We start from the raw sequence: 72,089 nt of genomic DNA on the forward strand, positions 1-72,089 counted from the left end.
TGGGTCGCTCATTTAAGGTCAGGATTACTCTTTAGGTAAGTCAGTAACCACTAATAATTCTCTGTTTTCCTATTAGTAACATGGGTATAGAAATAAAAGATAATATTTAATGTGTACTAATTGTCAGATACTGTACTACAGCATTGACTCCACAATGTTGAGAAATAGTATAGTGAGATTAAAACTCAGACTTTGGAGTCAGACCACTTCCTATGTCTGTGTCCATATACAGATTATTTAACTTTCCATGTCTTATTTTCCTCACTGGTAAAAATGAGATCATAAAAATACCTTCCTTGTGGAGTTATTGTTAGAGTTGATATTTTTGTTAACACTTAGAGGAGTGCCAAGATTGTAGTAAGCATTGAGTAAGTGATAATGATGATGATCTCATTTTATCCTCATAGCAGTCCTGAGAGTTCGTTAATATTATGACCTCCTTACCTAGAAATAAGGAAACTAAGTCTTAGAGATGTTAAGCAACTTTTGAAGGTCACAGCACTAGTAACAAAGTACTGATTCCAGATCCAAGGACTCATAGACCACTAAGAGGACAATCCAAGATGTATTTTTCACACTGTCAGAGATGGCTTTGTTGTTCTTCAGGGTACAACCTGCACAGCTCTGTGAAACAGCCCTGCCACTAAGACAGGCTGCCTCCCTATTTCGTGCAACATTTTTTGAAGGTTAACTGAAACAAAGTGTATAGAGGCAGCCAACACAGTTTCTTGTATACAGACTTAATAAATGGCAGGTGCTTTTCACCTCTTCATGCTTCGGTTTTGTTTAACCCTTTTGACTGCATCCAATCTGGTACATTCTGCACCTAACCAGAAATGAGATAATTTGTCAATTCAATAATTAACTATAAGCTACTTTTAGGCCTGAAAAATATACTCTTATCTTCTTTTAGAAAAAGTTTAAGGATATTTTGAAAGATGTTTTATTCTGGGTGTGATAGGCAGCTTCCAAAACAGCCCCCAGTGATCCTCACCTCCTGTTATTTATTCCCTTGGATGATGTCTTTTTTTTTTTTTTTTTTTTTGAGTATAGGCTGAACCTAGTGACTTGCTTCTGACAAATATAATATGGCAAAAGTGATGGATGACACTTCTGAGATTAGGTTATAAAATTATGACTCCTTGCTTGCTTGCACTCTCTCTTGCATACTTTTACTTGCTTACCTGGGTGAAGCCAACTGCCCCATTGTGGGCTGTCCTATGGAGAGGCACACCTGATAAAAGCTGAAGGTGGTCTCCAAATAATAGCGGCAAAGAACTAAGGGCTTCAGTCCAAGAACTTGCAAGGAACTGAATCTTGCCAACAACTACCTGGGTGTGCCTGGGAGCAGATGCAACCCAGACAAACCTTGTGATGACTACAGCCTCAAGGTTGATGAAAGCATTGTTAGTCAGAGGACCCAGCTAATCCAGGTCCAAATTCCTGGCCCATAGAAAATGCCAACTAATAAATGGTTTTTTAGATCACTGAATTCTGGGGTAATTTGTTATGTAGCAATAGAAAAGTAATACAATGGGGCTTTTTCTACTTAGTCTCAAATCTCTGCTTGTCTTTTATATGGTTAACCAGGATCACACTACTAAAAAGAGACATGGTACCAGCAATAATTTCTAACATAACTTTTGCCACACGATATTGTCATTTTCTGATTCCTTTCTTGCCCGTCATGCTAGACGGTGAGCTCCTTGATGGCTGAAACTGTATGTTTTATCTCTATTTTATAAAACTACGACACTTGTTATCTACTAATTGAAATATCTGGAGCCAAAGATGAAGTACAAACTCAAAAGAAGCAAAAGTGTGGGAGGATATGGGGAGAAAGAAGAAAAGACTATAATTCAAGAAGGGATTTCTAATTTTTAAATCCTAAAGAAAACAAACCAGAAGGAGAATAAAGTGTGAAATGTGACAGTAATTTTGCTTGGCACACAAGCCATTTTTAATTAGCCTAGGAGTAGTACCTTATGATAGGCAATAACCACATGTGGAAGAATTAGTGGTGGGCAAAGCTCCCTCCTTGCTTTTGAGAAACATCTAGAGTTAATTGCTAACAATCTAACCCCTCCCTAACACTTCCTGGCCTCAGAAATGACAGCCCGGGACCAGAGCATTACATCTAGTTCTATTTCCAGACACATCATGGCAAAAGGATGGGGAAAACACCTCAACACATCACTTAGATCTGGTTGCTAGTCAACAAAACAAATTGTCTATATGGAGTCTCATGAGGAGAACTTTAAAAAGCTAATATTGCATTGCCTTAAGAAAAGCCACTTGCAGGCCAAGTGTTGTGGCTCACTTCTGTAATCACAGCACTTTGGGAGGCTGAGACAGGTGGATCACTTGAGGTCAGGGGTTCAAGAACAGACTGGCCAACATGGTGAAATGCCCATCTTTACTAAAAACACAAAAATTAGCCAGGTATGGTGGCTTGCACCTGTGGTCCCAATTACTCAGGAGGCTGAGGCAGGAGAATCACTTGAACCCAGGAAGCCAAGATTGCAGTGAGCCAAGATCATACCACTGTACCACTCCAGCCTGGGCGACAGGGTGAGACTCTGTCTTTAAAAAAAAAAAAAAAAGGCCAGGCCGCAGTGACTCAAGCCTGTAATCCCAGCACTTTGGGAGGCAGAGACGGGCGGATCACAAGGTCAGGAGATCGAGACCATCCTGGCTAACACGGTGAAACCCCGTCTCTACTAAAAAATACAAAAAAACTAGCCAGGCAAGGCAGCTGGCGCCTGTAGTCCCAGCTACTTGGGAGGCTGAGGCAGGAGAATGACATAAACCTGGGAGGCCAAGCTTGCAGTGAGCTGAGATCTGGGCACTGCACTCCAGCCCGGGCGACAGAGCGAGACTCCGTCTCAAAAAAAAAAAAAAAAAAAGGGAAAATACTTGCTTAGTATACTTTATCTGACCAAGTTGACCTGATCTTTGATAAGAATTCATTTTTCCCTAATTTCATGGGATTTGGTGATAATTGGGTTTTGTATAATTACTCTAATAGCTTAACTAGTTTGTGCTTTTAAATTAATAATAAAATTATTAGAATTATCCATATTTTTCTAGTCTATTCCTTGTTACTTATATTATCAGGGACAAAATAGGAAAGAGAAGACATCCTATGGACCAGAACACAGGGGATTTGGCCTCAAGTCCCAGATATCCAGCTAATCAAATGTATCCTTAGATGATATTTAAGTTCTTAATGGCTTAGTTTCTTTATTAATCCAATTATTATGGAAACTGCTATAGAAATTTTGTTGGGATAAAGTGAGATGCTCAAGGTGAAAAGCCTTTGACAAGGTTAAATGAGTTGGTCAATACAAATTAAAACATAGATGTCAATCTGTATCTATTACATCCCTCCAGAAAGAACTAACCTTCTATAAGAAATTTTCTTTAATTCTAGCTTCATCAGCAATCTCCTTTCCCTAGAGTTCTTCTGTACTTTTTGCAAGTTTTATATTATCACGTGCTTATTTCTAATTATAATAATTTTCATTCAAGTTGACAGTACGAAAGTCAAAAATATTGTAAGATAAATATCAAAGTGAACTTCCACTTGCCCATTAGCACCAAACCAAATTAAACATGTGCCCTTGTGTAATTTTTTAACATCTCCAATAACTTGATTAAATATTATACATCTAGAATATTCCACAACACCTACTTCCACCACCAGCAACAGTCAGCCAATGCCTTCAGAATCACATTTTTCAGGATGCCTTATATGACTGTTCTAGGATATACAAAGTATTATTTCCAGGAAGTTGGAGTTTATAGAGAACCAAACCTCCCAGTTTTAGGAAAACCTATGCCTGAGACAAGGCCCCTTAAAAAGAATTTTTTTTTAAATCTTCATTTTGGTCCTAAGAAGCCCAGGTTACTCTCTCCGACTTTACCTGATATCTGATTGGAACCAGGCCATGGTACACCCTTTCAACACACAATTCCAGTACTTATGCCTATAATTCTAGGTAAACATCAAGACAGACACTTTGTTTGCTACCCCCAGGCCAGTGAGGTAAGCTTTGCTGGATTAGAAAGCCCAATACCAGCATGCCTTGTTCTGCTGCTGCTGTAAGAGGAGCTCCTCTCCTCACCATTTCTCCAAAACTCATCTCCCTGGCATCTAGGGAGTTCCTCCGCATTTGGCACAGGTAAACTGGTTATACACGTGTCATAACATAATTCTTAGTTGATTAATATATCACCTCTATTTTTTCTTAGGTTCTCTACTCTCACTGTTCCATTGTACCAGATTCACTTTTCCTTGTCTTTGGGAGACTAGAGTAATGGGAAGGCAGGTGAAGAGGAGGGATTCACTGTCTCCACAAAAGAACCTATCTGAGGGTCCTACCTGAAGAAGAACATTATAGAGATGCTCAATCACCATGTCACCATGGGGTTGGTTAGCACTGCAGTCTCTCAGTTATAGTCATGGTGCCCTATTCTGGAGTTACTTCTGTGGCATGAAGGCATCTGCCAATGCCTTCCAAACCACCCAAACTTCCAGGGTAAGCATTTTTATTTCCCAGGGTACACCAGTTATTCCTCACCATTATTCTGAATTTTAGAGAGTATATAGTCAAGAGCCCTAAACTGTGCTATTTTATAAGCAGAAAGCTAGTCCTAGACCAAACATCACTTTCCATCCAGCTAATGTTGTTTCCTCTTATGTGCATGCTGTGCATGCATTATCAAAGCACCAAACACAGCATTGTATTGAAGTTATCCCACTTTTTTGTTAAAGTGTACATTCTTTACAGACAACCATCAGATCACAACATTTTTTTAGAGCTATATGTCTGCATATGTCTTTTGAATTGAATTGCATTAAGTCAGGGATGTGATCCTAGGAAATTCTGAATCTCTGAGTTCTCTTTGTTGTATTTTATATTATCAACATAGAAAATGTTCCTAAAAACCTCATAATAAAAATTTTAAGCAATTTTCCACATGAATTTTCTAGAACATTGAACTTATAATTGTAAAAGTTTTTCTTATTCTTTAGTATTGCTGTCATTAAATTTTTCAAAAATATGTATGTCTCAATATCAATGTATATTCATATTCTAATTCTATGACTTAAGTCAATGTTGCTTTATTCAACTACCACAATAAGATTCTGTCACAATAATAAAAAATCCAATACTTTTCATTTTAAAATACATATGGTAGTACAAAATAGTATTATAAAAGATTGTGGATGCTTGGATAAGCAGTGGTTAGGAAGTAGAAAATCATCATATTTCCTATATTGATCATGATTTAAAGACATAATAATATCTTAAAATTAAGCAACTGAGTAATTGAGTAACAGAATAGAAATTGCTTTCAGTGAAAAAGCTAGTCCATCATTTTCAGTTGTAGATCACTAATTATAGAGTATTCTTACTTACTGTTTTCTATTAGTAATAGATGGTTTCATGGTAATAAAGGCAACATAAATTTAGCTCTTTATGATTCCTTATGACCTCTCGATTTTAAAGTTGACAAATCTCCTTAGATTATAATGTTCTGTAAAATATTCCATGTATATGGGAGTCAAATGATATCCAATGTATTTATCTCTTCGAAATTGCCCCAAACTACCCACTCAATCACAAATACCACAAATAACGTACAGGGGTACGATCTTTATTTTCTTTTGTATGATAGTACAATGTCACTCTCTCTAAAGTGGCAGATAATTTTGCCTTTTGTGAAAAAGCACAGTATTGCAGTTCATGTCATGTTTCTTCACTTATTCTACAGCATTTACTGATAGACACAATATGGCCTTTCATGGAAAATACAGTCCAATGGGCATATATTAACACTCGAGCACATTATATTCTTGAGACTGTGTCCATTCAAGCACAATCTGGGCAACGTGAGTAGTTCTTCTTTAAGTACTCCATTTAATATAAGCCCACCGACTCATACATTTTGTAATACCCAGGTTCTCCATCAGAGCATCTAGGACCCCATGTGCTGTCACTCACAGAAGTCTGAAGTTCACCTGCAAATAACCTGAAATAAATTATCATGATCCCAAATACTCTTGTCCATGATTACAAAAATATTTAGTTATACCACCACCTTTCATTCTTACTCTTTCTCTCTTGAAGACTTTGGACCCTATAGGCTGGTCTACACTCCATTCATCACCATTGGCCAGCCAAATAAGATTGTTTTTCTCTTACTATATTATAGAAGAATATTCAGAAATTAACTTGAAGGCATGCACTCAGAAATGTAACTTCCAATGACAAGACGAGGAAAACAAAAGTTATCTGAGAGCAAGCTAGCAGAGGAATTAAAATAATACATTATACACTTCAAAGCCATGGTGATTTGTCTGGAAAAGTGAGGATAAAACAGGTAATTAATCTAACAGAAACGGTGTTTATATTTCACAAGGGCAGAATGATCGCTGAAGAATAAGAAATGTGGAAGGAACCTAGAAATAAAATGGTAAGACAAGCAAATATGTAAATGGATCTGCTGTCAGACAAGATAACAGTGAAAGTAAGCTGTTAACAGATGCCATCAAGAAGCATTGTAATATGCTTGGCCTAGGAGACAATATACATATAAAATTATTTATTAGTAGTTGACAGTGATGTATGAGAACATTAACGTTTCTTTGTGATTGATCACTGTTTTTATTTATTCGTGTCTGATCAGAATTGTGTATTAATTAGAACCTCAGCATTATTTAACGTAGAGAAAAAGTGTAAATTTTGCTGGGCACTCACTCTTTAGAAGAGACAACCTTGAAGTGGGACCATAAAGCATCACGATTTACAGGCTACAAGTCTCAGGAGAGCCTCTTATACAGAGTTTCTCACAAGGCAAAAAGCATTTCTAACACCTCTTCACTTGGTTGATTCCTACTTGGTGTTGAGTATTATTCTAAGCCTTCTTTGAGCTAAATGTCCCTCCAATATACCTCCACAAATTGCATACTTCTCTTATCAGAGCAACAATTAAACCTTATTTTATTGGCTTGTATTTCCTGCTAGACTGTAACTTGGAGTGAAACTGTATTTTGCTGACTAATATAGATCCAGATCTAACAAAGTTACCAGAACATAGTAGGCAGTCAACAAATATTTATTGAAGTAATGAAAGAGCGCTTAGATAGGAGTGATGACTTACAAAAGAGTCAAAAATATCTAGTTTTTAAACTAGATTTCTTTGTCATTTCTTGATAGGCACTCCTAAAGAATCTTAAAGAGGGTTGATGTTATGGCCCCTAGGAAATGTATGCCTGTTAGATGCTTAGGCTTCTAGGAAGTAGACATCCAACCTAATTACATTTTTATTATGGTGACAAAGGAAGGCAAATATGCTACACTCATTTCTATCCAAGCCTGATTCTCAGAGTCTAGCAGTTCATTTTATAGTGTTCATGATACCATGTTTCCTATATTTAGAATTACTTCTAATAACTGAAACCCAGTAAGACTAAATTCTGCAGTGAAGATAAAATTACATTGAAAGTTCATGAGCTTTAAAGTGCCAACTACAATACAACCCCATTGCAATTGCTTGTGACTGTACCATAACCATGTTTTATGAAGAGACAACCTATAAATAAGTTAGCATTTTGATCATTATTTGGTACATATGAACACTTTATTTTTCCCCTCTATTTTTTAATATTTAACATATGCCTTGAATGGTAGTTTTTCAGTTATTAATAACTTCTTTTAATATAAAATTTAAAAAGATTTTTAGTCCTTGTATCTGATTATCCAAGAATTTCATTGTGGATAATTTTATTTTAAAATTTATTTTCAAGTTACAAAAATGAACATATTAACTTTAAGGAAAAACGAAACAAGTATAATAACACACAAAATGTTATATATTACATTTAAATTTTTTAAAGAACAAACACTACTAAAATGGTTGGGATGATTTGATAGGGTATTTTTGTACTGTGGTGATTGTTTTTACTACATAGTGTAACAGTTTGATTATTTCTACAGAAACACTGAAGCTTTTTTAAATTTTGAATTATTCGAACACAAAGATCTACAAATAAGAATGTACCAAAATGTAAAAATATTTTAAAAATCAATTACATACTGAGCCTGCAGCAAATACTATGAGAACTAAACAACAATGGGATGAAGATCACTTCTTTCAGGATAACAAAAAACAATTAGTTTAATATCTAGAAAAGGAATTTTACAAGAGAGAAATTCAATTTTCCCTCATAAAAAATATTGGCAAAAAAATTCATTTAAAAATTCTTAATTTGATAAGTTATGATATCCTCTCACTCAATAATCAAGTAACTATTTATTAGTAATTCACTATTGTACCTAATACAGGTGTAAAACCTGAAAAGAATGCATCCAGCAGCTGTTTGAGAACTCTGAAAAGTAAGTGGCAAGGAGACTGGGAAGAAAATCAGAATTCAAAGTACCACTGAAAGGGCAGTGAGTTTTAACTTTTATTTTACTCTAGCATCTCCTGGCCTGGACTCAATTCAGCAGGAAATCTGGAAATAGAATTTGATTGTAAACAGATAAAGTGCCAGGAAAATTCCTCCAGTTCTGGCTTAAGAAGCTCAAGGAGTGGAAAGCAATCTCCCAACACTCAGAGAATGCAGGAACTCCCTTTTTCTTTCTTGTTCTCCATTCTCTCATGTCCCTGCCCCCAAGCAATCCAATAGTGGCTCAAAGACCATGGCTGAGGCAGCAATGGGAGGTACAAGAGCTGAAAACTCTAAGGGAGGAAAACTTTCATTTCCAGTCACAGGAGCTGTAATTAAAGCAAATAAGGTAATTTTCCCCCACCCCCTTTGAAATGGTTTGGCCCTGTGTCCCCACCCAAATTTCATATTGAATTGTAATCCCCACATGTCTAGGGAGGGACCTGTAATGCCACAGGTCAAGGGAGAGAGGTGATTGGATCGTGGGGGTGGTTCCCCCATGCTGTTCTCATGACAGTCAGTGAGTTCACAAGAGATCTGATGATTTTATATGTGTTTGGAAGTTCCTCCTTTGGTCTTCTCTCTCACCTGCCATGCTGTAGGAAATACCTGCCTCCCCTTCCACCAGAATTGTAAGTTTCCTGAGGCCTTCCCAGCCATGCTGAACTGTGAGTCAATTAAACCTCTTTTCTTTATAAATTACCCAGTCTCAGGCAGTCCTTTATAACAGTGAGAACATGCACTAACACATTCTTTAATAAAAGAATCTTGTTTTATTGTTTTATTCTTTATAATAAAAGAATCTTGTTGCTTTGTACCAGATGTGGAGAGAGTCACAAGAAGCACGTGGCAGAGTGGAGTAATAAAGATACAGTAAGAGGACTAATGAGGGGAGCCCCAGGAAACAGGAAAGTACAGGAAAGAGTGCAGATACAAAATCTTGAAATCTTGAAATGAAATAAAATACAATTGATATTTGAACAACAAAAGATTGAACTGCATGAGTCCACATAGTGGATATTTTTCAATAAATACAGTCAGCCCTCTGTATTGGCAGGTTCCATATCCACAATCAAACATGAACTGAAAGTACAATATTCATGGAATGTGAAACCTGAGTATACAAAGGCAACCTTTTGTATCTGAGTGTCCCACAGGGCTGACTGTGGAACTTGAGTATGCACAGATTTTGGTATCCACAGGGGCGTCTTAACCAATCCTCTGCAGATAGGGAGGAATGATTATAGAAAACATAAAGAAGAACCAGATAGATATTTTAGAACTAAAAGATACAATAACAAATTTTAAAACTTTGGCTCACTAGGAGAATAGAGAGGACAAAAAAAAAAAAAAAAAAAAAAAAACTAATGAATTCGAAGATAGAGCAATAGAAATTATCGTCGTCCCCCCTTATGCAAGGTTTTGCTTACCCATGGTCAACTGCAATCTGAAATATTAAATAGAAATTCCAGAAGAAACAATACACAACTTTTAAAACATGTGTGGTTCTGAGCAGCATGATGAAATCTCACACCGTCCCACTTTGTCCCAATCAGGACATGAAATCATCCCTTTATCAAAGCATATCCACACTGTGTATTACATGTGCCCATTAGTCTCTTAGTGGCCATATTTGTTGTCACATCAACTGTTGTGGTATAGCAGAGCTTGTATTCAAGTAACCCTTATTTTACTTACTATTGTCCCCAAGGTACAAGTAGTGATGCCGGCAATTCGGATATGCAAAAGAGAAGCCATCAGGTGCTACTTTTAAGTGAAAATGTTGTTAAAAGAAAGACTTCAGTGGAATTAAATTTGAAAGAGTTTAATTGAGCAATTAATGCTTTACAAATTGGAAAGCATCCCAAGCCAGGGTATGCTCAGAGACTTCAGCATAGCCATGTGGTGGAAGAAGATTTATGAACAGAAAAAGGAAAGTAACCTACAGAAATCAGAAGTAAGGTGCAGAAACACCTGGATTAGTTACTGCTCGGTGTTTACCTTATGTGAACATGGTTTGAATAGCTGGCTGCATTTGATTGGCCAAAACTCGGTGATTGGCACAAGAATAGGTTATGGTCTGTTTACATCTCCACTTGTTAATAGTTCACGATGTACAGAGAACCCTTTAGGCTGAACTTAGAATATGTAAGGATGTAGCTTTAGGCTAAACTTGATTTAATAAGGTGAAAGTTTTCGATTTAATAAAGAAATCAAATAAATCATATGTCAAGATTACTAAGATCTACAGTAAGAATGAATGTTCTATTTGTGAAATTGTAAAGAAGGAAAAGGAAATGTGCACATAGTCTACACAGGGTTTGATACTATCTGCCTTTCAAACAACCACGAGGGGTCTTGGAACGTAACCCCTGAGGATAAGGGGGAACTATGGTATATGATCTGAAAAGCAGGGGGAAAATGATTAAGAAAGTTAAACAGAACATCAGGAACCTGTGGTGTAATAATGAAAGAACTAATATTTGTGTTATTTTAGTCACAGAGACAAAAAAGAATATGTTAACATTTAAAACTTTGAAGAAATAAGGGCTGAAAATAACCCAAATGTGAAGAAAAGGCATTAAGCTACAGATTCAAATAATTCAGCAAACACAAACAGAAAAATAACAACAATGAAAAAATGCCCAGAGCCATCCTATTCCAACTGCTGAAAACTAGAGACAAAGAAAGTATCATGAAAAAAGCCAAAGAAAAATGATGTATTACTTATAGGGAAACATTTATTCTAATGACTGCAGCTGTTTCATTGAGGCCAGAAGGAAGTGAAACAACATTTATAAAGTGCTGAAAGAAAATAATTTTCAACCCAGAATTCCATATTCAGAGAAAATGTCTTTTAGGAATTAAGATAAAATATTCTCAGATGGATAATAAACTAAAAAATGTGTTGCCAGCAGATCTGTTCTACAAGAATCATTAAAGGAACTTCTTCAGACAGAAGGAAAATAATACCCAAAAGATGCCTGTAGCATTGAGAATGAAGGAAGAACAACAGAAATGTTAAGCATCTCAGTAAATATAACAAAGTCTTCTTGTCTTCTGTAGTTGTTTAAAGTGTGTTTGATCTTTAAAAGCAAAAATTGTAACATTCTCTCATGCATTTTGAATGTATGTAGATATAATACATTATGGTAAATACAACTGAAGAGGGAACTATATGGTGAAAAGGTAACTGGCTGTTTTATGCAGGATAAACTATAAGAAAACAAAATTAGATGTGGGAGCTACAATTACAATGTGACTGCCTACAGGAAAGTGATCTTTAAAGTCAGAAGCAAGAATTATCAGGAATAGATTTGAAGTGGTGTAAAGTGAAATTCTTAATATAGCAAATAAATTCTCAGAATCTGATCCATACTTACCATTACAGCTTCATATCACTCTCCTTTTCCTTGTACTATATATTCTACTTATGCAAATTACCTGCAATTCTCTGTGTATTCTATACTTACATGCCTCTATGACTCTTGTATAAGTTGCCTCTTCTTGTAAGATTGACCTCCTTCCTTCCTTTCTCCACCTGGCTAATTAAATTCATTCATCAAGATTAGTTCAGGTGTTTCCTCCTGACATAACTCCCTCCAAAGTTAGGTTTCATGACGTTCTTAAGCATTCCACATAGTTTATTGCAGGGGCCATGGTGCTTAAAAAAATATACTATCTGTTCATTTGCCTTCATATTCAATTAATAAAGAAATCTGTGCCCAATATAAAAATTTCAAACAAGAGAATAAAATACATCTTACAGAAACAACGAATACAAATTTTACATGGAGTAAACATTTGCTTCATGTATCTTTGCCTCCCCCAGATGAGTGTGTGTTTATCCAGTTTTTTTTTCTTTTTACTTAAATCCTTTCTCTGATGGAGATTTTCGTTCCAGTGGGTGAAAACAGATTATATAAAATATAAATATAATATGTTGATGCTGATAGTATCTAAGAAGAAAAATTAAACAGGATAATGGGACAAAGAAGGAGTAGGATTTATAATCATTCTACAGTGTCCCTTTTGCCACATTCTGCCTTACATATTATAAATCTTGTAATGTGCAAAAACTGGAATATACTATTTAATTAGAATTTCTCTGATTATTAGTGTGTGCAGATATTTCATAGGTTAACTGACCATGCAACTGTCAGTTTACATGATTATTTCATTCAACAGACCGTAAGCTCCTTGCAGCCAATAACTGCAAGTTTTATGTCCCTGGATCCTAGCATAGTACCTGGTATAAAGTAGGTTGAATGAATGTAAGAAACATTATATATATTTGTGTGCATGGCATGTGCATGTATATGTGTGTGTATGTATGTGTGTGTACAAAGCAAAAGTTCTCTTAAATCAATGCATCATAAAAACAATTTGAAAATAAATGAATATATTTAAAATAAATTTAGATTAGTTTAAAAAATGCATTTAATATGACCTCTAATACTTCCCCTGGTTAGTTGTACCTTGGTACCATTATTAGAATGATCTTAACTAATGTATTAAATTAAATGCCCAAAGGTAAAATTACTCTTATGAATAATGTTTAATGATCCTAAATTAAACATTTAGGATAATGTTCAATTATCCTAATATCATAGATTTTGGGATAATTTTCAAAACATATTTTTAAAACTTAGTATTTTAAAGTCACTGTTGAATAAGCATGTGTCCTGAAATTTGGTTAATTTATTACAAATTCCTGGAACTGGAAGAATCTTAGACATCTACTTTAACTTCTTCATTTTACAAATGACAAAATTAAGAACCAGGGAAGGGACTTGCCAAGGTCTCATAGCTAATTAATGGCAGAGCCAGGATTAGAATCAATATTCTTTGACTCCTTCCTAAAGCAGTGCTCATTCTAACACACCACAAAGCCTTTCATAGAGTAAATTCTAAACTTATGGATTGTACTTTAAATATTCATTTATGAATCATTTGTGACTTGAACTGGGAATTCATTTTACCCTGGAAATAATTCTTCAGATTTTACAGAATTTCTAATATAATACCCACATAAAGGAACTAATAGTTTTTAATTCAACAGCCTACACAATGGGAAAGAATTAAAGTTAAAGGGAAGGCTAGTTTTATGTGAAAGTCCTTACATCTCATAGATGAAGTTTCATAAACACATGTTACTAATGATTCTTGCAGTTGAAAAATGCAGGATGACTTTCTAACCAGGTATTATTGTGATTCTAGAACACTTTCCCACCTTTAATATCCAACTTTGTAAGGATTAGATTATTTTTTCCCCTGTACTTAGAGTATCTGCCAGATGTCTTGTAGTTGCCAGCCGTCCTCAGCTGTGTGCCTTCCTGACTCCAAAACTTTTCTGTGGGAGCTGGAAGACTTACATTAAATATGACAGTTTCAACATACTTTTTGGCTTAAGTCCAACCAACACTGAGTATCCAGGGGAACGAAATGTTCTTATTATCTTAAGTAATGTAGGTCTACCCTAGATATGGCAGCAATGTGACTATCTCCCTAAATTCATAGGAAGTACATAAGAGGGATGAAAGACCTAAGAAAAATCTGGGTATTGTAAGGGAAATGGATGCTGAGTGATCAATCAATAAATGTCCACTACAGCAGGAGAGAATGTTCCTTGTTCTATGAATTTTCTTCTAGACACAGGGTCATTTTCAGATTTCACGGCAGTCTTTCCTCAACACAAAATTCACAAACTACCTCCTCCTCTACAAATCTCCTTCTACCAGTCATTTTCATACCCTGAGTTTATCAGGTTTGCCATGTACACACTATAGTTACAAAGCAGTCAGCCAAATAATTTTCTGCTTTGTAAATGAACATAAACATAATGCATATATACGTATCTGTGTCTTAGACCTGTATAATTGTATAGCTAAAGACCGACTGATTTTTAATAAATCACTTTTATTGAAAAACATAAAAATTACATTAAACAAGGGCAAATCCAGATATTTGATGGTTGTATATTAAAATAACATTTTTCATGTATATTAACTGAAATTCATTAACTGAAATTCATAGCTTATCTCCCTGCAGATAAGCTCTGACTAAGCAAAGTAAAAAGAGAATAAAAAGTTGGCATTAGAGTTCAAAGAAAAGAAGAAGACTATAAAATTACATATGATATGAAGCCTAGAATTTCCTACAGCTACATCCCGTACTTTCATCTCTCTGCAGAAAAGACAAAAGATAAAGAAAGAAAAGCAAAAAGCAGACAGAATGAAGGAAGATGTAAGAGGAAACTACTGCATGTGAATGATTATAATGGAAAAACTAAAACTCTGTATTAACCGTGGAATATAATTTACAAAATGGCGTTACTTTTATTATCATGTACTAAATACACACCCACACACAAATAAGAATTATTCAGAGAGAAGAAATTCAAGGGAAGCTAAAAATAATAATATTCAAGTATAGTAAAACCCAGGCAAAACAAAATTAAGAAGTGCTTAATTAAAAACATTTTCACATAACTTTTAATACACATATTAAGCATTAACAGGACATCAAAGGAAGTGATTTATTTTAGGAGGATTTTCAGCAATTATGTTGAAACCAACAGTATTTTCATTAAACAGAAAATTCTGATTAACTAGTATACCTCATACACACTTAAGTATTATTTTAACCTGAATTTCAAATATATACATATATGATATATAGAAGTAGATATATGGATATATAGTCAGGATGCTTAAACAGTCTTTTCACAGAGAATAAACTCTAAAATGCAGTATTTACATTTGGAAATTCTAAGATATTGGTATTCATCTTTTAAAAACAGTTTAAATCCCCTATCTCTGAAGACTTCTAAATGGGGTATGAGTTAAAAGTACTCAAGCTTAAGTGAGTACATTGATGTGCTACTACAGAGAACTCCAAAGACAGTCCACTAAAGATCTAATATGCAAAAAGCTCAGCCTAGTGCTTTGGATTCATTTCTGTCTATTCTTACAGTTGCTAGTCAGACCCCAACAGCCAAAATAGTGAAGCATATTGAGAACAAGTATGCTTTTCAGGAGGCCTTGGACAGTCCAGGAGATAAACCTATAGTAGTTGATTTCTCAGCCATGTGTTGCAAGCTTTACAAAATAATTGAGACTTTCATTCCCTCTCTGCAAAGTATTCCAAGATGGTGTTGCTTGAAGCAGACATAGAAGACTGTCAGGAAGTTGCTTCAGAGTGTGAAGTTAAATGCATGCCAACCTTTGAGTTTTTTTTTAAAGGACAAAAAGTCTGTAAATTTTCTAATAAGAAAAAGCTTGAAGTCACTATTAATAAATTAACCCAGTCATGTTTTCTATTTCTTTTTTGTTTATACAGGGTCTCACTCTCACCCAGGCTGAAGTACACTGGTGCAACCATGGCTCACTGCAGCCTCCACCTCCTGGGTTCAGGTGATACTCCCACCTCAGCCTCCCAGGTAACTGGAACTACAGGCATGTGCCACCACACCTGGCTAATTTTTTATATTTTTTTGGAGCAATGGGGTTTCTCCATGTTGCCCAGACTAGTCTCAAACTCCTGGGCTCAAGGAATCTGCCTGCCTTGGCCTCCCAAAGTGCTGGAATTATTTTGTCTTAATACTTTGTGGTGTAAGCCACTGCACCCAACCCTAATCATGTTTTCTGAAAACGTAACCAGCCATTAGCTCCTTAAAACTTGTAATGTTTTATTTACAGGAAGTATGAACTATGGAGATCCAGCTGCCTTCTGATTATGAATGAGAATAAAATATTAATTCTACTTCTAAGAAAATAATGTGCAATTATGTGAAAGCATTCATATAAACCAAGGGAGAAAAGTGAAAAGTAATTTTCTGTGTTGTCCCATATGTGAGTGAGGTTTCCTAGGTTCATCATTTATCATCATTGCATTGCAATTTTTATTATCACAGCTAACCTTAACCAGCCCAAATATAAATTTCTGCTTCTCCTTCTAGTTGTCATTAAACATTTCCATGAAGTCTTTCTAGTCTCCCCTGAAAAGGTATGGGTCCTCCTTTTTACTGTGTTCCCATAGCACTTTGAACACACCTCTATTATCACAGTTAAATAACTGCAGTTCAGTGCTTGTTTGCATGACCATTTCTGAAGTAGGTTTTAATTTCCTAGAGAAAAATATTACATTATTTTGCCAAAGTAACTTCTACTTTGGGGAGTTCAATATATACTTGTCAAATGAATGAATAACTGAAACTTTGTGCCAAAGAGTAATTTCTTCAATAAATTATATAATAGAGGTAGGAGTTGAGACACAAGACAGTTTTTCTGACCCATTTTCCATTCCCATACTCTTTCTATTACAATAGAAAAGGCCTATCACTGTCTCCTTAATACAAAAAAGGAAGTATTTCCTGCTCCTTTAAAGGCCAGTCTCTCCACTTCTACTCTATTCTCAGTTTCTCATAGAGTTTGCATTATCTCTCTGTACATTATCAATTATTCTCTTAAGCTTAATTATTCCCATCTTTAAATAATGACTGTCACAGTTTTCATAAGTAATGTAGGTAGACTATTTTAAAAATTAACTGTTAGGTAATATAATGGAATAAATGCTTATAAGTAAACATGTCAAATAATTTAGAATCTAAAGTTATATTAAATTAAGTAATAGATATTAATTAAATGTCTGGGCTATTTCCCATCTAAAAAATTATAAGAAAATATTTTTCTCAAAAAAAGTGTTCTTAAAGGAAAATGATTTTTGTCTTATTCGAAGTTATGTAAATGTTATTTATAAAACAGGGCAAAAGGTACCAGTAAATAAGAGACATATAAAGAAACTTATAAAGAGCAACTTTGGGTAAGAATAACTGAAGGGGGAATAATTTCATATGAAAAAAAAAAATCCTGTATGGTAAACTTTTGTCCTAAAATAAAATGACTAGGATGTTTAGGATAAAATGAAAAACTCCAGCATGCCATAAATGGATTGTGTAAGTCAATAAAATGTATAAAAGAGGCTTCATGGAAAAAAAAACTTTATGTGACCAAGTTGGCTATAATCAAAAGAAAATTATTTATAATGGTCTTTCTAGAGATTGGGCTTTGATATTTAAAATATACTAATACACTAAATAATTGGTTAGAACTACAAAATTTTCTTAAGGTATTATCTCTTAATAAAATTACAAGAGGGCTGGATGTGGTGGCTCACACCTATAATCCCAGCACTGTGGGAGGCCAAGATGGGAGATCACTTGAGTCCAGGGGTTCAAGACCAGACTGGGCAACATAGTGAAACCCAATCTCTACAAAAAAGAAAAAGAAAAAATTATCCAGTATGGTGGCATGCACCTGCAGTCCCAGCTACTCTGAAGGCTGAGGTGGGAGGATCTCTAGAGCCCAGGAGATCAAGGCTGCAGTGAGCCATGATCGCACCACTGCACTACAGCCCAGGCGACAGAGTGAGACCCTATGTCAAACAATGAAACAAAAAATAATTACAAGAAATTTTAATTTATATTTAGCCCAGAAGTTCAACTTTTATTGCATCTTGCTGTTTTGAGTTTTCTTTCCTTTTTGAGAAGGGCTGAGATAATAACTCTCTCTTTCAACTTTTTAATCAGTTTCTATAACGTTTTCCTCAGGTTCTAACTATTGTTGTAGCCTGATACTAAAAATGTTTTATCTTAAAGGTCTAAAGCAAATGTTTTCTTCCAATATAACATCCTGTGCATTGGCTTTAAATTGTTCTATTAAACTAAAAATTTTCACTTATGACCCAGAATACATTCTTTCTATGTCTAAGTAATTCAAATACCATTTTCATTAGTTTTCGATTTGTAGGTTATCTAAGCGGACTTCCCATAGGGGAAAGGAATCACACTGCAGAAAGTTTTTTTTTTTTTGTGGGGGGGGGGGGGGGTTCTTTGTTTTTGTTTTTTCACCTTTTGGTACCTGGACTAACAAACAGATTTTACATTTTATCAAAATTATTACTATTTAATTATTATTAAGTTTTGATTTGCTTAGGAAAACTGAGGTTTTTAAAAACTTTTTAAAATTAAGTTTATTACATCCATGTAACTTTCTGTATTACATTTATTTTTTACCTTAATTTAAAGATACTTTATTACTAAAAAATGCTAGCAATTATCTGAGCCTTCAGTGAGTCATAGTCTTTTTGCCAGTGGAGTGTCTTGCCTGGATGTTGATGACTGCTGACTAATCAAATTTGTGATTGCTGAAGTTTGGGGTGGCTGTGGTAATTTCTTTTTCTTTTAACTTTTGTTTTAGGTTCAGGGGTACATGTGCAACTTTGGTATAAATTTGTGTCACAGAGGTTTGTTGTACCGTTTATTTCATCACCCGGGTACTAAGCCTTGTACCCAATAGTTATTTTTTATAATCCTCTCCCTCCTCCCACCTTTCACCCTCAAGTAGGCCCCAGTGTCTGTTATTCCCTTCTTTGTATCACTGAGTTCTCATCATTTAGCTGCCACTTACAGGGGAAAACATGCAGTATTTCTGTAATTCTTTTAAAGTCCTTATGCTGTTAAGTTACAGGGCTTTGATTCTTGGGTCTAAAAAGGACATCAAGTCCTGCTAAATCTTAAACAAGGGCAGTAGTTAAAACATCATCTTCAGACTTGGGGGAAGATGATAATCAAAACAAACTGTGTTCATGAGACACAGGGCCAAGAATTAAAAGTATTTCACCCCTCTAGGCCTAGAGACTATTGTGGAAGAGGTGGGCAAGTGAAATTGTAAGGGCCAATTTTGAAAGATAAAATTAATTCAGTTTCTTTATAAATTAAATGTTAATGTTGAAGGCAAACTGATGCAAGACTAGCATCAGGGTCTCTGTGTCAGATTAACAAGGTTTTCTTGGAGCATTAACCTGCCTTTATAAAAACTTATAAATGGTTACAAAAATGTTTAATGGAAGCTATATCTTATGGTCAAGATTATTTAAATTTTATAGATGCTTATAAGATTTGAGAGACAGATTTAATTGGCCTCGTGCTGTCTTTGTTAGGGCTTATTGTTTGGGAAATTAAGTCTCCTCTATCAATGAGTAAAAGCTTTTTGCCTTTTTAAAATTTTTGAGTTATGATTTTTGGTAAATAAATGACTTATAGTGACCTGAAATTCTATTTTGTAATATCAAGTGTTTTAAACTTTGATATTTGACAAACTTTCCATAATCAAATTTTAAATTATGTTTTTTGGACCTAATTAACGCTTTTAGATATTAGGCCCCCCAAAGACCAAAAGAGATATATTCAGGTTATTTGATACACTAAAATCATATAGGAAGCACTGTCAAATATAAAATTATGTTTAACTTTCTTTCTTTAAGCTATAATCATATAAATGTTATTAATATGCATTATAAAATCATAAAATTTCTACATTCTGCTATGTCTCAGTATATATTATCAGCAATAATTAACAATTGTTATGTTAAGTTGCTGTATACCACAGAGGTGACCAGATTTTCTTGCCAATTGTATCTTTAACTGTGGCTGTTTTAAGACTTTTGTCATCCACAGACAATTGTTGTCTTGTTTTAATCCTCTTCAAAAGGCAGTTTATATTCAGCTATAGGACTCTTGTACTCTCTGATAACTTTGAAAATTGGGCCATTGAAGTAGAAAAACAAAACAGACAAAACAATTTCCAGGACTCTCATAGAAAGCTAATATATTCCTAAGGATTCCTAGCATGGACTAAACTAATAAAAGGCTGAAATAATCTTTTAATGATTTTTTTTTTGCTTAAAGTGTTGCTGATCCTTTTCATTTTGTTTTTCAGAGTCACGAAAACTTTTGTTTTCTTTTGAGCTATTTACTGCGTTTAGCAAGTGAGTCAAGTATACTCCTGTAAGAAAAAGTTGGAGCATATTTCTCTCTCTACCTGATTTCTCCAGAATTTGGAAACTATTTGTGATTATTCTTAACTTATGGCAATATAGTTATTTGCATAAGTGCAATAAGAATCTGTTTTCTTTAGCACAGGACCCAATTGAAGACACTGGTTATCTTACCAAGGCTTTGACTGGAATGGCATATATTCAAATATAAAGAGACTGCTTTAAATAATCAAAGGTGACTTATAAAGTCAATAAAAGCCCTTTGAGAAAACTGGCCTCATACCTTGTCTACACAGTTCCTGTACAGGGTTCCTGACTTGTGGTAAGCAAAGAATGTCACTTTCCGACAGCCTCAGGAATCCCAAGTTATCTTGTCACCTTGAGAGGAGAGCAATTTACTCAACTCATAAAAGTATTTGAAAGCACAGATAAATCTGTGGCTGGGCTCAATGCTTTGAAAAATCTGAGATTCCTTATGGAACAAACTTCCATCAAAGCTAATTTAAAAAGAGCCTATGTGGCAAATAATTTATTCTTGCTGTACTTTATTCAAATAATCAGGTCAAGTATAAAACTAAAACTTATTTCACAATAAATTGGTCCTACTATGATTTTGTCTCTAATAAAGTTGGGTAATTAGAACAAGAAAAATCATGTTTCAAAATAAACTATAGTACACCTGTTATTAGGTTCTGGCCTTGCCTAATGTTTTTTAATTTTTATTATTTTCTATAAATTGGACAGAATTCTAAAGTTTTTCTTGGCCACAAGTTCCCAGAATAACGTCTTACATTTTTTCCTTCTTTCTTTTCCTTTTTTCATCATTTTTCCTGATTTGAAATCACTAAAAGTTAAACTGAGAAAACTGGAACTAGACAACTTAAACTTCAGAAGAAAATAATAGCAACATATGTGTATGTATAAACACACACACTTACATATATGTTTGTGTATATATAGTGTGTATATATATATTATATATATATAATATACCATTTCATACCTTCCTACTGATGTATGGATTTTAGAATAATATGGCCTTTATGGGTTTTCGAGGATTGCTCTCCCTTTTTTTGTTCATTTGTAGTTTTATTTCTCTCTTCCTCCCCCTATTTTTTTTCTTTGTAGGACGTGAAACTGCACAATTAATAATGAGCTTTTCTAATAACATGAGACCTTTCTAGAAATAAATCATCCTACCCATGAGAGGTGAGACAAAACTCAAGACCACAGACTCATTTTCTTCTAAAACATTTTCTCTGAAGATTTTAAAAAGAAAAAGGGAGAGAAATTCGAAAGAAAATTTTTAGAAAAGTGGGAGCCCAATTCACTATGCCAAAAGGAAAAAAAATTACCTGAAAGCTGAATCATGCAAGAAGCTGCCTTTCCTTTTGTTTCTAGCAAATATCTACAGATAAAAGGTTAAAAATCTTCACAGGAGGCTGGGTGCAGTGGCTCATGCCTGTAATCCCAACACTTTGGGAAGCGGAAGAGGTCGGATCACCTGGAGTCAAGAGCTCGAGACCAGCCTGGCCAATATGGTGAAACCCCGTCTCCACTAAAAACACAAAAATTATCCGGGCGTGATGGCAGGCACCTGTAATCCCAGCACTCGGGAGGCTGAGGCAGGAGAATCACTTGAATCCAGGAGGTGTAGGTTGCAGTGAGCTGAGATTGCGCAATTGTACTACAGCCTGGGTAACAAGAGCGAGACTTTGTCTCAAACAAAGAAAAAAAAAAAATATTCACAGGAAGTTACTATGTTCACCTTATCTTATGTAAAGTGCCAATATACTGAGCCTGAGGTGAACACATAATTGACTATTCCCATACCTGTTCCTTTTCTCTTGCAACGTATGAATTCAGTAATGTGATCACACTCTCCCTCTTTCTCCTCCAGCCTGCTTTTCCCCTGAAACCATCAAAATCACCTATGGAGAAAGTACAGACCTGTCTCCTGGGCATGTCCTCAACTTTGGCAAAATAAACTTTGAAAGTGGTTGAAACCTGTCTCAGCTACCTTTTGGTTTACACCCAAAGGATTTTTTTTCCTGTAAATCAACCTATTACATACAAACACAGCACAGAATTACATGGGATATGGCAACATGACTACAAGTACCTGTCACTGTCCTACCAGTTTTTCTCGGTAGATGTGGATGGTCCATTTCATACCATAGGCTTTAACAGAATCTTTGGAGAACTTAGGGACTTTCATCTGCTTGGTACTAGGTGGGATATCAGTGGTCTCTGAAGGTAAAACTCCTCAAAAACACTCAAAGGTCTCAAGAACGCTTAGCTGTAAACCACATCTGCATTTCTCAGGAAGACAGCACTTTATTGTGAGCAATTGTATTAGGCCATTCTTGCATTACTATAAAGAAATACCTGAGACTGGGTAATTTATAAAGAAAAGAGTTTAAATTGGCTCACGATTTTGCAGGCGGTACAGGAAACATAGCACGGGGTATCTGCTTGGCTTCTGATGAAGCCTCCGGAAGTTTACAAGCATGGTGGAAGGCTAACAGGGGAGCAAGCGTGTCATATGGCCACAGCAGGAGCAAGTGAGAGTGGGCAGTTCCATGCACTTTTAAATGACGAGATCTCCTGTGAACTCAGAGAGAGAGCTCACTTATTGTCAAGGGGATGACCTAAGCCATTGAGGAATCTGCTCCCATGATCCAAACACATCCCACTAGGACCCACCTCCAGCATTAGGAATTACAATTAAACATGAGATTTGGGCAAGGGCAAATATCCAAACTATATCAGCAATCCTGAAAAATCTCTCAAATACAATTATATAGTTGCTCTGACATCTATATAAAGTGTTGTAACATACTGGAATGATATAGAATCTTACCTAGGAGCTCAATGGCATCCGTGCCCTTGAGAAAAGTCATTGTCATCGGCATTCTTGAAAACATGTCTTTTACTGGAGACTTTTGGAGGGTAAATGAGAGAAATCTAAACTGACTTGTTTTAAAAAAAAACTGTTATTGTCTCATTTAATAAAATTTCAGGATTCTAAGCGAACCACAGAAAGACTAAAACTAGCACCCTCTAGCTCTCCTTTCTGCTTCTCTTTGGCCATCACTGCATTTCACCTGACTAGAGAGTCTCCATTCGGGTGTAACTATAACCACATTGGCTCCTGGCTCATTTTCCCTCTTAATCCAGTTTTTAAAAATCTTATTGACTCAGCTTGGGTCATGTGACAACCTCATTGGAATGGGTTGAGCAGAACACTGTGACTCAGTTGGAGCAAGTGTTCACTCCTAGATCCCTGAGACAAGAGAGAAAATTCTCTCAGAATACATTTTAGAGCTAGAGAGGGCCAGGTGCGGTGGCTCACACCTTTAATTCCAGCACTTTGGGAGGCCATAGGTGGAAGGATTACTTGAGGTCAGGAATTTGAGACCAGCCTGGCCAACATGGTGAAACCCGTCCCTACTAAAAATACAAAAATTAACCAGGCGTGGTGCCACACACCTGTAGTCCCAGCTACTCAGGAGGCTGAGACAGGAGATCACTTGAACCTGGGAAGTGGAGGTTGCAGTGAGCCAAGATCATACCACTGCATTATAGCCTGAATGACAAAGCAAGACTCTGTCTCAAAAAAAAAAAAAAAAAAAAAAGCTAGAGAAGTATTTTCCCAAATGAGGCGATTTTTCCAAATGAGGAGGTATACTTTTCCCAAAAGAAATGAGAGCTGATTGCCAGACAAGACAATACATGTCAACTGTACTTCTAATCCTAAACTACACCGCTGTCTGAATACTTGAGGATGCAGGATTTGGGGAATGATGGTTGAAAAATAAAAAGTCATTATCTGGGAAATACTTACATGGACATAACTGATCTTCATGGAGGCTTATCTCAGTTACTGATGTTAAATTTAAAAAAAAAAGTCTTCTATAAGAATACGTAAATTTAAATTAAAAGCAATGCAGACAATAAAATAATGAGCAGTTCAAAGAAGAGGGTCATTCTGAGCATTTTACTATGAGTTAGTTTAAGACAAAAGGGAAAAATAATTAAAGTCTTATACATAATTCATATTCTCAAGCCTAAATCAAGAGGAGGCAATACAGAAATAAATAATAACGACAGAATAGAAAAGTCTTCCTGGAGATGAAGGAAAAACTGGGCATAAAAGAAAATTAAACAGAAGCTCAGCTGAAAGAATTATCTCAGAATTTGAAGAAAAACATAACAAAAGGAAAATTATAGAAGGAAGGATATCAGAAAAATAAGATAGATCCAGAAGATCAAATAATTAATAATAGTTTCAGAAGCAGGGGGGGACAAGAGGCAGGAGCAATTTAAAAGAAAAAAATAAAAATTTTCAGACCAGACCAAATATTAGACAAAATTCATAAAATAAGACTCATAACTAGACATAGTATGGTGCAATGGCTAACTTCAAGGATAAATAAATTTTGTAGACTTTCAGGAATATTTTTTAAAGGTTACCTAGAAAGAAAAGAAAATTAGATTATATTGTCTATATATAAACTTTCCTTTTTATGATAAGAAAAAATTCATCCATTCACCAAATATTTATTACATTCCTACTATGTGCTATTTAGGGGCTGCAGATAGAGCAGTAATCAAACTGAATAAAGTCTTGGCCATGGAACTTATTTTCTAGTGGTAACATGAACTCCATGGGCAGAATGAGGAAAGCCTACTAGAATAGATAATTTCTGTCTAGGTGGAAAAATTTTGTCTCACTATATATAATACAGGGTACATGCAATTCATTTTCTTTTTTAAAAATTTTTTTATTTCCATAGGTTATTGGAGAACAGATGGTGTTTGTACATGAGTAAATTCTTTAGTGGTGATTTGTGAGATTTTGGTGCACTCATCACCTGAACAGTGTGCACTGCATCCTATTTGTAGTCTTTTATCCCTCACCCCCTTCCCATGCTCTCCCCTGAGTCTCCAAAGTCCACCGTGTCATTTTTATGCCTTTGCATCCTCATAGCTTAGCTCCCACTTATGAATGAGAACATACAATGTTTGGTTTTCCATTCCTGAGTTACTTCACTTAGAATAAGTCTCCAATTTCATCCAGGTGGCTGCAAATGCCATTGATTCATTCCTTTTTATGGCTGAGTAGTATTCTATCATATATGTATACCACAATTTCTTTACCTACTTGTTGACTGATAGGCATTTAGGTTGATTACACATTTTTGCAATTTCAAGTTGTGCTGCTATAAACATGCGAGTACAAGTATCTTTTTCATATAATTACTTGTTTTCCTCTGAGTATATATCCAGTAGTGGGATTACAAAATCAAATGGTAGTTTTAATTTTAGTTATTTAGGGAATCTCCACACTGTTTTCCATAGTGATTGTACTAGTTTACCTTCCCACCAGCAGTGTAGAAGTGTTCCCTATTCATCACATCCACACCAACATGTATTATTTTTTGATTTTTTTATTATGGTCATTCTTGCAGGAGTAAAGTAACATCACATTTTGGTTCTGATTTGCATTTCCCTGATCATTAGTGATGTCAAGCATTTTTTCATGTTTGTTGGCCATTTGTATATCTTGTTTTGAGAATTGTCTATTCATGTCCTTAGCCCATTTTTCGATGAGATTATTTTTTTCTTGCCAATTTGTTTGAGTCATTGTAGATTCTGGATATTAGTCCTTTGGCAGATGTATAAATTGTGAAGATTTTCTCCTACTCTGTGGGTTGTCTATTTACTCTGCTAACTGTTCCTTTTGCTGTGCAAAAGTTGTTTAGTTTAATTAAGTGCCAGCTATTTATCTTTGTTTTTTATTGCATTTGCTTTTGGGTTCTTTGTCATGAAATCCTTGCCTAAGCTAATGTATAGAAAGGTTTCCCAATGTTATCTTTTAAAATGTTTATAGTTTCAGGTCTTAGATTTAAGTCCTTGATCCATCTTGAGTTGATTTTTGTATAAGGTGAGAGATGAGGATCCAGTTTTATTCTCCTACATATGACTTGCAAATTGTCCCAGTACTATCTGTTGAATAGGGTGTTCTTTCCCTACTTTATGTGTTTGTTTGCTTTGTCAAAGATCAGTTGGCTGTATTTGGGCTTATTTCTGTGTTCTCTATTCTGCTCCATTGGTCTCTGTGACATTTTTATACCAGTACCATGTTGTTTTGGTGACTATGGCTTTACAGTATAGTTTGAAATCAGGTAATGTGATGCTTTCAGATTTATTCTTTTTGCTTAGTCTTGCTTTGGCTATGTGGAATGTTCTTTGGTTCCATACAAATTTTAGGATTCTTTTTTCTAGTTCTGTGAAGAACAATGGTGGTATTTTTATGGGAATTACCTTGAATTTGTAGATTGCTTTTGGCAGTATGGTCATTTTTACAATATTGATTCTACCCGTCCTTGAGCATGGAATGTGTTTCCATTTGTTTGTGTCATCCATGATTTCTTTCAGCCGTGTTTTGTAGTTTTCCTTGTAGAGGTCTTTCTTCTCCTTGGTGAGATAATATTTCTAAGTTTGTTGTTGTTGTTGTTGTTGTTTGTTTTTATTTTTTGCAGCTACTGTAAAAGGGGTTGAGTTATTCATTTGATGCTCAGCTTGGTCACTGCTGGTGTATAGAAGAGCTACTGATCTGTGAACATTAATTTTGTATCCAGAGACTTTGTGAATTATTTTAGCAGTTTTAGGAGCTTTCTGGAAGAGTCTTTAGGATTTTCTAGGTAAAAAATCATATCATCAGCAAAAAGTGGCAGTTTGATTTCCTCTTTGCCGATTTGGATGCCCTTTATTTCTTTCTCTTGTCTGATTGCTCTGGCTAGGACTTCCAGTACTATGTTGAAGAGAAGTGGTGAGAGTGGGCATCCTTGTCTTGTTCCAGTTCTCAGAGGAATGCTTTCAACTTTTCCCCATTCAGTCAGCAAGTCTACCAGGCTCTGGGCTGGTACTGGGGGTTGTCTGCACAGAATCGTGTGATGTGAACTGTCTTTGGGTCTCTCAGTCATGGATACCAGCCAGCAGAGTATTTGGGGTGTCTCCCGGGTCCTGCAGGAGCAATCTGCTTCCTTCAGATGGTCTATCAATTCTCTCAGCACTCCTGATTTATTCCTGCAGTCATTCTGGAGCAAAAGTTCACAATGCAAGCCTCCACACTCTGCTCTTTCCATCCAAGTGGGAGCTGCCATCTAGTCCTGCCTCCCATCCACCATTCTCTCTCCAGCTACCTGAATTAAGTTCTGTGTGGCGGGAGATGCCTCACAATCATGGCAGAAGGTGAAAGGCATATCTCACATGGTGGCAGACAAAAGAAGAGAGCTCATTTTCTTTCATGATACTCACTGTATCACAATGAGTAGGTTAGGTTAGGTTAGGTTCAGCTAGAAGAGTAAATTAACAGAGGCTCATATTTCTTTCATATATAAGTCCACAGCTAGGCAGTTCATGGGCATTACAGCATCTCAGCTGCATAGCCGTCAGAGATCCAGGCTCCTCCAACCCTACACATTTACCCTGTACTTTCCCTCCCATGACACACACACACACACACACATGATTAGGATTTGGGGAATCCCAGGAATCAGCATTTTAACAGGTATTGCAGGAAATCCTAAAACATGTGGTTTGTAACCCACTCTGAGAAATTCTGATGTAGAATTAGGAAAATGATGATAAAGTGACTCTCACAGAATTGGTAATGAGAGGAAATAAAATTACTTCCAGGATTTAAACTATGCAATCAATGAATAATTGTTAAGAGCAGAGGTATGCAACGTTACCTTAAAGAAACTCAGACCACCCACATTTAACAAAAACCTAACTTTTGAATATTTTATCATCTAAAGACACTATAAATGTGAAAGTGGATGGTGCAGAGTGAATCCACAGCCACAGTGGATTATTAAGGTATTATTAAGCTGTGGCTACTTATATCAAAGGCTGTATGTGAGATGATTTTCAACTTGGGGAACTGGGCAAAAATAAATTTTGGCTTCCACAGTCTCATCTCTATTTCCTTCTGAAAGGAAAAAGAAAACAAAAAGGGAAATCCTGGGACAATGTATCATAAAGCCAGGTAAGAAACGGTTAACATTATTTTGTAACATCAATCATTTTACTTTTCCTTAACATAAGTGGAAAATTGAGTCGATTGTTCCTGGTTACCAAGTGTGTTTTGAAAATTCCTACCCACTGGTTCTGGTAGAAAACAGATGTGTTTCTGCCTAAATAACCCAAATTAAGGAAAACTCCACAGACCTACACTACCACTCCCTGAATATTTTCCTTTATCTCTTTTTACTGCATCCTATCCTCTTAAATTCTTCCACAGCTTCAAATCACTCAAGCAATCTCCCACTGTACTAAGGGATTCTTAGCATCAAATAGTTTCAGACTGGTGACAGGGTATTTATTAAAATCATGAAGTCTGTGCTTTGCCAAGGAGACCTAAGACTAAGTCTCTTCAACTTTCGGAATGTAGTTTTTGTCATTTGAAAACTGACTTCTATTGAAGATTTATTTTCTGAGATCCCAGTGAAATTTTAAGTATATAATCATGATCCAAACATAACCAGGATTCTTATACAGTGGTAGATTTTAAGGGAAGCAATCTGGCAAGTTGTACACAACCTTTCCCAAGCCCCACATTGTATGTACTTAAGAAAGTCTACCTATGATCCATTGTATTACCCAATCAGGGGGTTCTGAATGATCCATTTTACCGCACAATTAGGGGGTTGTGAACCTGCATTTTAGCACTTCAGAGAATCATGGCCCCTGCTGAGAGAGAGGATAGAGAGCAGAGAGAGAGAGAAAAAGCGACATATATCCATCGGGCTGCTTTGCTTTCTAAGCTAACTGCTGAAGATCCTGTAGGACCAGGCAGAAAAACCGTATTTTCTTGTCTTTTCAAATTTCCTTAAACCAAAGGCTGGACTCCAAATGATTTCGTTTGGAACTAAACAGCTCATCCCTTCTGAGTACGAAAACAGGACTCCGCCTCGCCATAGACCGCAGGAGCGAGAAGCAGCGCCAGGGAAACCCGAGCCTGTCTCACCCAAGCGGTCCCAGGCCAGCCCAGCCCACCCCAGTCCGCGCCAGCTACCGGAACTCCGGGACGCTGCCCAGCCTCCTCGGTCCCAGCCGTGGAGCCGACTCAGTCCTGAGGCTGGCTGCGGCATCACGTGACCCGCGGCGCGGCCAATCCGCGCAGCCCTCTATGCTATTCAAATCGGCGGCGGGGCCAACGGTTGTGCCGAGACTCGCCACTACCCGGGCCGCTGGGCCTGAGTGTCGCCTTCGCCGCCATGGACGCCACCAGGCGCTGACAGACCTATGGAGAGTCGGGGTGTGCCTCCCGGGCCTTATCGGGCCACCAAGCTGGTAAGACAGCTCGGATAGACGGGACCGGTCAGCGGGCTGACGGCAGTCACCACTGTTCGCAGTTTCACCTCGACCGTTCGCAGTTTTACCTCGGTCGGAGGGATGAGTCCCAGGAGCCCTAGGTTCAGTGAAAACGCTGGCGAGGAGAAGTAACGGGTATGGGATCCTTGCCAAACTCACCGCTCGCTCTGTTTTGAGGATCTGGGTCTCAGGTCCGAAAGGAAGCGCCGCGCGTATGCTGCACCAGACTCGCTTTGAGGAGCAACTCCTGTGCCCTGGGGGCGTCTTAGAATATTCCGATTTAGCCGCTCACCTCGCCTGATTTTCTACCCGCCTCACAATTAGGGAGCAATTGGGAATGAGCTCCAAAGCTTTGTAGGGTTAGGTTGTGGGCAAGCCCGAATGTGACAATTTTGTTTATTGAACCCATGGAATTTAAAGCAGGATGTACCGGCCGAATAGCACTAGGATAACAGCTGCCTATTTCAAAACGGTATTTCTGAGTACCCATCAGTAACCACTGCTGCTGGCTCCTGAATTTGCATGTATAGCACTCCTAACGCGTTTCGTGCAGTTGGGTCTTCGGTTCTATAGGATACTGTGGTACTGGTTATGTGACGTCAGGTGAGTCCCCTACCTTCTGCGAGCCTGTTTCCACACTGGTAAAGGTTACTAATACATGCTCGCCTTAAGGGGTTTCCCAGGAGGATGCTGTTTTTGAAAGTGTGTTGTGATCTGCAGAATAACAAGCACTTTCCTCTCAGGAATGCCCTTCAGGCGAGCATGTATTATTAGCCCTACTTTACCAGTGTGCACACTGAGGCTCACAGACGTTACATGCCTTCTAAAGTCATATCAACAGAAAATGGCAGAGGTAGAATTCAGATCTTACTGGTATGGCAGTCTCACATGGATTCTGCTACTTAGGAAGTTATTGGCCATATTTATCAATATGAAGGGTAGAATCTAGGAGAGGAAGGAACCTCAATCGGGTAGTCCTGCCACATAATTTAAAAACCCATGAGATGAAAGTAGTATAAACACGCTGAAAAAGAAAACATGCACTGAATGCTTACTAGTACTTCACATATATTACATCATTTTATCATTCCAATAAGCCCATTCGTTAGGTCCTTTTGTCCCTGTTTTGTGGTTAAGGAGATTGAGGCATAGAGATTGAAGATAGGCCCAAAATGTCATAAACAATAGTGGCAGAGCTAGAACTGGGAAACTAACCCTACTAGTCTTAACTCCAGAACCTGTTCTTAAAACCATTCCCCTGTACTACATCTCAGGAAAGCCATTCTGTAATCTCCCTTAGTACAGAGACCCTTTCTGTCATTTTTATTACTGTATCCTCAGGCCAGTACAGAGTGAGCAGCTCAATATCAGTTTCTTGGATAAATAAATATATACAGTGGGAAAGTGTGGAAAGAAAACAATATAATCATCAAGTTTTCAGCCCTTAAATTCTGTCTTGTGGTATCGGGGCCACATAGGTTAGAAAAGCAGTAACATAGCTAGTAGTGGCATAATGGGTTGCAAATTAGATTTGACCGCTAAGGTAGGATTTTTCTATTAAAAAGTGATGTGTTTATTCTATACCAGCATCACCTGCATGCTTCACCGTTAGAGCGGTCATAACTGTAGAGGTCTGGTTGATTTGAGGACAGTTTAAAAACTATCAATATCTTTAAATGATGAATTGATGGGTGCTGACGAGTTGATGGGTGCAGCACACCAACATGGCACATGTATACATATGTAACCTGCACGTTATGCACATGTACCCTAGAACTTAAAGTATAATAAAAAATAAAAAATAAAAAAAAAAAAAAAAACTATCAATATCTTTGCAAAATGGACATGTCACAGGGTCATTAAACATGCAATGGGCTTTCAACTTACTTAATTTATCCCATCTGTTCTATGTTCATTACAGGAATCTTCACAAAAGAGATGCTATAGTAAATACATAAGCCATTTTTCATGTTAAAGATACTTTGCCTGCCATAAGCTTTGTTTGGCCAGCACAGTAGTTGAGAGTACAGGTTCTAAAGTCAATCACACCTGGATTTGAATGCCTACATTCATCACCTACCTCTGTGACCTTGGTCATTTTATTAATCTCTCTGCTTTATTTTCCTTATGTGAAAAATGAGAAATTAATAGTACCTTTTCATAGAATTGTGATAATTAAAGTGAGATGATTGTGAAGCACAGTGCTACCAACATTAATATTAATTGAGGTAAAAAACAAGGATGAATGTTTTCTATATTGATTGTAGTTCTTCCTTAATCTAGGTTTCTTAAACAAGCTGATAAGCCAATGAAATGCTTCTAATAAAAAAACTATTACATAAAAATATTACTATAGCACTAGAATTAATAAAAAGAAAGCAGTGTAAGATGTACTTTCTTTTTTTTTTTTTTTAGACTGAGTTTTGCTCTTGTTGCCCAGGCTGGAGTGCAATGCTGCAATCTCAGCTCACTGCAACCTTCGCCTCCCAGGTTCAAGCGATTCTCCTGCCTCAGCCCCCCGAGTAGCTGGAACTTTAGGCATGCGCCACCATGCCCGGCTAATTTTGTATTTTTAGTAGAGATGGGTTTTCACCATGTTGGTCAGGCTGGTCTCGAACTCCTGACTTCTGGTGAGCCACCGTGCCCGGCCAGATATAAAATTTTATATGGCACAAATAAGATGAATGATTCTTCAAGAATTTTTATGATGTAATCAGATGTGAATTAAAGAATTATCTTTACCTAATGTACTTCAAATCAATATGAGATTTAATTTTTCTTCAAATTTTTAAAAATATTTTCCTTCTTTTTACAGTGGAATGAAGTTACCACATCTTTTCGAGCAGGAATGCCTCTAAGAAAACACAGACAGCACTTTAAAAAATATGGTAATTGTTTCACAGCAGGAGAAGCAGTGGATTGGCTTTATGACCTATTAAGAAATAATAGCAATTTTGGTCCTGAAGTTACAAGGCAACAGACTCTCCAACTGTTGAGGAAATTTCTTAAGAATCATATAATTGAAGATATCAAAGGGAGGTGGGGATCAGAAAATGTTGATGATAACAACCAGCTCTTCAGGTAATGAACAGATATGTAACTGTAAAACTGAATTACTGTAGTCTTATCTCTACTTACACTTTTACTATAACAGCAGCTTCTTCAAAGAAGTAATATTTCTTTGGAAAACTATTAATGCTCTCAGTTCAATTAAAATCATTTAGAACAATTGTAATGTGAAACTTAATTGCTACAAAATTTAAAGTTTTTAAGTGTTAGCATATATAATAAAGTAGGGAATTGGAAGGGAAATAGTGAGATATCACTTCTGCGTATTCTGAACACTTTATAACATGTTAAGGACATATTACTGACCTTAGTTGCATAGTTTCTAGATTTATAAGTTCACAGATCCTTCCCTTCAAACATTTAATTTAAGAATACGTGTAATAGAATAATAGCAAATCTTACATAACAAATAGCAGGGCCAGGTGAGGTGGCTTATGCCTATAATCCCAGCACTTTGGGAGGCTGAGGTGTGCAGATCAACTTGAGGCTAGGAGTTGAGACCAGCCTGACTAGTGTGGTGAAACCCCGTCTCTACTAAAAATACAAAAAATGAGTTGGGTGTGGTTGGTGGTGCATACCTGCGACTGAGGCACGAGAAGTGCTTGAGCCTGGGAGGTAGAGGTTGCAGTGAATTGAGATTGCACCACTGCACTGCAGCTTGGGCAACAGAGCAAGACTCTCTCAAAAAATAACAATGATAACAGAAGAAGTATACCACAGGTTAAAGAGAATATTTATTAAGCAGTTAAGATATAACAGAAACTCTGTTTGATGATTTACATATGTGTTCTTACTTAATTGCTATAGTAGCCAAGCAGGGTAGGTATTAACCCCTTTTAACAGATGGGGAAACTGAGACCATGCTTCAACAAATCTTGTTCTGTCTGCCTGAAATGTTTTTCCACTGTGAGACACTGTACACATTTGTCAGGCTAGTAAACATACATTTATTTTAATCTCAGCTCTTTTATATATAACCTCTTCTGTGGAGCTTTTCTGACTCCTACAGGTCAGCATAATTGCTTCTTCTCTTATGACCTACGGTTCTTTGTTATATAGCCATTAAAGTAGGCCTGTGGAATCTAATGTCCATGCTTTTTTTTTTTCTACAACATTAGGTACTTTTCACATGAAATGTCTAAGAATTTATTGTTCCCTATGTACCAAAAATGGTTTATGTCGTACAAGTAAACTACAATAACAATCATATGAATAATCCGTTTTGTATAGCACTCTACAAATCTTTCCTATCTTAACTACTGCTCAGTTATCTTTGTGGGCTCCTTTACTGCTGCTCATCCTTTAACTCACCCATCTTCAAGTTCCTGCCCTTGTCCTTACTTCATCTTCTCCCTAGGCAATCTCATGCCATGTCTTCACCTACTTTTCTTAAGACTTTCAGGCCTCTCCTGAAATATCTCTCCTGAGCCTTCGGCCCATTTTTTTCAACTGCCTCCTGGAAAGGCACTTCAAATATACCATATAGAAAAATGACTATCACTCCCTAACCTAAATTTTGTCTTCTTAGGTTTCCTATCTGAATAAATGGCATTGCCTTCCCTCTAGTTGCCTTGATTCTTTCCCTTTCTTCTCCTTTAAATATGATTTAGTCTACTGTGCTGCCTAAGTAGTTCTCTGATCTGTGCACATCTCTCTCCAAGATGAATCTTCTTTTTGTTAGGCTATAATTCTTACCTGGATTTCTCTTTATTTGTTTTGTTTATGTTTTACTTGGATTTCTGCATAAATCCTCAACTAGTCTCTCTGCCCCTAGCCTTTTCTGCCTCGCGGGCTCAAGCAATCCTCCCACTTCAGCCTCCCAAGTAGCGGGGACTACAGGCGCACACCACCACACCCAGCTAATTTTTGCACTTTTTGTGAACATGGGGTTTCACTGTGTTTCCCAGGCTGGTCTCAAACTCCTGACCTCAAGCAATCCACCCACCTTGGCCTTCCAAAGTGCCGGGATTACAGGCATGAGCCACCACGCCTGGCCTCTCCTAGTCTTTTTACAAAGATGGTAACAAAACTATAAAGTATGTAAAAATAAAGTTTACCAAAAATGTGTAAGGCCTTATTGGAGAAAAGTATTAAATTGTATTAAATAGAATAAATGGAGAAAGATACCCTGTTCATGAATGAAAATACTTAGTATCATGTATATACAAGTCAATTCCTCCCAAAATGAAATAGAAATTCAGCGCATTTTCATTCAAAACTTCAATATAGTTTCTTTGTGGAACTTGATAAGCAGATTCTAAAACTCACTTGGTAAAAGTCTAAGAGAATTTTGAAGACCAAGGTCACACTTCTGAGGTCTTCAAACTTTTGAGATCACTACAAACTTTTTGAATAAATTTGATGTATGAGGCCAGGCAGGGTGGCTCACGCCTGTAATCCCAGCACTTTTGGAGGCTGAGGCAGGAGTGTCACTTGAATCCAGGGATTCGAGACCAGTCTGGACAACATAGGGAGACCTTGTCTCTAAAAAAAAAAAAAAAAAAAAAAAAAATTAGGCATGGTGGCACGTGCCTGGTGCCTGTTGACTCATCTGCTTGATCTGTCTGGGAGGCTGAGCCCGAGAGATTGAGACTGTAGTCAGCCATAATCACACTACTGCACTCCATACTGGGTGACAGAGAAGAAAAAAAAAAGATGTAAAAGATACAATAAAGTGAAAAAACACCAAACCACATATTGTTTATATACATTTATTAAAAGTATAAAAGCATGAAAAAGAAATACAACTATAGGCTTATTTTATGAAACTATAAGTTTATATTTTACTCTCCCTTAGGAAGAGGGGGGATATGAGTGAGCAAAGAATTTCATTTTTTGAGAAAAAGGAGTTACACGCCCACCAACAGTGTATAAACATTTCATTTTGTCTGCAACCTTGCCAGCACCTGTTATTTTTTTATTTTTTAATAGTAGCCATTCTGACTGGTGTGAGATGGTATCTCATTATGGTTTTGATTTACATTTCTCCAATAATCAGTAATATTGAACTTTTTTCATATGCTTGTTGGCCGCATATATGTCTTCTTTTGAAAAGTGTCAGTTCTTGTCCTTTGCCCCCTTTTCAATGGAGTTGTTTGTAAATTTGTTTAAGTTCCTTGTAAATGCTGGATACTAGAGCTTTGTCAGATTCATAGTTTGCAAACATTTTCTCCCATTCCATAGGTTGTTTGTTGACTCCATTGATAGTTTCTTTTTCTGTGTAGCTCTTTCATTTAATTACATCCCATCTGTCAGTTTTTCCTTTTGTTGCAGTTGCTTTTGGCATCTTCATCATGAAATCTTTGCCCATTCCAGTGTCCAGAATGAGATTGCCTAGGTTTTCTTCCAGGTTTTTTATAGTTTTGGGTTTTACACTTAAGTCTTTAATCCATCTTGAGTTCATTTTTGTATGCGGTGTAAGGAAGGGGTCCGATTTCAATCTTCTGCATGTGACTAACCAGTTATCCCAGCACCATTTGTTAAATAGGAAATCGTTTCCCCCATTGCTTGTTTTTGTCAGCTTTGCTGAAGATCGGATGGTTGTAGGTGCATGGTCTTATTTCCGGGCTCTCTATTGTGTTTCATTAGTCTATGTGTTAGTTTTTACACCAGTACCATTTTGTTTTGCTTACTGCAGCCCTATAGTATGATTTGAAGTCTGGGAGCATGATGCTTCCAGCTTTGCTCTTTTTCCTTCGGATAGCCTTGGCTATTTGGGCTCTTTTTTTGGTTCCATATGAATTGTGGACGACAGTATAGTGGTTCATTAAAATCCTAAAACCAGAACTACCATTTAACCTAGCAATCCCATTACTAGGTATATACCCAAAGGAATATAAATCATTCTGTCATGAAGACACATGTACACGTATGTTCAGTGCAGAACTATTCACAATAGCAAAGACAAAGAATCAACCTGAATGCCCATCAGTGGCATACTGGATAAAAAAAAATGTATACATATACACCATGGAATACTATGCAGCCATAAAAAAGAATGAGATGATGTACTTTGCAGGAACATAGATGGAGGTGGAGGCAAACTAACTAAGGAACAGAAAACTAAATACCACATGCTCTCACAAGTGGGAGCTAACTGATGAGAACACATGGACACATAGAGGGGAACAATAGACACTGGGGCCTACTGGACGATGGAAGGTATGAGGAGGGATAGGATCAGGAAAAATGACTAATGGGTACTCGACTTAATACTTGGGTGATGAAATAATCTGTACAACAAACCTCCACAACACAAGTTTACCTATGTAAGAAACCTGCACATGTACCCCTAAACTTAAAATAAAAGTTAAAATAAATAATAAAGGAGAAGTCGCAAAATGTCAACAATTACATTGGTTGCCAGTTACATACGTGGGTATTGTTTTATTGTATCTTTGAAATATTTTATATTAAAATAAAAGGAGGCCAAAATATTACAATCAAAGAAGCAACAGAAACTAAGTTCCAGAATGTAGGACAAGCACAAACAAAAGGGGGAATATACAAACTAGATAACTCATCAAAGAAATTTAGAAAATGTAGCATTCTAGAGGCATTTTTTTCTGTAAGCAATACCCCTCTACCAGAATTGACCCTAGTAATAACCCTGAATTATCCAGAAATAAAGTTAAAATATACACAATATACTAAAGAAAGAAGAAACCTATTTTTTTAAAGATTTAATGAGAAAATTTATTTGTCTAGAATCTTTATTACTTGGTAGGATTAATAAATCAGGCTCTTTATGTGAATTTTAAAATAAATAGACTCTAAAAGTTTGTTTCTAATCTCACCTTATTTAATTCTTATTATTTTTAAACCAGATTTCCTGCAGCTTCGCCACTTAAAACTCCACCACGAAGGCATCCAGAGTTGCGAAAAAACAACATAGAGAACTTTTCCAAAGATAAAGATAGTATTTTTAAATTACGAAACTTATCTCGTAGAACTCCTAAAAAGCATGGATTACATTTATCTCAGGTAACACATCCTTTTACTAATTACTAGTTTAAATATAATTATGGTGTACTCAATAATAGAATCATTAAAAGTAAATGATTTTTTTTTTTTTTTTTTTTTTTGAGACGGAGTCTCTGGATTTAAATCCAGAACTGAAACCTTCTAACCAACATTACATTCTGAAAATGTGTGCATAAAATTGTTTGTGTTCCATAGAAAGAATAATAAAAATGGTAGTGAGACATAATTGAAAACAACAGTTATATAATTTAAGTGTGTTTTGGTTTAAATGGATTTGAGGGTGCTAGGGACAACTGCAAAATTAAAGACCCCATTACCGTGTTACATTGTTTCTTCAGGAGATACTTTATAGCTCCACAATGGACTGATAGTAATAGAATTATTGTTGCTTTCAGTATTTAAAAATTTGAGCATACCAGATTAAACCAAAATAATCCTTTTTTCAGGAAAATGCCGAGAAAATGAAGCATGAAATAATCAAAGAAGATCAAGAAAATGCAGCTGATAATAGAGAACTAAGCCAGGAAAATGTTGAAGAAGTTTGGAGATATGTTATTCTGATCTAGTAAGATAAAATTAAGCTTTAATGAAGTTCCTGAAGTGTTCTGATTATTATTTTGACATTTTCATCAAAATATGCAAATGAATCAGAACAGATTAATTATCAAAGGTTAGAATGCAACCTGTATATGTGTTTTTAAATAAACACTCTTGTTATAGCTTAAGAGAGTAGAAATTGAGTGCTTTGGTATGATTCAGCTTTTCTTTGAATGAACATTGTGGCCATAGTTTGGGATATATATTGGAATCCTTTTAAGATTATTGAGATAAAAACATTTGAAAGGGGATACTAAATATAAGTCTTAGAAATTTGGTTAAGAAAAATAAAATATTCTGATGGCTTTGTTTACTAGTCATATTCATTCATATGTATAATCTATCCTATTTACGCAGAAAAAAAGTTAATATTCTTTCTTCTATTTAGCCTGCAAACCATTTTAGGTGTGCCATCCCTAGAAGAAGTCATAAATCCAAAACAAGTAATTCCCAAATATATAATGTACAACATGGCTAATACAAGTAAACATGGAGTAGTTATACTACAAAACAAATCAGGTTGGTATTAATAAAATAATTGGAACTTTTAAAAACTTGCCAACAAGGTTGCAAGTGGTGTAAAGAGAGACCCAAATGTTGAAAGTAGAATACTTTCGTGGAGCATCAGAGGGGCTATCATAAGTGCTTTAGTAATAACAGTGGAGTAATTTTTAAGTGAGTATTACTCATGCTATTATAAGAAATATTTTATTTGCTAAGATAGATTTATGCATGGTATTAAAAAAATGACAAAGTTAAGCATCCAAAAGGTATACAAGTATAAGAAAAGTTTTGATTAAGCACATTTTTGTTGAGGGCCTCCAACATGTCAGACATTGTGCTAAAGTTTAATGATAAGATAGAAATGGTCCATACGCTCATGAGGCTTACATGAGTAGTTATGTACAAATTAACAGGAGTCAAACATATATACAAAACTGTAATAACACAACAAAATAAGCTCAGACTTTAAAGATGAGGATTCTAAAGGGACTGGCTTTTTTGTTTTATATATTTATATAGTTGATTGATTTCAGATTTAGATACAAAATCAGGGAAATGATTCAAGCTAGATAGATGTATTAGAAAACTTAGATTATGAGAAAGATATCAATAAATCTCTCAAAATTGTAGCTAATGTTTTTGTGCTAAGTTTCTGGCTGTGGAATTAACTGACATATATTACTTTGGTTTTCTTTTTATGGGCAATAACTTTGAGTTTTTAATTATAGGAGCAAAAGGTAAATGTTAAAACTGATGAGTTTGCTATGTGACTTACGCATGTGGCTGTAGACCCGTCCCTTCTTCCATTACCTAAAATAACATGGTTAACAGTATATGCCCTCATTTAAGATTTCTATTCTTTGTAACCCTGTGTAAAAAAAAGTGCTAGATTTCTACGGAACATATTTTATTCAGTAGCACTTGAAAGATTTTAAGCAAACTTCACTATAAAAGGAGCATAATAATGAGATACAGTTCATTTCAATCATAGGTCTCACCCAAATCATTAATATTCAAATAGCATAGCAATAGGCAGAATAGAAACAGGGATGAAGAAAAGGTAGTGGTAGTAGATAAAAATGAATGTGAAATTTATATCTAAACACTCCCTCAAAATAATTAATCCTCAATTTGGCAGTATTTAATTGTTATATGTAATATGGACCAAACTCAGAATCTCTATAATTTTTTTCAGACTTTTTCTATTTTAAAATATTGACTTGATCCTGTGTCTTATTACACATATAATACTTTTTAATCCTGGTAATACACACATATACAAATGTAACATGTATGTGTATGTGTATAGATACATTTAATTGCACATAAGCATGATATTTTGAAATATACTGTCATAAAAATTGTATGGTTTACTTAGTAATATTTTTCTTTTTGTGTAGATGACCTCCCTCACTGGGTATTATCTGCCATGAAGTGCCTAGCAAATTGTAAGTTAAATATGTGTGTGTGTGTGTGTGTGTGTGTTTTATATTGATAGTATTTAACACGAACCAAGGAAATTTTTAAAATAATTTATTAAAGTCCTGATAAAATTAAAGTATATCATTTATCTTGACATATAAATCAAAGTCTAGTGGAATTTATTACATTATGGAGCCCTTAACTTTTTCTGTTTAGAAAGAAGGTGGTTTTTTAATTCAAGCATATTATTTATGGTTTAGTTCACATAAATTATAAAGTCATAGCCTAGAGGATCTCAAAGGATTTTTTAAGTGAAATCCACACTAATTGAATGAATAAGGCACAGAGTTCAAATGGCTTGAACTCAATGGGATTTCTATAGTGTAGAAGCATAGAATACTAGATATATTAATGTGACTTTATGTTATAAAAAAAGATTATCTGTTATTGTATTAGTTTGTTCTCGTGCTACTATAAAGAAATGCCTGAGACAGGGTCATTTATAAAGAATAGAGGTTTAATTGGCTCATGGTTCCACAGGCTTTATAGGAAACATGGCTGAGGAGGCCTTAGGAAACTTACAACTTACAGTTATGGCAGAAGGCGGAGGAGAAGCAGGCACGTCTCACGTGGCTGGAACAGGAGGAAGGTTGTGTGCGGAGGTGGTACACACTTTTAAGCAACCAGATCTTGTGATAACTCACTCGGTATCACAAGAACAGCACCAAAAGGGAAATACACCCCCATGATTCAATCACCTCCCACCAGGCCCCACCTGCAATACTGGGGATTACCAATTTGGCATGAGATTTGGGTGAGAACAGATCCAAACCTTATCAGTCACTAATCCAGAAATTTTTTTAGCATTTAATTAATAGCTTTTTCATCATGATCATTGATAATTGATTTTTGTAACATAAAACCCTAGTATGAGTACAAAATCCTAATTGCTTTCAAAGTTAATTTTTTAAATGTACAAAGGTATAAGCTAAATCATCAAAAACTAAATTATGTTTTAGTTACAAATATAATTTTCTAGTTCATGTAAAATTAGCATTTTCTAAAATGCTAATAGGGATTTATTAACGTTCAGGGTAACTTCATATTCCTTTGTTGTCCACTGGGTGTCAATATGATAAAATGACATTGAATAAATATCAATAAAGTAAATACATTTACAGAAACAGTTTATTTGTCAAATTAAGATAAAAATCTTTATTATGAACTTAAGACTTGAATTTGTCTTTCTACTTTCCAAGTATAGTTAAGTATTCTTCTCTTTCTTTCCTTTGCTCACAGTTAGGAATTCAGATAGGCATACTGACAGGGATTTCTCTGACATCCGGTCTTTAGGGAGCCTGTCTTCCTTCTCTTTCCAGTCTATGTAACACCTAAACGATACCAATTATATAACTTACTGGATTCCAAATTAGCAACAATGTATTTAGCTAGAGACACAGTTAAGACTTACTTTACTTGTTACTGGATCCCCTAGAGTAATTCTATGAGATGTAGGAATTAGTAATCAGTATACCATCCCAATTTTTCCAACAGAGAAAACCAAAGCTTAGAGTATCTTCTTTTAGTGCAAAGGAGCTAGAGCTCAAACCTAGATTCTCTACAAATTCTATATTTTTAATATTTTTAATTCCTGTAAACATGTATTTTCTGTCTTAGAGAACTTTCTAATGATTATCAAATCTTTTATTCCACATACTATTTCTTATGTCCTTAAAAAAATATCTATTTTGCTCTATTGTTAAGAGTGGGAATTGTTTTCTTTAATTCTTTTTAGTGTGTTCTCACATTTGTATGTCCATACAAAAGTTTGGAAACAGGGAAGTAAGAAATAGTATTTGGACTTGGGAAGAGAAACATTTTAACTTGGAAGATAGTATAATGGCTCTAAACCCGGGATGCACACCACAGTCACTAAAGAGACTCTCCAGAGATTCTGAAGTGGTTGATTTAGTAGGTCAGGAATCTTTAAAAAAAAAAAAAAAAAAAAAAATGCCCCCAGAAGATGATTATAGTGAAGGTTCTCAGGTTAGTGTTTGGAAACCACTCAGTTAGTGAACCAGAAGCAAACATTTCTAGGTCAGTAAATTTCTGGCCCCACCTTCATGGATTCTGGTCTCGGTAGAGGAGTCTGTATTTTTAATAGGCACATTGGATGATTCTGTGATATAATCCGTGAACCACACTTTAAGTGTTGTTGGAGCTAAAAGTCCTGGGCCTTGCTCTTATTTTACACTGCTCTAACTTCTAATTCAAACTTTACTACCAAAGTCTTTTTCATCTTGGGCAAGGTACTCTTAGCCGCAGTTTTCTTATCTATAAAATGAGATCAGATCTTATTTTTGAGGAAAACACAAATGAGTAAGTATGATTATTTCAATAGTTGTGTCAAGCTTAAGAAACAACAGTGTAAAGATATTATTTAAATTCATTAAGGCTATGTTTCATGTCAGACAAAATGTATTCATGAAAATGTAAATTTACAAAAAGACAATTTGAAGGAATTATTTGTATTATCCAAATATTCTTTCCTTTACAAAATGAATTACAGTAAAATCTTAGTAAACTAAGCTTCCCTAATGCTTTTAAAATGATATTAAAATTTTGTTTTATGTATGATTTTTCAGGTATACAAATGTTAAAATAAAACAAAATGCTAGCAATTGACTGCTTCTAGTGGAAAGATAATGAGGAAGAATGAGATATGCCCTTTAAATTTTTGAACTGTGGCAGAATTTGTTGTTAAACATAACTCCTTCATGAAACACAGATTTTATACTTTTTGTATTTAAAAATTGTATTTAAATTAAAATATACTTTCCCTTTTTCTTTTGCCTTCTACTTCTTAGGGCCAAGAAGCAATGATATGAATAATCCAACTTATGTTGGATTTGAACGAGATGTATTCAGAACAATCGCAGATTATTTTCTAGATCTCCCTGAACCTCTACTTACTTTTGAATATTACGAATTATTTGTGAACATTTTGGGTATGTATGGATTTTACTGATTTTCGTTCATTTTGTTAAAGTTTCAAATTTCTTATAATTTAGAAGATCTAAAACCATAGGTAAATATGAAGGTGGCAGCCTACAAATTATTTTAAAATTCAGTGAAATAAGGTCCCCGGGTTACTCATACTTCCACCCAGCCAACTACCAATTCGGGACTTCCCTCAACCCCTACCAGATTCAATAATTCACTACAGTGATTCACAGAACTCAGAAAAGCACTTTACCTATAACTATTAGTTTATTATAAAAGCTAGATCTCAAGAATAGCCAAATGGAAGAGTTACACAGGACAAGGTATGAGGGTGAGGGTGGCACAGAGTTTCTCTACCCTTTCTAGTCATGTCGTGATCCCAGCACATCCATGTGTTTGACCAACCTAGAAACTCCCTCAGCCTGCATATTTTAGAGTTTTAATTGAAGTTTAATTACCAAGGCATGACTGACCAAATGGTTGGTCACTGTTGTCAGTTGAACTCAATCTCTAGCCCATTTCTCCTCCCACAAGGTTGTAGTTGGTGATGAAAATTCCAATCATGGCCAGCCCTCAGTTACCTTAGCATGAACTCAGATATGTTGAAATAGGCTTGTTATGAATAACCAAAGACCTTTATCATTCAGGAAATTCCAAGGATTTTAGGAGCTCCATACCAGGTACTAAGGACAAAGGTCAAATATATGAATTTTATAACACCACAATTGTCTTATATTTATGAGGTTTCTAGTACTTGCAGACTGAGAACAGATATTTTTAAACATATTCTGGCTCAATCCATTTAATTAGGCTGTTGAAATAATTTTTTAAAGTTATATTACAAGTGGGAAAACCACTCATCTGTCTTGCACGTTTGTAACCGAATGTTGCATGTGTCCTATTTAAGTGGCTTCTGAATTAAGCAACTACTATGTATACTATACTAACAACATACACTGTAGTAATGCTTTATTTTTTAACTTTACTATTGTTTTTGTTTTATTTTTGTCCACTGTCATACAGTTGCATCTTAATTTTTGTTTCATTTCCTGGTAGTTGTTTGTGGCTACGTCACAGTTTCAGATAGATCCAGTGGGATACATAAAATCCAAGATGATCCACAGTCTTCAAAATTCCTTCACTTAAACCATTTGAATTCCTTCAAATCAACTGAGTGCCTTCTTCTCAGTCTGCTTCATAGAGAAAAAAACAAAGAAGAATCAGATTCTACTGAGAGACTACAGATAAGCAATCCAGGATTTCAAGAAAGATGTGCTAAGAAAACGCAGCTAGTTAATTTAAGAAACAGAAGAGTGAGTGCTAATGACATAATGGGAGGAAGTTGTCACAATTTAATAGGGTTAAGCAGTATGTATGATCTAGCCTCTAACAACAAACCAAGGTGCTGTTCTTTGGAAGGAATTGTAGATGTGTCAGGGAATTCAAGTAAAGAGGCATCCAGTGTCTTTCATCAATCTTTTCTGAACATAAAAGGACAAAATAATAAACTATTTTTAGAGTCTAAACCTAAACAGGAATTCCTGTTGAATCTTCATTCAGAGGAAAATACTCAAAAGCCATTCAGTGCTGGTTTTAAGAGAACCTCTACTTTGACTGTTCAAGACCAAGAGGAGTTGTGTAATGGGAAATGCAAGTCAAAAGAGCTTTGTAGGTCTCAGAGTTTGCTTTTAAGAAGTAGTACAAGAAGGAATAGTTATATCAATACACCAGTGGCTGAAATTATCATGAAACCAAATGTTGGACAAGGCAGCACAAGTGTGCAAACAGCTATGGAAGGTGAACTCGGAGAGTCTAGTGCCACAATCAATAAAAGACTCTGCAAAAGTACAATAGAACTTTCAGAAAATTCTTTACTTCCAGCTTCTTCTATGTTGACTGGCACACAAAGTAAGGCTGTTGCTCTCAATGCATGCAATATTAACTTTTAGTGTTTACTAACTCTGTGTTTTGCTTACCTGGCTTTTATTCCTTGAAGTTGCTTAATTTTTTTCCTCCAAGAGGAATTATTGTAAAAGACTTTTGTCTATGATGTAACCAAGATTTATTCTATTTACCTAAAGCACTTATTTTCTTGTTTGCAATTTCATTTATTCCAAGTCACTTTATTTGTAATAAGTGAAGAATTTTTAGACTTAGAAATAAGTTGTAAAGAAAATGAGAATCTTACCATGCTTTAGAGGAATGTAATATCTAGAAATAGTTAAAAGAAATGAAATACTAAGATGTTATTTTACCTTCTTTCTATAGGTGTATATACTGGTAATATGAAAGAAACTAGCGTCATCGATGATTTTTTGGGGGGGTATTTTTGTATTCTAGGTTTGCTGCAACCTCATTTAGAGAGGGTTGCCATCGATGCTCTACAGTTATGTTGTTTGTTACTTCCCCCACCAAATCGTAGAAAGCTGCAACTTTTAATGCGTATGATTTCCCGAATGAGTCAAAATGTTGATATGCCCAAACTTCATGATACAATGGGTACAAGATCACTGGTAAGTTGATTTCTTACAGAAAGAATAAATCTGATTCATAAACCAAAATAAGAAAACCAAACTATGTAAAAGTACTACTCAAGTGATGTCTTAGTCTTAAAGTGCTAGATTCTTAGGTTGGAAAGGCTCTTTACCCTTTCCTAAGAGCAGAATTTTAGTGTATTAATCTTTTGTGCACACTCGTTATACTTTCACATGCTGCTGTTAATCTTGACTGAGGACTTTGCCTGCTCATTCATCCTGAATCACTTCATAGTGATTGACCAGTCAGAACACGTTATGTTGCCTTGTGCCAGTTTTGTTTGGTGGATAAGGAAGAGGAAATGTAGGTACTGTTGAAAGCTTAAGGAGACTGTAACTGTGGAAGTAGAGAACTAATGGAACTTAATACAGTTTAAGTCAGTGTTTCAGAGAATATAGTGATAGGAAAGTAGGTCATTGTGGACAAGAAGTTGGGAAGCACTATTGCCAAACAGCCTTAGGCTCCTTGTGAAATGAGGACAAGGGCATTCGTATGCAGATAATTGATTGCAAATGAACTCTTGAAATAGTATCTTTAATCTCTCTCTCTCTTTTTTTTTTAAGTCACCACTTCCTCAAAATGCAACTTCAATTGACAAGATACTTTTATAGCAAGGAATCTAGAGTTATGCTTTCTTCCACTTGTTATTAAAGATAGTTCTTTAACAATGACAGACCTAATATAAAGAAGAGGAATTATTCTTGAGAAATTATAGCACTATTAAAAAGCATAGGAAGTTTATAGAGGAAGACGTTTTCAGAGACATGACTGGGAAGGCAATAATTTTGATTTTGCACTTTTAGGATTTGAAGTCATAGGACCTCTAAGTGAAATTTATCCAGCAGAATATTGGAATTATGAGCCAGGTGAAGAAAGATCAGGGGAGAAGGCAAATTGTTTGGTCTTTTACATAGGGATAGTACTTGAAGCTATGAGAGTAGATGAGCTCTACAAGGCTGAGAATGTGGAGAAAGAGCAAAAGGCTGAGGTCTGAGCCATGGAAGGAGACAGAAAACCCTGACTGATGTGTAGGAATAAAACTAAAAATCTATCAATTCTGTAAATATGCTAATCTTCTACTATGTATGAAATACTTAAAACAGAATTCTGATTTCTAAGTATTTTAGAATGAGGTGTGTATGTGTGTTACAGTTAAGAGGGTTGCATAGATATAAGTGAGAGTAATGAGAGTAATAAGTGATAGTAATTAATTTTATCCCAGGATTTGAAGATCCCATAAGATGGAATTGAAAAATGTGTGTTTTAAATTGCTGTCTAAAGACTGACAGAATAAGCGTTTTTAAAAACTATTTTCCAGCATTTCAAAAGCTAAGTGGCATCAACTTTGCAACCACTTATGAATATAAGTGTTCTATATTTTATACATTCTCCTGTTTTCTGTTTTTTTGTGGGGTTCATTTAATGTAATTAGTTATTGTTCTCTGACCATCTTTAAGCTTAAGCAACATATATATGTGGTATTAATAGAACCTATGGTGTTTACTGATAAAATTGTGACAAAATTGTAGAAAAACCAAAGCCTTTTATAATTCTTGGGAATTACATTATGGATATACCTTTTTTTTTTTTTTTTTTTTTTTTCCTGGTTACACAGGATCTGCTCTGTTACCCAGGCTGGAGTACAGTGGTGTGATCACAGCTCACTGCAGCCTGGAATTCCTGGGCTCAAGAAACAGGCATGTACCATCATGCCTGGCTAGTTTTTTATTTCTCTGTAGGTACAGGGTTTCACTATGTTGCCTAGGCTGGCTTCAAACTCCTTATCTCAAGTGAGCCTCTCACTTCAGCCTCCCAAAGTGCTTAGATTACAGGCATGAGCCACCATGCTCAGCCATGGAAAAACTTTAAAAAGGATTTAAGTATAATCAAATTCTTACATTTCTAACTGTATAAATCATTGTCCTCATTTTTAAACTGAGGGCTGCTTATCACTTTATCCCAATACTTCACATAATGCTACCTGGAAATTACTGATATTCTAGTTTGTATGCAACCTTAGCTTTTGAAATGCACATCTTTTAATATTTCTCTAGATGATACATACCTTTTCTCGATGTGTGTTATGCTGTGCTGAAGAAGTGGATCTTGATGAGCTTCTTGCTGGAAGATTAGTTTCTTTCTTAATGGATCATCATCAGGAAATTCTTCAAGTACCCTCTTACTTACAGACTGCAGTGGAAAAACATCTTGACTACTTAAAAAAGGGACATGTAAGTATTGTGAGTCTTAAAATTCTCTGCAGTAGTCAGTTGCAAGTGGCAAACTCATCTTGGTAGCTTAATCAAAAAGGGAGACTTTTTCAGCTCCTGTAAACAACCTCTAAAAGTCAGGAATGTAGACAGAATCTGGGACTCAAATAGCTGTATGATTCTTTCCATCCCTCCATCTCTTATTTCTGTGTTGATCCTGTGTTTGACAGTGGCTCCTTCACATGATGAGGAATGTGGCTAGTTGAAGTTCATGAGTTAGAGCCTTACATTTGCAGTTCGAAGGAAAAAGAGTCATTCCTCCATCTCCAATTTTAAAAGCTCTGAATATAGACTGTTAGCCTAGTTGAGGTTAAATATGCATCGTTTAGGTTGTTAAGAGTGAGTAGGATGGAGACAGGGCCTTACTCTGAGTGGTTCTACACAGATTAAAGGAGAATTTATTCTTCACAAAAGGTGAAGGTAGAGGGGTTAAAATGGAAAGGAACTATTAAAAGAAGGAAAGAAGGAATACTGAGCAGCCAAAATGACAGACATCTACTGTATTCTGTCTTTGGCTGCCCAACACATGTTTATGTTTTTCCCATACATACCATCCTAATATTGCCCTGGCTTATAATTATAACTATCTCCTAGAGTTTCTTTCTCTTATCAGAAGATGCTAGAAGCTCTGCCTATGTCCCTAGGCCTCAAAAAAAAAATACATGAAAACTAAAAATATTTCATTTCAGTAAATATGCTGATCATCTACTATCTGCACTGTCGGAACATTAAAGTCTTAAGATGAATTAGAATAATGCTTAGATTGTTATTTTATAGTTAAAAGAATAAAATCCATAATTAATGGTAATAATTATAACACCTATCTTTATTTAATGCTTATTGTGTGCTGAGCCCTTTATATACATTTTCTTATGTAATTTCCATTTTAATGATGAAGAAACAGACCAAGAAAAGTTAAATACATTGTTGAATGCTACAGACGAAGTAGATTATGGAGCTGGGTTTAGAACCTACTGACTTACACACCTCTACTGCATAATGCATAGTTTTTTTAATGTGCTGAATGTTTGATTGGTGGTAACTTAATAGGTGCTAGATCCTGTCAAAAGAATACTTTATCATATAAGAATATGAATTAACAGAGTTATATCATTTTGATCACTATAGATTGAAAATCCTGGAGATGGACTATTTGCTCCTTTGCCAACTTACTCATACTGTAAGCAGATTAGTGCTCAAGAGTTTGATGAGCAAAAAGTTTCTACCTCTCAAGCTGCAATTGCAGAACTTTTAGAAAATATTATTAAAAACAGGAGTTTACCTCCAAAAGAGAAAAGAAAAAAACTAAAACAGGTAAGAGAATGAGCAAGTTCTCAATTATGTAAATATTTTCTAATCTGCTGTTCCTGGTTGTTAAAAACATTTAGAATCTACTTTCTTATTTTAATATTTTAGATTTTAAGTTTGAGGTATATGGACTATATATTATGATGTCTTGTATATGTGCATTAACCTAAAACATGTGAGTACCTACCTGATTTTGCTCTTTATCCTGAATTTTGAAATAATACCAACAATAATAATATATACTCTCCTTTTTCACTAGTATTTTGTATAATTATAGCTTGGATTAGCCTGGGAAAACAATTATAAGGTATGGATATGTATCTTTGAGTGACTTACCGCTATGTTTTAAAATTTTTAGCTCTGAAAGCCCAGTAGCCACATGATTTTGGCACGTCCAATTCTAAGTCTGAGACACTCAAAGAAGTATGAATACTAGATACCTATGCCCTTCATAGGTTTCACCAGTGGGAAAGAAGATCTGGAATTTAGGGGGAGAATTAACGTCAGAAGAGAAAGAATCCTAAAATGTTAATGTTAATGAGATCTAACAGATCTTATAGTATTCACATGAGAAGAGAGAGGGAAAGGCAAGGATAAAATGAAGGATACTAATCTCTGTAATACTTCTTTGAGAAAGACACTGAATTCTTATAAAATGTTGAGCACTGCTTCAGCTGGGGAAATAATGTTAAATACCTTCTAATTTCTCACCTCATTTTTAAGTTTCAGAAGGAATATCCCTTGATATATCAGAAAAGATTTCCTACCACAGAGAGTGAAGCAGCACTTTTTGGTGACAAACCTACAATCAAGCAACCTATGCTGATTTTAAGAAAACCAAAGTTCCGTAGTCTAAGATACTAACTGAATTAAAAATTATGTAATACTTGTGGAACTTTGATAAATGAAGCCATATCTGAGAATGTAGCTACTCAAAAGGAAGTCTGTCATTAATAAGGTATTTCTAAATAAACACATTATGTAAGGAAGTGCCAAAATAGTTGTTTATCAATGTGAAACTCCTAGTAAACTAACTAGGTCTCAATTGAGAGCACATAACAATAGGTGACACCAAATACTTTTTGTTTTTAACACAGCTATCCAATAAGGCTATCATGATGTGTGCTAAAATTTTATTTACTTGAATTTTGGAAACTGAGCTGTGTTAGGGATTAAACTATAATTCTGTTTTTAAAAGAAAATTTATCTGCATACATGCAAGTTCTGAAATATTAGCTAATGAATTAGTTGTTTGGGGTTACTTCTTTGTTTCTAAGTATAAGAATGTGAAGAATATTTGAAAACTCAATGAAATAATTCTCAGCTGCCAAATGTTGCACTCTCTTATATATTCTTTTTCTACTTTTGATCTATTTATATATGTATGTATTTTTATAATATGTGTATATTTTATCAGATTTGACTTTGCCTTAAATATTATCCCCAACTGCTTCAGTCATTCATTTGTTCAATATATATGTATATTTTGAATTCTCATTTTCATAATCTATTAGAAGATGGGGATATAAAAGATGTATAAGGCAATCATATATTCATTCAAAAGATATTTATTTAGCAACTGCTATGTGCCTTTCATTGTTCCAGATATGCGGAGACAATGATAAATAAAACATATAATCTCTTCCATAAGGTATTTATTTTTTAATCAAGGGAGATACACCTATCAGATGCTTAAAATAACAATACTACCCACTGAAATCAGAGTGTATAGAATCATTCAGCTAAAGACTGACTTCTATGATGATGGAACAGGTCTTTAAGCTAGTGGTTTTCAAACTGGTACAGCACATTAGACTCACCCGAGGAGTTTTAAAACAGTCTATATGCCCAGGGCCTAACTTATACTAATTAAATCTGAATTTCAGGGATGTTGTATAGGGATTAGTATTTTTTTAATCTAGGTGATTCCAATATTCAGCCAACTGTGAGAATCAATGGCCTAAATGCTTTTCATAAACATTTTTATAAGGGTCAAGATAATGGCACATTGATTTTGTTTTTTCATTGGAAGAAAATGCCTGCCAAGTATAAATGACTCTCATCTTAAAACAAGATTATTCAGGTTTCTGTTTGATTGACTTGGTACAAAAAAGCAAGTTGCCTTCTATTTTTTACTCTAAGATTGTTTCATATGTATTCCTTAAGTGTAAAGAAATATATCATGCCTGGGTTGTAATAAAATCTTAATGTTTAATGACTATTCTTATTTTTCAATGTAATTTCATACTATTTCTCTATAAAATGATAGTGTTCCATTTACCATTAGTGATTTTTATTAAAAACCTGGACAGAAAGTTATAAATTATAAGTATGACTTTATCCTGGCTATAAAATTATTGTACCAAATTGAATTCTTTCTAAGGCATTTGTATACTAAAACTTTTATTGTTTACAGATATGTAAAATGTGGATTATGTTGCAAATTGAGATTAAAATTATTTGGGGTTTATAACAATATAATTTTGCTTTTGTATTATAAACAAATATAGAAATCATAAAGGCAGGAAACTTTCATTTGCATTAATGTACATGCAATAGAGATTACAAAATACATGGTACAATACTTTAATAACATAAACTCTGCCAGTCAGGTTTGAATCCTACTGTGCTATTAACTAGCTGGTAAACTCAGGCAAGTTATTTAATTTATCTAAGCCACAGTTTTGTTATCTATAAAATGAAGATTATAATAGTACCTCTCTTAGGATTGTGAGGATTAAGTAGGATAATGCATATAAAGTGTTAGCACAGTGTCTCACATGGAATAAGCACTCTATAAATATTAGCTTTTACTAGAATCACCTAGGATTATAGCACTAGAAGAGATCTTAGCAAAAATGTGGTCCTTTCTGTTGCTTTGGACAGACATGAACCAAAACAAAATTACAAACAATTGATGAGTCTTAGTTAATAAGTTAATAACTATCTTTTCCTTATGAGACAAAGCTTCTGATTATGCCTACTCGTTGAAATTTTTTAATCTAGTCGAGAGGGAAAATTTGATGAGGAAGGAATGGGTATCTTCAGAAGAGCTTTGCCTAAGCTGGAGCATGGATAGATTCCATTCTAACAGAAAGATTTTTAAGTTCAAATATAGATGAGTTGACTGGTAGATTTGGTGGTAGTTGCTTTCTCAGGATATAAGAAAATCAACTGCTACAAGTAAAGAGGGGATGGGAAAGATGTTGCACATTTAAAGAGAGAAAGTATGAAGTCTAATTGTGGGAATGCACAGGTTTCACCAGATCAAATGATGTCTGGTTATTCTGTAAATTATACTTCTTATCCCAGAAATTACTGCCTCTACCATCCCTAATTAGTATCATATAATGACCCACTCTTCTCACGTTATCCAAACAGTTATGTGGCATTTAGTAATGGAATGTACATGGAATTTCCCACTGACTTATCTTTCTGTCCTTGGGAAACTTAAACTCTGAATCTTCTCATCTATAAAATGTGAATTAAAGTATCTACCTGAGTTGTGATTATAGTGAAAGAAAGGCAATATATTTAAATCTTGAATTGAGCAAGCCCATGCTCAATTTTTATATCCTTTCCTCTTGCTTTGTATTGACTTTAAGGTCTCTACTGATTAAAACTCTTTTGCTATCAAGTTTCTTTTCTTGTATTTCACAATATATTTTCTACCCTATCAGTGGTAATATTTTTTACCTCATTTTTGGTGAAATTAAAAATGGTTATGGAATTTCATGTCCTGGTAATCTATACCACCAAGAGTTATACCACCCTTTTATTTTGAAAGTGGAGAGAGAGAGAAAATGTGTGTGTGTGCATGCATGTGTGTATGTGTGTGTGTGTGTGTGTGTGTGTGTGTGTGGTGTTATTGTTGAAGTATTTCTGGGAAAGAAATGAAGGATAGCTAGTTTTAATATTAAATTGAAAGAAAAATTGTTTCACCAAAATAAATGTAACAGTTCTAAATACAGTAAGTACAGCAACTCAGAATTATGTATTTACTCTGAATTAAGTTTTATAAAGGATTTTTTTGTTTTCTTAGAACTGGGAGAAATATATATGTTAGTTGTTTTTATGTCATCTGAAAACCTCTCAGAATGTGTACTGAGGAAACAGAATTTATAAGACAAGTGAAAGTATTGTTGACTTTTGCTCATTATAAAAACTCACAATTTTTCTACCACAGCCTAGCTTCGTGTATATTAGTGGACTTCCAAATTGTCCTTTCTACCATAAGCAACTAGGAAATGAGATAAAATATATGAAACAATGCTTTTCAAACATTGGACTACAGGTAATGCAGCCTATGATCCCCAAGAGAGGGAAAACAGGTGATGAGCCTTGTGATTTCCCCAAATTATTGCCTGAAGGCAGTTGCCAGCAGAGGAACCAAACTAAAGCCCAGTGATCACACTGCAATTGAGAAACCAAAGACTGAGTTCAGAATGACTCAGGGAGCTGCAGAGAAAAAGCTCCAGAGATCTGCAGAGTAGTCCTCCCTAGAGGTTTTCGTTGAGTATTAATTAGCATGGGGTAAAGGAAATGAGTTGAGTGGTAATGTAACAAAGCCAAGGAAAGAATGATTGGAAAGCAGTAAACAGTTCCTGGGTCTCACAGGGCTAAAAATAGTTCACATTCCCATCAGCCAAAATGGAGAAAGTTTGTAATACAGGGGACATTGGGTGACATCCTCAACATGGTTGTGCTTTTTAGTAGCAGGGCCAAATTAGTTTTAGAATAAAAGTAATTTGCTATGGATTTACTCTAATATTTAAAGGCAAGCCTTAAAATGTTCAAATTGGTCTTCAAGTAGCACTGTGTGCCAAAACAAGGTTCCCACTCAAGAAACAGAAAAATCCAGCATTCAGCAATGTAAAAATCACAATGTTGATCATCCAATCAAAAATTACCAGACATGCAAAGAAATAAAAAATATCAGAGTCAGGAGAAAAATGAATCAATCATAACATACCCAGAAATGGTAGAAGTAGTGGAATTAACAGGCAAACTTCCAAGGAGTTATTATAAATATAGGATAAAAAGGAAATCAGAAATAAAGTAATAGAAATGGAAGACATAAAAAAGATCCGAATAAAAAATTCAAGAAATGAAAAATGCAATATCCAAATTGAAAAAAATACATGGAATGAGATTAAGAGAAAATTAGATACAGCAGAAGAGACGTTGGTGAATTCAAAAATAGCAATAGAAACTAAAATAATATATACAGAGAAAACAAAACTAAAAAAAATGAAATGAGCCTCAGCTGTGTAAAAATACGCACCATTAATGTGTGCAATTGGAGGCTGAGAAGGAGAGAAGAAAGAGGGAGAACACAAAATTATTGGCCAAAAATAATGACTAAATTTTTTCTAGATGTGATGAAAAACAAACTCACAGAAGCTAAAGTAACCTCAAAAAAAAAAAAAAAGGCCGGGCGCGGTGGCTCAAGCCTGTAATCCCAGCACTTTGGGAGGCCGAAATGGGCGAATCACGAGGTCAGGAGATCGAGACCATCCTGGCTAACACGGTGAAACCCCGCCTCTACTAAAAAAAATACAAAATAACTAGCCGGGCGAGGTGGCGGGCTCCTATAGTCCCAGCTACTCACGAGGCTGAGGCAGGAGAATGGCGGGAACCCGGGAGGCGGAGCTTGCAGTGAGCTGAGATCTGGCCACTGCACTCCAGCCTGGGCCACAGAGCGAGACTCCGCCTCAAAAAAAAAAAAAAAAAAAAAACAAAACCATAAAACCACACCAAGCAACATATAATCAAGTTGCTGAAAACCAGTGATAAAAAAAAAAAAAAAAAAAAAAATCTTAAAAGTTGCCAGAGACAAAACATACACAGAGGAACAAAAAGTAAGAATGAAGGTAGATTTCTTGTCAAAAACTATGCAATCCAGAAAACAACTGGGTGATATGTTATTGTAGATTTGCTAATTTGGCTGTGAGTTGATGTCAGCTTCTTAGGACTACTCCTAGTTTTGTCTTAGGTCATGTTCCCCACAATACTGAGACAAATGTTTGTGTTTATGAGGTTTACTTGGGAATGACATTTGTAAGAAAGTGATGGAAGTGGGATGGGGCAAAAGAAAAAATTTAACCACAATGCAATTGCAATAAAGGCCTCAGCTGATCCCATGGCAGAGTCCGGGAGCTATGATGACTTTTCAGAATTGTCCCAAATTAATAAATGAGCTGGGTCTTTTATCTTCATATAAACCAGTCAATGGATATGGACTGATCCTGGGGAAGAGATGTAAGCTTTGTAACGTAGTTCCCTTTAGCCAAGCACAGTTCCTAAAGAGGAATGTAGCCAATATTCCTGACAGCTGGAGGAATAAATGACTCAACTCTGAAAGGATCTGTGCATTCACTACATACCCCACATTCACTACAAGGGATCCGTAGCCTTAAAACTAAAGAAAAAAAAAAAAAAACGGTTTGTGTTAATATGTAAAAGAGACAGAAGGAATGAGAACAATGGTTTTGGTTATCTTAAAATTTAATATTTACTGATTATTTCTTATTTTAAAAATATATATTATAGATGATTTGAAAATGAAAGTTTAAATCACCTATAATCTTATCATCCAGATATGACCCTATGAAAATCTTGGAGTATTCTATTTCCAGAACTTTATATATCTTAACTACTCAAGAAAAAGTATCGTTTTGTCTTCTAAAGTTTATATGATTAGCTAGGGTTAAGGATTTGCAATAATTTTTCTTAAAACTTGATGAGGCCGGGCGCGGTGGCTCTCACCTGTAATCCCAGCACTTTGGGAGGCCAAGGTGGGCAGATCACCTGAGGTAGGGAGTTCAAGACCAGCCTGACCAACACGGAGAAACCCTGTCTCTACCAAAAATTCAAAATTAGCCAGGTGTGGTGACCCATGCCTGTAATCCCAGCTACTTGGGAGGCTGAGGCAGGAGAACCACTTGAACCCAGGAGGCGGAGGTTGCCGTGAGCCAACATTGTGCCATTACACTCCAGCCTGGGCAACAAGAGTGAAACTCCATCTCAAAAAAAAAAAAAAAAAAAAATTCACGATAACACTAAAAATACACTGATAAAAGACCTGCCATTTTTGTTTATTACAATTGATGTCTCAGACTTTTGTATTCATGTGTTTTCATTAGCTTTCTAATTTATAACTTGGAAATTCCTGCATTCATTTGTAGATCTTAGCAGTCTCCATCTGTCTTCTGATTCCTCAGTAATCTGATTTGTCAGGCAGCACCTTATGCCCAAGCAAAGAATCTGAATCTCTTTCTTTTCTCCAACTTAATGGATCTTCATGTGTCCCATCCACAAAGGCTTATATTCTACCTTTTACTGGATAGAAATGCTACTAACCATTACTCTACTTGTTCATTAAATTGAAAATTAAATTTCAACATCAACCATAAAATGGAAGGAATTACACAAATTATAAATTACTCAAATATTGGTTGAAATTTAACTTTTGGAATCAGCATTGGATAATTTCTAAAGTAATTCTTTATGCATTTTTTTTTTTAAGTGACTCTCAGGCAGCAGTGCCATCTGCAGGCCTCCTCTGATGCAGCTCTTTTTAGTTTATGAAAATCTCTTCTTAAAAGGGATTTGGCTCCACTAAATATAGCTTTATAATATCAAATACACAGTGATGTTATTCACAAATTTTAAAAGGGTGAATTTACAGGTATAGATCTCTGATAGAAATTTTTTAACCACTAAGCTAATATCGACTGTCTATAATCAAAATATCGAACATCATGTACAGCATCTGGAATATATATGGAATGAGCATGGATTTTTGAGATCACACAGAACTGCGTTCTTGGGGGTCTCTTACCTACCAGCTGTGTGAAACCTTTAAAATGTTACTTAAATGTTCTGAGATGCTGGCTTTTTATTTATAATATGGGGATAATATTTTCTTCACTACATGTTTGAGAGTTGAAATTAAATGACATGTATAAAGTGCCTAGTACAGAATGTGCATACAGTATGCCTTCAATTGATAATAGTGCCCTTTTCCTTGAAATTAAAACAGAAATATCTCTAGACCATTTATTGCTTTTGTGCCCAGAAAATTTTAAAGTTGTGAACATATCATTACCCTTTTAGAGAAAACAGAGTATGAAGGAACTGTCTTCCTAGAAAACTCATCCACCTGTTTTCATTCTGACATCCTTTAAAATTTACCTATAGATGTATATGTTAATATCTGCATAGAATATAACTGTTAGATAGTTATGAGAAATTGATAAATAGTGGTTGTTGAATTTTGGAGCTATAAAAGGGTCTTATTTCTTAATGTGTATATCCTTAGTATTATTTTAACTTCAGTCATGTACGGTATTACTTTTTGAAAACAAAAACACACAAAAATAAACACCTAGAAAAGAAAAATATATGTGACTACTCTTACATTAAAAATGGACGATAAGGCCAGGCATGTTGGCTAATGCCTGTAGTACCAGCACTGTGGGAGGCCAAGACAAGCAGATTGCTTGAACCCAGGAGTTCAAGACCAGCCTGTGCAACATGGTGAAACCCCATCTCTACAAAACATACAAACATTAGCCCAGTGGTGTAGGCCTGAAGTCCCACCTACTTGGGAGGCTGAAATGGGAGGATCACTGAGCCCAGGGATGTTGAGGTTGCAGTGAGCCATGATTGCACCACTGCACTCCAGCCTGGGCAACAGAGTGAGACACTGCCTTAAAAAACAAAAACAAAACAAAACAAAAGATAATTATCTCTCCCCATCTAATCTTTGCTTCTAAGTATAACAAGATAGAAAAAAAAGTTTAATAGAGCGATCAGATTTTGTATAAACTTCCTTTGAAATCATAAAATATACTATTAAAAGAAACTATATAATTTTCCTCAAAATTGATTAGAATAAACTACCTATAATTCTCTCAGGAAGCAGAGGTTGAGCTAGACATATTCAACTGCTAGCTCTTTGTCATGTAGTAGATAATGGTTTCTATTTGCAGACTTTTTAACAAAGCACTCTGCCTTGAAGTGAGCCTACCATCTATGTGGAAACTAACATAAGTACGGTTACCTTGGTATATGCTACAAGAAGACAAGATTCTTTACCTATCTAACAAAACACTTAAGGCATGTTACATGTATTCCTCATACTATGATGATGCAACAATTCCAGGTTAGGTGAGAAGAGATACAATAAAATCTGTGCTATCTGGAAGATATAGGATAGAATAATTGGTAATTAATCATCTTACCTGTAGTTTCCAAAGACTTCTGAATGAAATGTATTACACCTTATCATCTACTATGTTATTGCATAGTATCCACAGGAATAGTCTCCAACCTCTGCCACCCTTCACCTGACTAAATCAGACTAATTTCTTAGTACTCAGCTGAGGCGCCACCCACCCTACTAAGTGGATCTCCTCCTGGGTGTGCTCCCAAAAGACCCTGTAATCTGTGTCCATTACTGAACTTACCGCATTTTGCTAAAATATTTTGTTTATATGCCTGGCTTCTTCCATCAAACCATGAGTTTCTGGAGAATAGGAACCTTCTTGTTCATTCTTGTTAACTCCAATACCTATCACAGTACCTAGTGAAGTAAATCAAACTATTTCACTCCAAAATATATTTCCTTGACATATTTTGAGATAGCTGTTTAGAAATCCCGTAAACAGAAGCAGCTCTACTAAACTGTCTTTTGTGGAGGAGATTTACATCTGTAGAGAATCTGCATTGATGCAGGCAGGCCTTCCGTTGTCCAGATCTAGGAAAGATTAACTGAGAGTAAGAACGCTTTAAAGGTCTGAAAGAAATATTTACCATCTATTCTCTTTGAGGGTTACTACCTGTGAGATTTCATTTATATAACAAGACTACCTTTGCTAGCCAGGCCTCCTCTTCTCTTCTCTCTCCCATAACATGTCTTGCCAATAGAACCTGATTTTAACTACCATCATCTACTTTGGGCCATGCTCTGAGCCCCTGTTTTTTCCTGTATCCTCCAGATAGTATATGAGCTTCTGCATTTCATCACTCCGAGACTCTCCCCGTGTGCCTGCTAATAGATTTATGTGCCTTTTCTCCAAGCTGGCTTTTGTCATGGGATTTTCTCCGTGAACCTTCACAAGGTAAAGACATTTTCCCTTGGCTCCTACATTAACATATACTTAGAAGTTACTCGAAAGATGTTAAATGAAATAAATGGAAGGATGGGTTTGTGTCAAGCCTGTGGCACCAAAGTCTGTACATAAGAAAGCTTTGAAAATGTTTCTGAAAAGTCCTCTTCTATGGTTTCTTGATTTTGATAAAATCAGATTTTTGACTCCTCAGAAGGAAATAGTCAATCTTCATTATTCATAATTCTATATTTACAAATGCACCTACTTGCTAAAATGTGTTTGTAACCCCCAAATCAGTACTTGCAGCACTTTCATGGCTATTCAAAGACTTACCCAGAGTCGTGCAATATTTGAGTCACCCAACATACACATTTCTCATCAAAGTCAAACAAGGTGATATTCCACCATCTTGTTTCGGCTCTTATACTGTAAACAAGTGTCCTTTTTGAGGTGTGTTTAGTGCCACATTTTTCTGCTTTTTGTTGCCGATTTCACTGTCTGAAATGGCCACGTAGTCTGGTTCTAAGGTACTGTCTAGCATCCCTGAGGACAAGGCCAATGTGCCTTACTTACAGATAAAACATGTATGTTAAACTTCATTCAGGTCTGAGCTATAGTGCTGTTGGCTGTGAGTTTCATGTTAATGGATCAGCAATATATATAAAATAATGTGTCTTTATAATAGAAATAAACATAAAATAAGGTAATGTATTGACTGGTTGATAAAAATGTTGGGCTTACAGTAGCCTAATCTTGCGTATATGCTAGGAACAAAAGTTCAGTATTCACTAATTCAGTATCTGCAGTGACTTTATAGAACATAACTTCTACAAATAGTGAGAATCAATTGTATTACCATATGTTTACAAAACAGTGGCGGTATCATGGTTGATTTGTTTTCCCTAAATATTTCTATATTTTCCAAATTTATAATCATGAATATGTACTAATTTTGTGACAAGGAATAAAGCTTTTAAAAATAGAGACACTGTTTGTGATACTGTAGTATGAATGAGAGGTAATTACGTAGCAGTCAGATCTAGGTTTGAGCCACCATGCTGCCACTTACTACCTATGTAGTAAGTGTTACTACCTATGTAACTTTGGAAAAGTTGTTTAACTTTTCATAACCTATTTCCCCATTTGTAAAACCAGGATAACACTATGGGGCCTTATTCTGAGGATTAGAAACAATATAGCTAAGTTATCCAGCTCAATATTTAGCATACAATGGACATGCAATAAAAATGCAGGTATGAATATTATTAACTTTCTCCTAGGATTAAACTGCAGGAAATCAAGCCTCAGTGGCTTACACATCTTTGGGAAATCATGACTTTTATCCTAGTTATTATCCCCATTCATAAGCACAAATTTTACAGACTCAGTGCCTCAGCTTCTCATCCCTTATGTTCATTCTATCAATTTTTTTTTTTTTTTCTTTTTTAGGAGAGACAGGGTCTCACACTGTTGCCTAAGCTGCAATGCAGTGGTACAATTATAGCTCATTAGAGCCTCCAATACCTAGGCTTAAGTGACCCTCCTGCCTCAGCCTCCATAGTCACTGGGACCACAGGTGCACACCACCACACCCAATTAATTATTGTTTTATTTTTCATAGAGACGGGGTCTTGCTATATTGTCCACTCCTGATCTCAAGTGATCCTACCGCTTCAGCGTCTCAAAGCAATGGGATTACAAACATGAGCCATCACACCCAGCCTATCAACTGTTCTTGAGTGTTCATGATGGGCAGGTACTATACTAATGTTGATTAAAATAGACAAGGGTCTTGCCTTGGTTCTTGCCATGGGTTAAAACATGTAATTTATACCTTTGTAGGAGAACTATAGTGATTTTGACTTCCACTTATATACCCCTTTGAATACGGGGAGATAGGGTTAAGGTAATTAACCATAAAATATAGCATATTCTAAAAAGTGCTTCTTTTTCAAATCAAGTCCCATCAAGTAGTTGCTCAAGGACCACCCCAGTTGTTTGTTCTTTAAACTGCTTAATATGTGTGGCATCAGAGTGTTTGATTTTCTTTCAAACAATAATTCTCCAAAGCATGTTCCACATATTCCCTTCCTTTGAGATTTCATGACATTCTCCTCTCTCTTTCTGACAACCTGGGCAGATTAACATAGCAGTACACTTACACTAGGTTAGTCTGCGATGGTCAACAGGACCTGACTAGTGTACACATTTAACATTTCTAAAATGGAAACTATTTCTAAAAGGAGTTTTTGAGAATAACTGAATTCATATCCCAGTTACGTTTAATAAGGTTGATTTAACTTGAACATAATTAGTGACAGAATTTATGCTTCTAAAATTAAACTACACAATACAAGGAAGTTCCCCTTGGCCTCTCACACAGGGAGGGGTAGCAGTGTGTTTCTGTGTTTCTCCTCATTTCTGTGTTTCTCTGCCAGCCATGATCTACCCACCTGTGTTGCCGTGTTCCTTGGTGTAGGGGCATTTGAAGTGTCACTTCCTGTGTTCTAATATTTTGTCCAAGAGGCAGAAAAATTCTCTCCACCTATGGCCCAGTGTCCTGTTGCTCCCATGAACAGAGTTTGCTCCCCTCTCCCGTGGGTTGCAGCCCTTCTGCATTGTCTGTTTGATCTTATCTCAGCTTTTATGTTGCATTCTGTGTCTCTCTACCTTACATTATCATGTCCTCTCTCTGCATGTTCTCTTCTGCTTCAGTGCTCCACCATGTTGGAAAGACTACTTACCTTTGGGAAATGATTTTATTTTGCCACCAGAAAACCATTCCTTTCCCCTAGTGTTTCTTCTCTCACACACCATGGGTCCTGAGAACAGGACACAATAAGTAGCTTTTCTTCATTCCAGAACATCCTGGGCCATAGTTACACAGCAGGGATCAAAGCAGGCACACATCAAAAGCAACCCTGCTGAGAAATGCAGCCCTGAGGCTTCAGCGCCTCAGGCTCATTATCCTCACTGCCTGAAAGTCATATATATCTCATTTCATCTTTCCCTTGTCTGCTGTTCCTTCTCCACACCCAGCAGAGATCCACTCTTTACTAAACTTTCTTACCAACTCAAAATAAAAACTATTTCCCCTTCTCTTCCCCTGCTTCTTCCTCTCCTAATTAACTGATAAACAGTTTCAGTGATACTCACATGTTCAGTTAACATTTCTTAAACCCTTCACTGTGTGTCAGGTACTATGCTAAGTGATGGGGCTAGAAAAATGAATGACACCTTCCCTGCCCTCAAATAGCTTTTTAACTAATGGAGCAAGACAGGCAACACCTAAACAGATCTATATAGTGTGATGAAGTTGGTGGTAGAGGCAGGCACAGAGTCTTTTGAGAGTAAATGGGAGAGGCCCCATTTCTTAGACAAGGTGATGCCCCAGCTGAATATTTTGCCAGACAAAGGGTGTAGAGATGTAGGGAAGAGGAATGGGGGTGTATGGCCTGGCAGACAGCTGGAAATCACAAGGGTGAGAAATAGCAGAGGTGTTCTGAGTTGGGGAGGATAATAGAAGAAGGTCAGGACTGCTGAACTATGTATTTGTAGTAGAGAATTACTAGAGATAGGGCTAGGAAGAAAGAACATCACAGAAATTCATTTGAGTCATATTCAAGAACTTCAACTTTATTCTGTACAGATGAGCTTTATGGCCAGGTGTGGTGGCTCACACCTGTATTCCCAGCACTTCGGAAGGCCAAGGCAGGCAGATCACCTGAGGTCAGGAGTTCAAGACCAACCTGGCCACCATGACAAAACCTCGTCTCTACTAAAAATACAAAAATTAGCCCAGTGGGGTGGCATGTGCCTGTAGTCTCAGCTACTGGGGAGGCTGAGGCAGAAGAAACACATGAATCTGGGAGGGGGAGGTTGCAGTGAGCTGAGAACACGCCTCTGCACTCCAGCCTGGGTGACAGAGAGACTCCATCTCAACAAATAAAAGAAAAAAAAAAAAGAAAAGAAAAATGAGCTTTACTAAAATATAACCTCCTTTGGTAGGTAGAATAATGGGCCCCCAAATCAGTCCACATCCTAATGTCCAAAACCTGTGATTCTGTTACCTTATGTGATAAAATAAAACTTTGCAGAAGTGATTAAAGTGAGAATTCTGAGATGAGGAAATTATCCTGGATTATCTGGATGTACTCAATATAATCACAAGGGTCCTTATGAGAAGAGGGCAGGAGGATCAGTCAAAGAGAGAAGGTGTGGAGATGGAAGCAGAAATCAGAGAGGACAGAAGATGCTGTGCTGCTGATTTAACAGAGGGAGGAGGGTGCCACAAGCCAAGGACTATAAGCAGCCTCTAGAAACCGGAATCAGCAAGGGAACATCTTATCCCCCAGGGGCTTCAGAAGGAGTTTGTTGTGACAGATGCTGGGAATTTGCCAGATGGACAAGGGAAGGAAGGGAGGTCCAAGCAAAGGTCTCGATGGGCTAAAGAAAGGGAAGTCTGAAACTATTTTAGACTTCTGAACCCCAGAACTATAACATAATAAATTTGTGTTGTTTTGAGCCACTTAAATGTGTGGTAATTTGTTACAGCAGCAATTGGAAACTAATAGCATTCTTTGAAAGCAGGAGTTTTTGTTGTTTTCGCTGCTGTATCTCTAGTGCCTAAACAGTGTCTGGCACATAGAAGACACTCAATAAACATTTGTGAATTGAGTGAGCGAGGGAGGACTCACAATGAGGAACCAAGAGAAAACCTGAGACCTAACTACTGAGTCCTCAGTGCATAGCATGTGACTGTTTTGCCCCACCATCTTGATCTAATGTGCTTTTCCATTAGCATTCAAGGTCATATGCCAGGGAGTAAGTGAACACACAGGACAGATAGGACCCATCTTTCTGCAGAATCAATTTATCATAACATTTTAGAGAAGAAAAAGTATGTACTCATATAAACATAGTATTTTATGTGGTAGGCTATATGAATTTTTAAGAAACTTCAAAGAAATGTGGTCCCTCCAGCCAGTAGCCTCTGGCTATGGTCTTAAACATGGAGCATATTTTGGTGAAGAGAGTTGAGAAGCACATGAATACTGTTAAACATGGGAAGATCCCCACTCAGGCAGAGCTGCTCTCTTAAGCTCTCCACGTGTCATTCTCCTCTGTCTTATGAGAGGAGTTTCTGAGCGTTTTTCTTTACTGTGTTTCCAAAATTGATATTCATTTGCTATGGTTTGCCTTTTTTATTACTCTGCTACCACCCTGTAAATCAAGGTTTACAATGATCTATATGATCTTTTACAAATCACTTAACCTCTTTGGGTCTCAGTTTCTTTACCTGTAAACTGAGTATTTTCCACCAAGAGACCTTTAAGGTCTACTTCAAATTTTATTATATGATAATATGTTCTATAGGATTAGTTAACTGCTAATAATAGGTGACTCACAGCAAAAAGCAAATATTTATTACTTAATGCCTGTCCCTTATTTTTAATTATAGCTTGTATCAGGTAAGTATTTTTGCATTAAACAGCCACCCCAAAATTTAGAGACTTAAAAATAATGAGCACTTATTTAGTTCACAATTCTGTAGGTGATCAATTTCATCTGGACCCTGAAGGGCAAGTTTTCTGGTCTTGGCTGCTGTAGAATGGCCTCAGCTGAAATGTCTCATTTCCGCCTCATGTGGTCTGTTATTCTCTAGCAGGTTACCCTGGGCTTTTTCTCAAGATAGAGGCAAAGTCTCAAAAGACAGAGTGGAATTGTTCAAGGCCTGCAGTGGAATTGATTAGGCCCGGAACTGGTGCACCGTCCCTTCCACTGCATTTTACTGGCCTAAGGAAGTCACATGGCCAGCCTAGATTTAAGAGCTGGAAAAATAGCCTTATCTCTTGATAAGAGGAGTTGCCCAGACACATTGCAGAAAGCACGGAAACAGAGAAAACATAAATTCGGGCCACCATTGTTGTCAATCTTCCCCATTGTCCAATGGTTTTTTCTTTCTTCCCCTTAGTATCTTAGATACTCTCATGCTTAACCAATAATAATAATAATAATAGCTAACGATTTACTGAGAACTTGTTGCCAGACACTATTTTTAGCACTTTACATTCAAAATTTATTTTTTACAAGAATTCTTTGAGGTAGGTACAATTATTCTTGCTATATTACAGTGAAGAAACTGAGGCACAGGAAGGTAAAACAAGTTACTAAGACCTTTGCACCAGGAAACAAAAGGCCTCAGAGGATAAACTATGTGATGGTAATGATAATTTCATAGCAATCTCTGGATCGTCTGAGAACATGAACACCTTTACAGAGCTCCTGTCCCACCAAAAGGCGTATCTTTTCCACAAGATTCAGAGGCTAAAGTACTTGAGGAAGTGAAGTTTTCCTATCATTTTTAAAGAGATATTTGTACATTTACCATCTCAGCCAGAAAACAAGAACAAAATAACAACAACAACAACAACAAGAAAACGTTTTCAATCATTTGTAATAGGAAGAATTCCTCTGCATAAGATTTCCTGGAATCTGTTTTATTTTAATTTCAGCAATATGTATCAAGTGACAATGGTGCCGGGCACTGGGCATATTAAGATCCACAGGGATTTTGGGTCTGACATATTAAACTCAACCGATTAGACAATTCTAGAGGAAGCACCAAATAGGAAAGTCCAGAGCAGTGAGCCTGTCCTCAGAGCCACTAACGTCACTCAACAACCTCAACTTTGAAGTCCTTGCTATCGAATAAGTCTAAGACCCTCTACCTTTATGTCCGATCTGCTTCTGTTTAGAGCTTGCCTTTTAAACTTTTCCTTCTTTGAAACAGCCATCTATACACTCTACTCTGTCTGCCTTGTTTCAGTTAGCTCACATATCCTATTCTAGTGTTTTTCAACCTTGCATAATACATTAAAACACACCTAATGAGTGACAATCTTCAGGAGAGAACCTGTATCTCTAACAAGTGCCCCTGGTGAGTCTTATAATCATGTAGATTTGGTAAATCCTGCCATACCTATTAACTAGATTGACTTTAAATACAGTCTAATTCTGATGGACTTAACTGAGTCCTAAAAGCTGGGTTAATGAAAATTGGTTTCTGTGGTGAGAAGTAAACTTTGCCTGGAAACTCAGCCTGGGCATTCTGTTTCAACATGTTGGGTATAGCCCAAACAGGAGGCAAGACCTAGGGTTCCCATTCCTAATAATTAAATGTGATGTGGAAAATTGCTATCTAGTATCCATATGGGCTACACGTCGGCTGTTGGAAATAAACATTCTCTGGTGGCAGAAAAGAATAAGACTGATAAACAGAAAAACAAATATGCTCTAATACACCTAAAATCTAGTTGCTATATGCTATAACAATTCCATTTCAATTTTGACTGAATTGGAAGTAAAAGTAATGATACCCCTCGGGTTTTTACTAATAGATTAGATTACTATTCTTTTTGAAATTTAATTTCCCAATATGTAAAATGGGAGGTTTGGATGAGATTATCTTTAAACTCCTTTAAAGACAAGAATCTTGGATTCTTAGAGTCAGTTTAGTCAAACAAAATATAACAAGTCATGGATATGACTGAAACGTTTATTGAATTGATTGCAGTTTTACTATACTGATTGATTAATATGATAAAAACCAATAAATAATGTGTTTCTACAAGCCCAGCTAGTTATTTTTCTTTAATCCAAGTTTGGATATGCAAGAGGAAAGAAGAAGGAATTCCTTGTCATTCCTTTACTTCTTGTTCCAGACCTGAAATGGTCCCATGCTCCAACGATTGTTGAAATAGTGCTCACTTATTTCAAAGTGCAGAAATTCCCTTAATGCCCTTCAGAAAATAGGCTGGGCATGTTGGTTCATGTCTGTAATCCCAGGACTTTGGGATGCTGAAGTGGGAGGATCATTTGAAGCCAGAAATTCCAGATCTGCCTGGACAACAGAGAGAGATCCCCATCTCTACAAAAATAAAAATAAACTAATTAGCTAGACATGATGGCATGTGCCTTTAATCCTAGTTACTGGGGAGGGTGAGTCAGAGGGATTGCTTGATTCCAGTAGTTTGAAGCTGCCATGAGTTATGATCACCACTGTGCTCCAGCATGGGCAAAGGGCAAAATTCTGTCAGAAGAAAGAAAGGAAGAGAGGAAGACAGGAAGGGAGGAAGGGAAGAAGGGAGGAAGGGAGCAAGGAAAAGAAGGAAGGGAGGGAGGGAGGGAAGGAAGAAAGGAGCCACCCTGCTTCTTCTTCTACCCCATTTCAAATTTTAACTTTACTGATTCTTTCAAATCTGTTATCATCTGCTAATTATGAATTTTGCAGCCATAATAATCTAAGATAGATTGTTTTAATGTAACAGTTGTAATGTAATTTAAGTGCAATTGGAACCTTTCTAAATCCAGTTGTTAAAAAAATTCCTAGTTAAACAAAACATCTCTAATTAATGAATGCAAAAAATGATAATTTTGGTATTCAAAAACTTGTCCTCACAAAGAGAAATGAAATGTGAACTTAATACTAGATTATTCAGACAAAAAATAAAGTGTTCATTTAGAAGTATGAACATTAGCGATCAAAGTGTTTTTAAGGCCAAGATTCTTTGGGTAATTACCTTAGCTGCACACAGCCTGTGCAGATATGATTAACTTAGCTAAAGAAAGATTATGAAGGATTTACAGTGGAAAAAAATTGCTAGCAGATCTGATTGAGTGTGAATTTCTGCATTTACAGATTGATGTCAGAGAATGACATTGTAGCCGTTTCATGAAATATTTCACAGCTTTAATGCACATATCAGCAGCTGCAAACTAATCATCACAGCTTGCACGGTAAACTATTAGAATCTACTAATCTGCCCACCATCGAGCTTTTTGAAATCTTCATATGCAAGATAAGCAGATTCTGGAAATAACTAATTTAACAAGTCTGATTTAGTCATCTTTAATGGATTATTGTCTGCTATTTTACCTTTTCATAATTACATTTGATGTCTTATCAAATATTTGACCAAATGTTTAATTATAAAATAAGATTAAAGCCTAATAACTTATGTGTAACCTTACCACATTTTCTCTTATATGTGACTTTTCTCCTTCTCTTCTCCTGTGTGTTCTTGTCCTATTTTATCGTTTGTATACAAGGACCTTCAAAATACAACTAATTCTGGCAGAGGTTTTCAAATCGAACTCTCTTTTATAAACTTGATTGAAATTTAAGGTATTGAACATGACTTGAATAGCTTGGCCTGAGCTAAAACATTTTATTCCACAGAAATTTTTTAAAAATAGCCTGCTTGCCCATTCTCTATATAGTAGCCCAAGTCCATCCATTTGGTTATAAAATACCCACTTTGCTGAACAGGCAGTTTTAGAGGACACCGGTTGGGAAATGGGAATTGTCTTTATAAACCATAATAAAAGCATCCTCATCAGATGTAGATATTTCTATGGAAAATGGTTTACCTTTCCTTTTTCCAGCTAGCCTTTCAGACTCATTTTACTGACAGTGAATTAGCCTTGAGAAGGATACCTGAGGTACTGTTCATTCATCTGTTTATTCATTCATTTCTAAACATTATTCGAGATCCTAGGGACAGATACAAGGATCCTGCTGCCATGGACATGGTACACAATTAGTTGCTGTCCTTTTTTGCCTTAGCATTTTTTGCCACATAGCTGTCTTGACCATATTGTGAAGTAAGTACTGAATAATACACAAGTAGACACATAATTAGCTTCTGTCTTCTTTGAATTTAGTGGATTCAAACAAGTGAATAACTGTTCACTTGTTTAAATGTGAAGGCAAAAGAACTGGAAAAACAAAGTCATCACTAGAAGACTATTATTAGAACTTTAGAAAACGTATACGGAGACTTAACATATTACAACACACCACCCTCAGTGGGGGTTGAGAATGAATGCATTGGCTATTCAATTGAGAGATGTCAGGGCAATTAGCTAAAAGTAACCAAAAGACCATTTATCCAAAATAACTTCCTTGACCATCAATTTTGATACAAAAAATTCATACTGTCCATTTACCTATTCATTCACTGATACCTACTATACGCTCTGTACTGTGCTAGACAATGGAGATAAAAGACTAGATAGGATACCCTGGTCCTGACTCTAGAGAAGTATACAAACTGGTTGGAGAAAGAGATGAATACATTACCAGTTACAAAATAATGTAACAAGTGCTATAACAGGGGCAACATAAGGCTATAATGTAACATAAGTCATATGTCGTGTATTTTTTGGTTATATTGTCTGTTGCCTCACTAGGATGAAGTTTGATTTTAAAAAAGGACTTTGTCTTCTAATTCACTGCCATATACACAGTATACGACAGGAAACTTTTATAGTTTATGAGTCTAACAGTAGTCTTTCTTAGGTTTCTTGCCTCCTATATTATTGAACTTCCACTACCACCATATCATACCTAGTGGTTTTAGTCATGAAACTTTATCATCTCATTTTCTCATATCTAAAGATTCACAACATAAATGCTTCCCACCCCAACACGCTGTTCTATATGAAGGTCAGACAGTTCTCTGAAATTATTTCAGAACAAGTACTTATCAATTTATGAACTTCAGCTTCCAACTAAGATTGAGCACTAGGGACCATAGTTGGCCTCTGCCTAAAATAATTCAAAAATAAAACAACAGTGTTTAAGATACAAGACATCACCGAATAAACAACAATAATCACTAAACAAGGTGAAAGCCATCCAATTGCAACTTCTTAGTGTTATAAAAAGTTTTCAGGCTGTGATATGCAAGAAGTGAGTGTAGATAAAGCCAGGCAACACACTTTCTGAGTCGAGGAAATGAAACTGAGAATCTAGAAAGAACGGGGTGACTAGGACTTACTTTTTAACTAATGGGTTCTACAATACAGTGACAAATTAACAGGGACACTACTCTCAAGAAACTCTCTAGGTAGGGAGTCAAACATAAAAACAGATAATAAATACATGCTGGTAAAAAGAAAAATAAATATAAATGTGGACATTCAGTCAATTTATTAATAACTATCTCCTATTTAGGAAGCCTATTCTTTATTGTCTAAGAAGGCCCCCCAAGCAATCTAATAATTCCAAAAAATTCCATAAACTGGCTCAGCATAACCAGAATTCCTAATGCTATTAGAATAGCTCTTTGTCTGATACCTACAGTAAGAGGTTAAGTGGTTTTAATCTACACTTGAGGTTCTTTGATCAAATAAACCAGTTCTCTGGTCCAAAGAGTCAGGGAGAAGGGTTGCTTTTCCTAGAAGATTTCAGCTGCCCATTCTTCTTTGCATTTGCACCGACTGTCATGACCTGAGAACTTCAATAGCTGAGGTACCACAGGCCTTCAATAGCTGAGCCAACATTAATCCAACAGGGCTGACCCAGAATCCTCTTTTGTGCTTTTTTTGGTGGGTGTGAATCAAGAGCTGATTAACTAAAATCAGAGTACAATCAAGATTTTAAGTAAAATATTTCAAATTCTCTAAAAAAAAAAAAAAAAATCCTTAAGCACTCATTTATAAACAAAATTTTTACTCTTGCCTGCTCAGTTCACTCAGGCAGCTCTTCTAGTGGCCTCTACTAACTTAGTCAACCATCGACAAGTTTTAAGCTCTTTAAGTACTGATGCCCTGAGTGTAATGCTCCACATTTTCAAGATATCAAATGTCAATACATATCACACCCAAGCCAGAGACCACAAGTAATTTTGATGTTTATTATACACACAGGCATGTGGAAGGCAAGAAGGATTCTCTAAATGAGGGATGAAACCCACCAGCAAGAGGGCACTCTGATGTCCACTAGAGGAGGGGAGATAGAAAGATACATGGCCAGGGCTATCCCTAGGTCCCTCTTCCCCATGACATTTTTGAATCATGCCAGGAGAGACTAAGTTCTGGCAGTGGTGGGGAGACAAGAGGAACAAGGAAAGTTGCCTTGCATGTGATTTATAGGTGTAAAGCAGAAGTGAGTGCAAAGCTTTGTTAGTCTGTCCATTTTCCCCTGGGGAAACAGGTGGCTGTCTCCAGTTTCCACCATTACAGATATTGAACAGTTTAGCCAACTCTCAATGTGCTAGGGGTGACAATTCTATTTCTCTACAATAAGCAAGAACAGCAAGACAGACATGCTAACAAGTGAAATAATATAATGTGATCTATACAAAAATAGGCATATATGAGTTTCAGAAAAAGAACAAAGGATACCATCCTGTCTGAGGCATCCCAGCAAGGTTGTACTCTATCAGGGTTATGACAGACACTGGGAATTTGACAGATGGACAAGAGAAGGAGGGGAGGCCCAAGCAAAGGGCTAGACAGAGTGAAGGGAGGCCTGAAACACTATGCACTCCATGAGAGACAGTGGCCAGCTTGGTCCTGCTGGAGCACAAAGAAAAGGGGAAAATGGCAGATGATGGCACTAAGAAGCCAGCAGGGGACAAGATGGGCAGGATCTTATGGCTGTGCTTTATCGAGTAAGTTCTGTAGAGCTCTTAAAAACCTCAAGGAAGGAAGATGGTCAGATTTTCCTTTAAAAGAATGCATCTGGCAGTATGGTTGGGAAAGGGTTGAAGAGAGATTTCAGCCCTTCCCAGCTAACTTCCCAGCAAG

At 36.0% G+C, this 72,089-nt stretch overlaps 1 protein-coding gene across 2 annotated transcripts; it reads left to right on the forward strand.

The window, feature by feature from the left end:
• The first annotated feature begins 29,429 nt into the window (after nucleotides 1–29,429).
• DEPDC1 (DEP domain containing 1) lies at nucleotides 29,430–53,011 on the forward strand. Of its 2 annotated transcripts, XM_023209688.1 has the most exons (12): nucleotides 29,430–29,662; nucleotides 32,499–32,764; nucleotides 37,579–37,735; nucleotides 38,182–38,300; nucleotides 38,721–38,851; nucleotides 40,237–40,284; nucleotides 43,126–43,266; nucleotides 44,318–45,169; nucleotides 45,602–45,774; nucleotides 47,851–48,027; nucleotides 49,195–49,380; nucleotides 50,098–53,011. In XM_023209688.1, the coding sequence occupies exons 1-12, from the start codon at nucleotides 29,615–29,617 to the stop codon at nucleotides 50,236–50,238; spliced, it is 2,439 nt and encodes an 812-aa protein (XP_023065456.1). In that variant the 5' UTR covers nucleotides 29,430–29,614; the 3' UTR covers nucleotides 50,239–53,011. The 2 variants fall into 2 exon arrangements, with proteins under 2 accessions (XP_023065456.1, XP_023065462.1); XM_023209694.2 differs by lacking the exon at nucleotides 44,318–45,169 and having other exon boundaries at nucleotides 29,532–29,662.
• Nucleotides 53,012–72,089: the final 19,078 nt, after the last annotated feature.

Source organism: Piliocolobus tephrosceles, chromosome 1, assembly GCF_002776525.5.
Source record: "Piliocolobus tephrosceles isolate RC106 chromosome 1, ASM277652v3, whole genome shotgun sequence".
Taxonomy (NCBI): Eukaryota; Metazoa; Chordata; class Mammalia; order Primates; family Cercopithecidae; genus Piliocolobus; species Piliocolobus tephrosceles.

Bases quoted from the DNA above. Each gene is read 5' to 3' on its own strand.
- DEPDC1 (XM_023209688.1), top strand. From the start codon at position 29,615: ATGGAGAGTCGGGGTGTGCCTCCCGGGCCTTATCGGGCCACCAAGCTG. The intron at 29,663-32,498 runs GTAAGACAGCTC...TTCTTTTTACAG, and splicing joins CTTATCGGGCCACCAAGCTG to TGGAATGAAGTTACCACATC. The intron at 32,765-37,578 runs GTAATGAACAGA...TTTTTAAACCAG, and splicing joins GATAACAACCAGCTCTTCAG to ATTTCCTGCAGCTTCGCCAC.